Here is a 72,089-nt window from a genome sequence, read left to right as displayed (position 1 = left end):
CAGTACCATCACAATAGAATTAAAGAGGAACAGGAACATGAACACAGACGCATGAAAGACACAAAAATGAAAATGCTAGTTGCCCAGACAGTACCAGCTGAAGGACATAAAAAGGGTACGACACATTCCGATTCAGCAGGACCGGTAAAAGGGACATGCAATTATTGTAAGAAGCCAGGTCATTACGTACACGATTGTCCAGTTTTAAAACATAATATCGCCATAGGTAAAACACAAGAAAGACCACGGCCACTCAGACAGGATCAGAATGAACAAGGAGCTATGCAGCATGCCCAGGCCATGCCAGCCGCACAACAGCCAATACAGTTTGTGCCAGCTGCACCACCGTTGCCTGCTGCTGCCACACAGACCACAACACGACAAATGTATCAGACTGCACAGTATGAATATCCTGAGTATCAGCGTTACGCATGAACTAGCCTAGAGAGGGAAGTTGACTTACCCCTTATCGAGATTCCTGTAGATCAAGAAGGACCTTATGTACATAGTGAATTATTAGGTCAAGATAGAAAATTCTTACTCGATACAGGGGCAAGTCGAACAACTATAAAACGTAGTGAAGTTCCAGGGGCACCCCTCTCAGGCTCTCAGAATATCTCCCTTGGTTTTTCAGGAAAACCTATTGTTAATGAAGTATCACAGCCTCTTCCACTTACGATAGGACCTTTGACACGAACTACAGATTTATTGCTTACTAAATCATGCCCAGAAAATCTGTTAGGAATTAAAACTCTGAAAGCCCTAGGAGCCATAATATGTTGTTCTCCGGAAGGAGTAAGGTTGTTTTTACGTGATTTTAAAGGTCACTATGTGTCTAGAGACATGGATCCCCGACTACAGACTTTACCTACACATCTATGGGCACAAGGCCCTACTGATGTTGGTTGCATGAATATTACACCATATCGAGTCACACTCAAGACAGGAGTGGTGCTACCACGAATGCGACAATACAAGTTACCACCAGATGCTGTAGTGGCTTTACTACAAATCATTGACGAGCTAATTGCCCAAGGAGTAGTTGTAGAAACAGACTCCAATGTATGTAATTCACCGATAATTCCGATTCTTAAACGAACAGATCCTACAGCCCCGCCAGTATATCGATTGGTTATTGATCTACGTGAGTTAAACAAATGCATTGTGCCACAATTCCCTGTGGTCCCAGATATCTCGTCATTATTGACAGCTATTGATTCCGAAGCAACATTCTTTACTGTAATTGATCTCAAAAATGCCTTTTTCAGCGTCCCAATAGATCCGGAAAGTCAATATTTGTTCGGATTCAGTTTAAATGGGCGCAGCTTTAAATTCTCACGCGCACCTCAAGGATTTACAGAAAGCCCCAGCATCTATAGCCAAGCACTGAAACGAGAACTTGACAGTATCCACATGCCAGTTAACACCGCTCTGCTTCAATACGTCGATGATCTGCTGATCACCGCAAGAAGCGAACCTGAATGTGAAAAAGCATCGCTGACAGTTTTACAATTCCTAGCCGAAAAGGGGCACAAGGTGTCCCCTTCTAAGCTGCAATTCTGTGTCCAGCGAGTTGTTTACCTTGGACACTCGCTGTCCAAGGAGGGAAGGCAGCTTACACCCGACCGCATTCAGTTAATAGCTAACATGCCAATACCCAAGACACAAAAGGAAGTACGAGCTTTCATAGGCCTCACGTCATATTGCAGGCAGTGGATCCCTCAGTACGCATTTCTAGCAAAACCACTCATTCAGTTAACCACACAGGAGGCAGCCACACCGACTGTTCTCCCTTGGACTCAGGAACACACACAAGCTTTTGAAAGCTTAAAGAAAGCTTTATGTCAAGCACCCGTTTTAGCAACGCCATGTTACAGAAAACAGTTTACACTCTTTGTTACAGAACGCGAAGGTACTGCCTTGTCAGTACTCGCACAGGAACAAGCAGGAGCACACAAACCATGTGCTTATTTTTCTAGTACATTAGATCCCGTAGCTCAGGCTTTGCCTGCATGCCTGAAATCAGTAGCAGCGACAGCTTTGGCAATCAGACAAAGCGATGCTATAGTGTTAGGACATCCATTGACAGTTCAAGTACCACACGCAGTAGAGGTTCTTGTGAATAGAACGCAAACACAACACTTGACCATAGCCAGACTTACAGGATATGAGCTTACATTGTTTCAGCCACATATAGAAATCAGACGCTGTAACACATTGAATCCTGCCACACTTCTACCTGTAATAGGAACAGACCCACTAGCCCATGACTGTATTGAAGTTATTGCGATAACAACGAAACCCAGACAAGACTTAACCGATGTCCCATTATCAGACCCAGACCTGACATTGTATGTAGACGGTTCATGCATGAGAACAAGTACAGGAGAGTTAGTGGCCGCTTACGCAGTCACAACAGATACTGAAGTCATTGAAACTAATCGTATAAATACTTTGTCAGCTCAAGCCGCAGAGCTCATCGCTCTGACACAAGCCTGTATTCAAGCCACGAATAAAAAAGTCAACATATACACTGACTCACGTTATGCATTCGGAGTTGTACACGACTTCGGCGTGCTGTGGCGAGAGAGAGGTTATTTAACTTCCCACGGTGCCCACATTCAGCACGGACCCCTCATTCATGCCTTATTAGATGCAATACATCTACCCACTGCAATATCAATCATGAAATGTAAAGCTCATACGAAGGTTACTGATATCATTTCTCAAGGCAATGATCTAGCCGACAGAACAGCTAAACAGACTGCTCAAACTCAAATCCCCGACGTGACAAAGACAATAGTCCCGACACATTGCATGACAGTTAAAGATCCTACTCTTGACGTAATTGACATACAGACACATGCTACACCAGATGAAATAAAGAAATGGACTGAATTAGGGGGGATCCAAACGGACCAAGGATGGATGATGAAGGAAAAGTCTGTATGGTTCCTTCCTGACTCAATGGTCCAAGTTATAATAAACACTATACATAGTCCAGCGCATCTAGGAGAAAAAGCTATGCTAGACAGCATTCAACACATTTGGTTCAATAAACATTTACGAGCAGCAGCAAAACAAAAGGTCCGTACCTGTATGATCTGTTGTCAGTTTAACCCAGGAAAAAGCGTTCCCGTAGAACAGGGTGGATTTCATACTCCTAACCATCCTTTTGAAGTACTCCAGATGGACTATATCCAGATGGAACGATGTCGAGGATTCAAATATGTTCTTGTAGTTGTCTGCGCTCTGTCCCGTTGGACAGAGGCATACCCGGTTTCAGATTACACTGCCCCGACTACTGCCAAACAGTTGGTTCGAGAATTCTTCCCACGATACGGTTTACCACGTGCTGTTTACTCAGATAACGGCCAGCCGTTCTCATCCGAATTAATGAGACACGTTTCCCTTTTGTTAGGATATCAGTGGAAATTCCACTGTGTCCGACACCCCGAGGCAGCAGGCCTCATAGAAAGACATAACCAGATCCTGAAAATAAGAATGTCCAAAATATGCAGAGAAAAAGGTGTCGACTGGGTAGTAGCGCTACCCGTTGCACTCTTTTACATGAGAATGGTAGCACACTCTCGAACAGGGCTATCCCCGTATGAGGTGATCTTCGGCAGACCACCGAATATGTGGGGGACGCCTATACCTCGCAAAATAACTGATGTTGACTGTAATATGCTGACAGATTACTTGGCTTCCTTGATGTCTGCACTACAATCTTGTCGTTCACAGGTAGCTGCAGCTTTTCCCGACAACACCGAGGTGAAACCCCATGACGTTGTTCCGGGTGATTTGGTGTTTGTGAGGAATTTCGACCGAAAGACCCAGCTGGAGCCCAGGTGGAAAGCACCCAAGTTGGTCCTGTTGACCACGAGGACAGCCGTGAAGATCGAGGGCCGTAAGGGCTGGATTCATTCTAGCCACGTCAAGAAATTTCATGGACTACCCTCGGATATAGACATTGTGCCCTGCACTCCCTCACAGACTGATTCAGAACTTCCTTTTGTTGAACAAAATGACTCTAAGAACTACAAACTAAAGCTTAGGCCCAAACAGTCGAGCAATTTGATTGTTTAAGTCCTCTCCAAGGTGAAGCGGTTGAATTGTCTCTGACATGTATCCCTTGGACCTGAGTAGAGAAAATACCCGGAAAATGTTGAAACGACAGGCGTATTGTAAATCACTGCGTAGCTACTGTATGGGGACATTATTAATTCTGTTTTTATTGAGTCTTTTAATAATTATTACAAGTATGTTGTTGCACATATATTACCCTATTTCTAGACATGTTTATAATGTTACTACTGAACATTCTTTTAGTGACTTACCTCCGCATGAATTATCTTATAGACTTGCGCTGCGCAATAACACATTCATTAGTATGTTACATCATTCCCATCAGACTAGTAATGCCACCAATTGTTGGGTGTGTGGCCGACTCCCTCCCTATCAGAATTATGAAGGAGTCCTGCCTTTCTTTCCACATCCATTCACACATAATGGCTCCTGTGGAGCATGGTTTAGTTTAATCAATTCCATAGACTCAGACACAGCAGTTTACCAAGATCATTGGATATGGGGAAACCTGAACCTAGTCTTACTCAAGGTCTGCTACCCTGACAAGGAGGGTCGCCCCAAAAGAACAGGAACTGATCTAGAAAATGAAGTATATGGATTAGGTAATTTTACACCTAATCTCATGATTCTAAATGTCGTATCCGAAGTTGAACTAGTCTTGCCCACCATGTCAGTATTCCCAGCGAAAGGTGAATTGTGTGTAAGAAAGGTTGGTTCCATACCTATGGGCCATAGTAAATGCAATACTATAGTAGAATTCCGTGATCAAGGCAAGTCTACATTTAGAGCTTCTCGCCACTCCTACTTCATATGTGGTCAGACTGCATATATGCGTCTACCTCCAGATTGGGATGGTACCTGCTACCTTGCATTCCTTTTGCCACCTGTTTTTCTAGCTCCTCCTGATTATTACAGAAATATTCATTTAGTACACAACAGAAAGCGGAGAGATCTCCCCATTGTCGATTACACTGAAACGGCATGGGACAAGTATGTAGATTTTAATAAAGGCATCTTTCCCTATATAGGTACTGTTACTAATAGTAAGCTGATACGTAGATTAACCAGAACCCTTGAAGCAGTAGTGAATGAGACTATTTCCGCCTTAGGCAATTTAACAGAAGAGCAGTCTGCTATGCGGATTGTTGTGCTTCAAAATCGTCTTGTCCTTGACGTCATCCTGGCTGATAGGGGCGGAGCTTGTAGGGTCATCGGATCAAGTTGCTGCGTATTCATACCAGAAAATTCGCCATCTGTATATAAAGCCATCACTCGCCTTCATAAGATTGTAAACCAGATACACCAGAACCCAGGCACTTGGACTTGGTCCAGTTGGTTTTGGAGTGTGATATCAGCCTGGGGATGGAGAGTTTTATCCTTCCTAGGTATTGGCTTTCTCATACTATTCAGTTGCTGTCTATGTCTACAATGTGGACCAGCGATTTGTGGCCTGTGTGCCACATCGTGTATTCCACCACCAAGATTTCATTCAAGATCCCGGAAGAAGAAAGAAGAACAAATGATGCTATGTGAACAGATCGATGGATTGATGAAGATCGATATCTCTTGAAGGGCAAGTAGGGGGACAAGGAGGGAATGTGGAAATGTGGATTTTCCTGGTCAGTTATGTCCCCTATCTTGGACCCCAACGGTTCTATGTGCATGTCATAAGTACATGTATGTTCCCTCCAGTTCCAGTTATGAAGACGCAAATACATGTGCGTCCACCGTTAACATGTCTTCTGTCAGATCCGCCAAGAATGGGCTGGATATTCGATTCCTAAGTATGAAAGGCCACCGACTTTTTATGGCTAAGTTACTCCATTTTTGCAGTTCAGGCAGAGTAGGCCCGATTCTGTCCTCAAAGCCTTTCCCTGCTCTCTGCCTCTGACAGCATCAGTTTGAGCCCGCATCTGTATCCATGAACTTTGTCCTACTCCCTGTGCGGCTAACGGTGCCTGCCTCGGCCAGTTTTGCCTGCCTGCCAAGAAACCGTATTTCACCTTCGAATTATCTGCTTCCCCCTCAGCCGATGCATTCCTGCCTAGTAGCTTAAGTAAACATTCCTCCAGTTACCAAGCAAAGGGCCCGGTTTCTCTGCCCTCATGCAAGTAATTCATAGCCCTGTCACCATGGAATATTCCCATCCTCTCGCATTCAGTGTAGACACTTAGACGCTTGTACACACACGCACAGTCAGTATAGAATAGATTCTGTCCGAGAGTCCTTCTTTATGGATAACATAGTTCTTTAAACATAGGATGTTAGATATGATTTGGGATTAGGTTGATCTGACCCCCAGACTTTTCGTCTCCACATGTAGAGCTAATGTCAAGTTCCCTTCACCCCCTAGTTACACGTCAATTACACGTCATGCTGCTGCGCGCGCATCTATGTCAAGTATTATCTTATAGATCCACCTATGCATGATATCATAACCAATCATGTGTCTTTTTACCCCTTGTAAACACCCATTTTCGGTTACGCAGGTACCACGTCAAGTTCCTTATCAATTATTACGCCTACTGTATTTGCTTCATTATAACGTATGTACTATAAAAGTTACTTCTTGTCAATAAAGTATGTACTTCACTTCCTGAACCCCGTGGTGATGGAACTTGAAGCATCCGATTATAATCGATTATTGGAATAAAGCCCATTCAGAAACTCTAATATCACGGATTCTGCCTCTCATTTTACTGAGCTATTTTATTATGATTATGTATCAAATTCAGTCCAGGTAAAGGAATTTTTATTTACCACAAGGTGAGAAACCCTCTGTCTGCCCAGAGCCGCCCAAAATTATGGGCGACCCCGAAGGCGTACTGGCTGTCAGTATAAATATTAACAGCCAGTCCGTCACTCAACTCACAAGAAATACAAAGGTTTCTTTCATACCCATTTTTCACACTTTATATTTTACCATATGAATTGCTGTATGCCTGGTACATAATGAAAAATCATTGTGAGGTACAGCTCAGTTGTTGGCTTTTGGACTCTTGGGTTCTTGGGGAACCTACACACCCTATATACCCCCACAACTAGAAGGTTCTCATTGACATAACAGTATATTGCTTTTGTAAATCAGCCATCATGACAAGAAGTTACAATTGAAAACGTTGTCACAAAGTGCTGTTTTTTCCTTCTCATATTCAATTTGTTTTATTTATTTCAACAGTTAGTTTCTTTGGGAAACCCCTTTGTTAAATTCTGCATTTTGCCTGCTTTCATAACCCATGGGTTTCACACTTGTTTCCACCACAAATTGCAAGTAGGTTGCCACCAAAAATATTTGGGAAAATGGGCTACTTCTTTGTAAAACGTTTTTGATACATGTTTGTTTGTTTGTTTCTGAAAGCTGGGAAGATGGCGATCTAAGCACAGCAAACTTTTTGTTGATGCCATTTTTGGAAAAAAATAGACACTTTCTTGCATGCCACTTTTTTCCCAATTGTTTCGCAAAACACCAAATTTTGCTGTATTTTTGCTATTTTATTATTTCCCTCTTGGGTAATCTACAATCCATGTTTACTGTTTGAACTTCCAGGTTGTTGGCAAAAATGAGTGAAAATTTGGCATGGATACTTTGTGTGAAAAAAGTTATGGAGGTGTAAACATGCAGTACCCCAATTAGCTAGCCAGGGCTCTGAACTGGGTCAGAAAAGCCCCAGCAGTTAAGGAGTTATAGATCTTGTGACAAGCAACCATTAATCCAGGAATGTATGCAGGGCAGCAAGAATTATGCGATTTTGTCTGCTACAGCATTTTCCACATAATTATGGTATTGCTGCATTTGCCACACAAGCCATCATCTACAGCAAAATCTGTAAATGTTAACAACAAAATTGGTTTCTAGCTTGTATGGATCAAAAGTTACTAAAAATGCAGTGACACGTGTTCCTGCCCAGTGGAAGACCATTCGCAAAGGTTGACCGGTCACCTTTCTGTTTCTTAGGGCCTGATTATGATAGCACTCAGACCGCCACCGACAGCCCTTAGGTTGGACCGCCACATTACAATGCTAGTGGTCGGACCCACATCTGTGGAACGACAGAGCGCCACCTCCACCAGAATCAGAGATCCTGACGGAATGGCAGTCAGAGCAGCATCCACAAATGGTGGCAGTGTCGAGGCAGGCACCACTGTCGGGATTTGGATATCCTTTCCGACAGCATTTTCATGGCGGAACACCACCATGAAATGTTTGTCAGAAAGGGATATTGGGGGCCCCAAACAGGGTCTCCTTCTTTTGCCGTAGGCTACTGAGAAGTGGCCGTGGAGGTACATGTAGTGCCCCCATTCACCTCCCTGCACCATGTGCCATGCACTTAATGGTACATGGCACACATTGCCTGGACTTGCTGGAGGTGCTTAACGTCTGTGGCATGTGCTGCAGCCCTTTGCTGCGGTTGCGGCGTGTCTCTGCCGCGGTTCTGCCAGCTTTGCAACCGCCAGTCCGGCGGTCACATCAAAATAACGCTGTCATAATTAGGCCCTTATTGCTGTACTTTGGTGTTTAGCTGGTACTAATGAGTGAAACCTTTTCCACAGACACTGTTAACGTGTATAAAAAGGACAAAAGCAGCCTAATTTAGTCATCCCTGCCACATAATTTGGTCGGTCAATGCTGCATACATCCAGTGGCCTTGCATATTTGTAACATTACAGGTTTTATTTAACCACTTATGTTCATCAGAGATTTTACTGCCTTGTTTTTCCCTGACTGTGCTACAGTTAACGTGGTGTTTTATTTTATATATATATATTTTTTTAAAGATTTTTTTTGCCATTTTGTAATTAATATGGCATTCAGTACATATCATGAGCATATAGCTACCAGGACGAGCAGCCATAGCGAGCAAGGAGAGCACGACTTGTTCTTCTCATATGTCTATCTTCTAATTCCAGACTCTCATCTCGCTTTCTCACTCCCCATACTTCATATCTTATATTTTATGCGTTGTTTTGATGTATTTGTCTAGCTATGTGTTTTAGGTTGCTGCCATCCTGGTGTTATTAACGGGGTTTCATTCTTACCGCGTTCCTGCACAGCACTGCCAATACACTGCACGTTTTTGTGACCTTTGGGCTTCGGCGGGGACAGCGGGTGCCTTCTGAAATGGCAGCTTGGAGCAAGTTGCAGGTTTAAAACTGATTGTAATTTCAGTGGAAAGAGTCCAGAAGGACGCTCGCTCAGAGAAGGAAGTATCGTAATGAAGCTCCCAGCACCGGGGCTTTTCAAATACTTCCCGTGACATGAATTAAGTTCAAAGTTCTTTTAAACATGACTTACAATGACATGCTCTGAATAGGAAGGGTAGTGTGCAGGTAGTAGCTCACGTGACTGAAAGCAGATTTCTGGCACAGTTACGTCAATATCAATTAAGTAAAACCTCAAGAACTTCAGAAAATATCATGTCTCAGGTTTGTCTCGTTGGTCTCCTATAGTAATGGTAACAGCAGCAGCAATATTACTACTGTTACTGCTACTACCATTGCTACCAATACTAATCAGGGGCCGGCAGTGCGACTGGTGCAGCTGCACTGGGCGCTGACCTGGGAGGGGGCGCTGACCTCAGTGTGGGGGGGGGGGCGCGGTGCTTAGCAATAACTTACATTGTCACAGAGTTCCTTGTGCATCCAGCTTTCAGGCAGCAATAAAAATGTCAAGATAACTCTTGTGATTAATGTTCCTGCTAGAGAGAGAGATCGAAGTTTTGTCTAGTGGCATAATGTAGCGTGGAGGGGTTAATATGCCTGCTGCAAAGAATACTTCTCGGAGTGTACTCTGGATGAGTGTTTGGCGCTGTCTACAATGACGACTATGATTATCAATACAAGACCTTACTGTTTACTAGTCAGGACCAATTGGTCAGATGAGAGGAGGCAAGACTACCTAGTATTGAGAGACCTAATCTGGGAGTTCCAGGAGAAAGAAGCTGGTGATGAAGACATCAGGGAACAAAAAATCTACCATACATGTCCAACGGGGGCAACAAATCCTGAGTTAGAGCAAGGAGATATGCAGTCGTACACCAGATCGAATATGAGAAGCCCATCTGCACCAAAGATACATAAGGCCCTGAAAGTATAGAGGAAAAAAGGCTACATTAGCAAACACAGCTGATGTTCTGCTACAAGTGAGGGTCAGAAAAACACTACTCATGAAGTGTTCTAAAATTGTGGGTTTGCGAAGTGTGGTCAGGAGACTCATGCATAGTATTCAAGGGCTACCGGAGAATGGCTAAGAGGTCTGTGAGGAGAGTACCTTGGACCTTTAAACATATGTGACTCTAAGGGTAACAAAACTCAGACAGATCCAGGGGAATGTAAAAAATCAGTGCAAGTACAGAAAATAAAAAGAAAACTTGCAAGTTCAAGAACATTTCTGGAGGTCCGGTGGAACACAAATTGAATGTGACAAGGTCTCTGCAGAGCCAAATTTTCCTTCAAACACTGGACTGTGGTTTACTATTCACATCATCTACAAGCCTTATACAGGACTAGCTCTCATGGACAAATCTGAGATATGTGAAGCTCTTCTATTGGTTATACACAGAGATCACAGGTGCAAACTAGGAACTGATAATAATTGCGCAAATGAACCTGCAAGTGAAATGTGTCATTGGGACAAATGCTGCCTTGCTCAGTACACTCACCAACCTGTGCTGAAACTCGGCTGGCTCGGACTATACCAGAAATCTGGAGATACACATACACACTTTGGATAGAAACATTCCACACGGAAGGAGGATTTGTGGATGAAATTATAATGCCAAAAGCAAACCACATTCCTGCTGTGATTTGTCATATGGTGTAATAATCATGATGGAGACCACTCCAAGTGGACTGTTCTGATGCATCTTCCAGAGATGAAGATGTCTGCTTTCTGGTGAAAAAGAAGCTTTCAATCTCTGTGGGCAACATGCAAGCACCTACATGCCTCTAGCCAATCACAGTTAACGTCATCACCCTGCACAGCATATGCTGGCTAGCCCACACATACCATAAGCCAATGGTAGATCAGGAAACAGCAGCTGACATCCAAACTCAGGAAACTGAACTTTATTGACTGTCGAATGACTCTGCAACAGTACAGTTTATGCCATAATCTGGCAGAGAGCATATGTTTTTTCAATCGGTTGGTCAGATGTCAGACAGGCCTATGGAGTGCACTACAATATTGAACTAAAGAACAACACCATTTTCTGAGAACAGTGCAGGTGCACACTTCCAGCACCTGACACCTGGAGGCATTATTCAAGAGTCTCTTAGCGATAGTGATTCATATATTGTGATGGCTCTTGAGAAAAATTACAATATCAGAATACATTTTTACCACCACATTTTGCCAGTAAACAGTACCATATGTTGATGACATAACTGACCATCAAGCTGGAAACCTCTTCTTTTCTGCGTTGGACTTGAGGATTAACTATAATTAGATGGTGATAAAGAAGGAGAATAAGGAAAATAAATTGTTTGATAGGCCACTGGACTTTTAGGAGTTCAAATGGATGCCTAGCACCAGTAATGCTTAAAACAAATAAGTGGGTGTCATGAACATAACTGAAGCATTCATTTACCTCAACAACATCCTCCTCTTCAACATAACTCTAGAGGTTCTAGGTCACCTGAAAGAGCATGGTCTCAAACTGCCTTTGGTAAATTAGCAAATCTGACTCTTCAATTTGAACTAAGCCGGTTACATCATCTCGGACAGTGAAATCCTGGCAGACCCAGCAAATGTTAAGCCTGTCTGAACATGGTCTGATAACACGACCACTAAAGAAGCTACAAAGTGCCCTGGGAATCTGCAGCTATCACTGAAATTTTGTCTGCAGTTTGAACAATCTGCAACCCACTCGCCCATCAAATTAATTTATACCCACAAGGCAAGGAAGACAGCCAGAACACTGCTCCACTAGTGCAACTCTACCACAAGACGCAAATAACTGTGGACAAAGGCGGACAGCCCATTGTGAAATGGCTTTCCGCACGCTTACACGCAAGTTATCAACATGATCAGGCATTTTGTTCCCTGATCCCAGTCAACCCTGCCTCCACCCTATCGATGCCAGATTCCAGGAGTTGGAGAGATGTTTCAAGCAGAAGGCGAAGGTGCAAGATGGCCTCCTAACTCACGCCGACTATTCAGTGTGCATTGCATTTCGGAGCCTACTTCTAGCTACAAACAGAATCGGCCCCACTTTTCAAGCTGAAAGTACCTACATTCACTGCGGTCCCTAAGCTGAACCGTGACTAGCTCTTGTTGCATCGGTAGAAAATAGATCTATGGACTAGTTTATCTAATCACTGACTTCTCTAAGTGCGAAGGGTCTTTTTTATCAATAAAAGCAAGGTCCTGAGGGTGGTCTAACGGACAAAGACAACATTAGACCGAAATGTCGACTACTACACCTATTTACTACTCGACTGTACTACCGGCAATTTTGGGATTGTGTAAACTTTTCAGATTGCCCACAAATATTCTGTGAAAAGGTGTTGACAATTGTAACCATGAAGACTATCTAATTTTTTGTATATGCTTTTACTTCTAGCTACATTGTGTTGGTTTCTTGATTTTGTACCCTTTATAAATTAATTAATTAGATTTTTTATTAATATAAAATCAGATTTTGGAATACCTTCACCCGTGTTGTTCCTCATCTCTGTATCTCTATGTATATGTTTGATTCATTGATAAATCAGTTGAATTGTCTTTGGAATACTCCAATTGTAAGCGACTTCAATAGAGCTTACTTCAATTTATTTTTTTAATAGATACAACTATACATTTAAATCAATCCCTTGTAGGCACACCTACCTGCTTATCTAACTGCCCAAGCCTCCAGGGGTTTATTGGGTTTCCCATTTCTTTGTCACAGGTCTCCTAACCCAGCCGAAGTCTGTACTCAGAGGAAAAGAACTGTAAGTACACAACATGGAATTCTTTGCTTTGAGGTATGCTCTCTTAGACAAGGCTCAGGGCTAGAAGTATAGCATAAAGTTCCTTCAACAAATAATAATGTGTTACCCTACATTAAGATGTCAGCCAAGTTGGATGCACCCGAATATAAATAGCTATCTCCCTTATCCGCCTTCTAGCTTCACAACCCAGCTTGCAAAGATACTCATTAATGATTATTCTCTGTGCAGACAATCTTGACGACATCCAAAGGCATATATCTGCAACTTGGAACTGACTTTATTTCCTCAGCTGCATTGTGAGGACATCGGAACAGCAAGGTTGAGGATCTCTGGCATCTTTGTGTACTGAGCCCTGAGAGTTTGACATTGCCATTGGATCCACCAGGCAGTGCTTAATTTGAGCCGGCGCTTTCCGGTGCTGAGCACCGGCACCTAATTGGTTTCCGGTGCTCGGCACCAGCACGTAATTGTCATCACCACACTTAGGGCAGTCTGCCACAAGGTGGCGCTGCTCATGTAATTTAGAGAGAAGCAGTATAGCAGCTGTTTAGAGAAACAATATACATAAAAAAATGACTAATACCTGCCTCCCCCAGCCATTCCTTTACCTTTGGGGACCTGGAATAATCTTTACTGTCGCATTTACATGCGAGAGAGAGGGTTAGTAGTTGTTTTGGTAGTGATGACAGGGGCGATGGGTGGTGCAAGCTGCATTGGCCTCCTGGTCAGAGCCCTGGCACTTAATATTTTACTAATTAAGCACTGCCACCAGGTGCACTCACCCAGAGACTTGCATCATCTTCTGACAAGCAGGAAGGTCTCTTGCGCCAAGAGACACAAAACGGGTGATTTTGCACCAACGAACAATACCGAGAGATGGTGTTGAAGTAATTGCATGATGATAGTGGGAATTTGGGCTATGACAAAAGAGGTGGAGATGGTCCATAGCTGTCTAAGCACAAATGTAAAAAAACACTGTTGTCACTGAAAGAAAGATTTAGCTTAGGAATGCATTGGGAAAGCAATATCTTCAGTGTACTGAGCCCATGAATCTGATCTGCACCGAGTTCCCATTCCAAACTACAAGTTTTTCATTATCAAATCCTTAGAAAGAGTCACACTTTGGCATGGAAATGACAATTTGCACGCCATACTTTTTCACCATTGCAATGCAATGTGCCGCAAAAAGGTGAGTGATCCAATAACATGCCATGTGCAACCATTTGCACACAGCCTTGGTTTAGGTTGCCCCTTTCGAATTTTAAAAACTGCCCCAACCTGGTCCACCACATGATTGGTTAAAGGAGTATTCTAACTTAAGTTGAAGAGTAACTACAGCAATGAAACTCCGCTGGTTGCCTCACCTGCACAAGTGTACATAAGAAGTCTGCCATTAAGGTACCTGATAGCCATCTATTTGTGTAGATTGAATCAGATAATAGATGGTGCACCGAAGGAATAAAGGTAGCATATGATCTGTGTAGTTCACGGGATTTCAAAACGTGTTTTTCTTGCGGCGTGGATTATATTTTAAAATATCTTAAAATATTTACTTGACAAGCATTTTCATTAAGTTAAATGTGGGAAACATATAAAGAAAATTATTTTACTAATACCCATATAAAGACATTTAGGAGAGGGATATTATTGATTAATTCTGTTTTAAGTATGTGAGACTAGACCAAATGGTCAAACGTGAGGGGATATTTACAAGAAAATGCTGGAGCATGGTGCTACGCCATATTTGGCAATGCTGCACTACGACATTTTCAAAACGCTGGGATGCGCTGTATTTTAGGCGCACCGCTGCGTTTCCCCTAGCGCTGGCGCTAAAAAAGCTGCCTAGAGCCAGGGCAGGCACCCTTGCGCCATATTGCACGGGTGCCTGCGCTGCAGGGGCGATTGTTTATGTGCAAGAAGGGACACCTTCCTGCACATAAACAATCAATAATGGTGATTTACTCTTTGTGTGTGTGTTGTCGAATGCAGCACACATAGACAGAGCAAAACACAAAGAGAAATTAATGATTTCCCCCCGTATTGAGATTTTAAGACCAGGTATTACCTGGCCTTATCTTTTGCCGCTGCCCCAGCCTTGTAAACCCGGGGCAGCTTCATAAAGCAATGGGTGTTGCAGTGGAACACCCATGACCGCCCCTATGCCGCAGTAGTCTGAGGTGGAAAGGGGCATATTTACGAGGGTGGTTTTAAGTCACGTTAAGTGGCTTAGTGCCACCTTGTGAATGTAGGAATGGCAACAACGCCACCGGCGCATCAGAAAAAGTGACGCTCCGGTGGCGTCAGGGACTTGTAAATATGCCCTTAATCTTCTGTTTAAAGTAGGATCTTTACAAGTACATCTAGGCCAGGCTTCTCCAATGTGTAGTTTGTGAGCTAAATTAGCTCTCTAACGGGTAGCAAGTAGCCCTCCTGTGTGCAGCACAGCCTAATAAATTGGAACTTTTTGTTTGGTTGAATTAATTAAGATGTGCATGCCGAAATTATCTATTTAAAACGAAAATGTGTGTATTTTCAGAGTTCACAAGCTGATGTTTATAGAAAAATGGCAGAATTTCCAAAATATGTTTAAAGCTGATTTTTGAGTGATAAATCATGTGGGAAGACTTATTACTAATATTATTACTTTTGAGCCAGGGGCATCACAAACAGCCAAAGTCTTTTTTACTTTACTACTTGCTACTCTGCCTGATAAAGTAAGGTGATGACTGCTGGTAAACCTGCATTTGGTGGTAACTAATGTTATCTTGTCTGCTGTGGTCATTATTACACCACCACTAATAATAGCAGCTCCTGATGATTTTAATTGGACATAAGTAGCTCTTATTACACCACCACTAATAATAGCAGCTCCTGATGATTTTAATTGGAAATAGGTAGCTCTTATTACACCAAGGTTGGAGACCCCTGATCTAGGTCTTCCACAAGGCAAAGGTTGCTGAGCCCTGATTGGTTGAAGCAGTGCCTCACATTCACAGCCCATCTTGCAGCATGACAGTCGACATTTAGCTCTCTCGTCTCTATGTCTCAGCCTGTCACTGAAGTTACATTTGTGTAATCAGAGCCGGTTCTGGCACGTTATATGTGTGTATTCAGAGTTGCTAGTAAACAGCAGGCAAACAGCCTTACAAGAGTTCAACAATAGCTCCGCACACAGGGCAGTAAATCCAAGCACTTGAAAGTTGAGGCAAAGTAGGCTGAGAGGTTTGGTTTGACTGAGGGTTTCAAAGAGTCCACTTTATCTCCTCAGACGAACACAATAGCACTTCCAAACACGAGGTGCGTCGAGGAATCTGGTTAGGCGTGGCAAAGATGGCTCGCGTGCTTGCATTTAAGACAAGTGGAGTAAGGGGCCCCAAATGTGTACTCACAAACACACATAGCAAGAGTGCTGGTGCTACTGAAAATTAACTAGTGCAGCTGGGTATGGTATGGCCGCACCTCGCTCCAAGGATGGAATTTACTCAGAAACTCTCGTAACATTGCTGCTGCCTTGCCTCGTGTGTCCCAAGGACCACTTCCCAGCCCCACTCACTGAGAGAAATTATTTCACACTTGCCCCAGGCATCCCACGCTGTTGCACAATCACTCTGTCCGCTGTGGCCGTGGTGGGTCTCACTGACGCCTTGCTGCCCTTGCCTACCACAAGGTTTCGAAGTGAAGGGTGGACGAAACCAAAATTGGCGCCTGCCTCTAGCAGAGGATATTTTGGTTTCTCTCAATCCGTTTGAAGTGTGTTGAAACAAGCATTGGCAAAGCCAATAGTTCTAGCCTTTACCATCTATTGACTTTGACCCTAATTTTTACCGATGTTGTGCAGCATGGCTAAAGAGATAACCCCAAAAAATAAAAAATAAAAGTGCCATGTCATTTTAAAGGCACATGCTCTGCGGATGGATACAAAATGACCGTGTGCTTTTTTCTTTTCATTTTATGATTGGTAAAGAAAAGGTCGTGCAAAACTGTTTTTTTCTTTTTAGTGTGGGTGGAGGAAACAACAAGGAGACTGAGGGTGGCAGGAACACGGAGGATGTGGGTGGGGAAGCATCATAGAGGGCTTGGTCAGAAGGCACACGGAGGATGGCGGGAGAACTGCATAACAGGTGAGAGAGGGCAACACATAGCTTTAAATGGGATGAAAAAACTGGGGGGTCTCTCAAAGGGGCATGACCAATGTCATTAAGGGCGTGGCTTAAAAACACGTAAGCTAAAAATCTGTGCTTAGCATAGTTGGCAGCCGACTTGTATTGTGCTGTTTCTGTCATTGCATCCAGATATATGATACAAGAAGTAACATAATACCTATAACAAGTCAGGACTATTGACTTTCTCAGTGGTTGTTCGTTGCATAAGATAATTAAGCAGCAACTATGGCTTGTATGTTATATTGAAAAAGCTTCCACTTAAAGCCCTGGTGACATGACACCACGACAATGTTTCTGCTCCTAAGTTTCAACAAGCATTGGCATAGCCAATAGGTCTTGCTTTTGGGACCTTATAAGTGTTTAGCCATGCAACAGTTGCATAACTAAATACTTATAAGGTCCCAAAAGCGAGACGTATTGGCTATGCCAATGCTTGTTTCTGTTTATTACTGCTCTGTAGTAATGGTGGCGCATGGGTGCAACCATTACTACATAGAAGTAATAAACTTTTTTTTTAAAAATGGCTCACGGAGAACATCAAAGCGGCCGTATGGCCGCGAAAGTGAAAGTGATCGCGTTCGCGATCAAACATCAAAGCGGCCATGCGGCCGCGAAAGAGAGGCGCGCGCCCGCACACATGCCCTGTAGCTCTAGGCTACAGTGGTAGCACTTTTTTGAGCCCTCACAAAAAGTCTCGCCAGACCAGCACATACGCTGGGTCAGGCAAGACCTAAAAAGAGAAGGGAAATTCAGAGAGAAACTGACTCTCTTTAAAGGATTTCCCTCCCCCTACAACGCTCACCTGGCATGACGTCATGCCGTAACTTCTTCACTAGTGAGAAGTGAGCAGTGTGAGCACGCTCACATGATGTGCCTGCTGTCACTGCAGCCCGGAACAAAATGGACTGTCTGTGCCAGGGCACAAAACAGAGCCTGATAGAGACCCATTTTGAGGCTCTCTTTAAAAAACTGCTGGTGTTCAGCACCGATGAGACCTGCCCCACTTAAAGCCCTGAGCGTGGGGAACAGAAACACTCAGGCGAGAAAGAGCGCAATGTGGAACAGGAAGAAGCAGAGGGAGAAAGCAATGCCATGGCAGAAGCACAGAAGGGTAAGTACAACACAGAGGGGAGTGGGGAGAAGCACACGGATGAAATCAAAATTGAAATCTGTGAAGGGGTGAAGCGTGCACAAATGAGAAAGCTGGAAAACACATGCACTCCCACAGAGTGCTCAACCAAAAAGGAGTGAAAAGTAAACATTGAAAGGACACAAGTAATGAGGCCATGCTCCCAGGAAGACACAAACACGAGGAGGAAGGAAAGACCACGTAACCAGGCTTCGAAGTAGGATTGACTGTGTTGCTTCATTAAAAGCATGCCACATAAAGCGATTACCACTGCGCTTTCTTATTCCCACTGCTCAACAATTAAAACGTACAAGTCAATCAGATAAGACCTAGGGCCTAGCAACCACTTGCCCTAGGGTTCACAGCAACATCCCACTATAGAATTAATTCTCAAAATTCACAAATTGATTTCCATGTAATAGGCTGACTGGTTGATAGATAGCTATAGATGACATGTAAATGTTTCTTATTCTATGATATGACTTAGCTTTACTAGATACCTAGATGCATCATTTCAGGCGAGAACAAGTTACTCAAGCGTAAATAAATAAAAACGTAGGCCACAACTTTCCAAAAAAACAACAATCAAGTAATGAGTTAAAAATGGTGTTAAAATGAAGACCTTCTACAGGAATTGAGATCCTTGTTGAGTGAATGGGTGGTGGTGGTTGTTAGGATAAGGAAATTAGGGTGGTGGCAAGCATGGCAGTATTGGTCAGAGTGGTGGTGAGGATGGTGGTGATGAGAGAAGAGCTGAGGGGGTAAGGGTGGTGGTTAGGGAAGGTGATTGTGGTGGTTAATGTGGTGGTGAGGGTGGTGAGAGTGATGGTGGTGGTTAGAGTGGTGGAAGTGTTACAGTGGTGGTTATAGGGTGGTGGTGTTATGGTGATGTGGTGGTGATGGTGGTGATGAGGGTGGTGCGCACACAGGAAGGATTGGGGACCGTGAGCATAGTTAGAAGTAGGAGGTCCAGTACCCAGGGTCCCAAGAGATCAGTATTGAACTAAAGGGGGTAACTGTTCCTAAAATGGAAAATCAAGACCAGGTAGGTAAAAGTAGCTCACACATAAAATAAGTTAGTGTGAGTGGTAGGGGAATTGCTCCTTTTGTCTATGATGCCTTCACACACCCTTGCAGGTGTCATGCTTCATCATAGGGCGACGCTCCTCGTGGGGGTGGCGCTGCAGTCCCTCACGGGCTCCGCTAGAGGGCTCTTTAACGGAGATCTTTTGAAAGGAGTCGCCGCAGTTGTGCATGGATATATGTGGGCTTTTAAACGAAGTGAGTGCGTTAAAATTACTGAATGGAACCCAGAACCGAGGTTTTTATTCACGGGTCCAATCTGTAAGTTAAAATATAGTAAGGATCCTGGAGTTCCTCTGTGGAAAAGAATATAGAGGGCAGATGTATAACTAACTGCTGCTCACAGGATATGTGTAATAGTGTGGAAGATTTGTGATGGGGTCAACATGTTTCGCGCTCTATAATGGTCCATAAGGGATCCAATGCGTTTCGTCAGGACCAGTGAAAATAAAATAAAAATTATGTGATTCCAGACAGGGCCTGTGAATCAATGGTACCTTATTATTTAAAGGGAGATGCGTCCATGCGCTGTGAGGTACTTTCATTTAAGGAACCTGTATCCGACCTGGAAAAGAAAAATATATGAAAAAGAGAAGACAAACAAATAAAGTGGCTATGTCAGCTGGTTTCATTCTGATCATGGCGATGTGCTGTTAAATGATGCGTAAGCAACATACACCTAACCTCATACACCTCACCTTAAGGACTGTGAGGGGGTTAACGTGCTGGTCTAATCATCTTTACACACATGAACAGGAGTGCTCAGATAAAACGTACTATGGCTTTAGGGGTGCACACACCCAGTGTCAGCAACCGGCAGATTAAACTGAGGCTACAGCTAAATGCAGTGCTGCGTGGACCTGGGAAAGGTAATCTATGGTACAGACAGGGCTCAGGTAGAGTCGTGTGTCCAGGAGAAGTTGTCATGTTGTACTAGGGTAACGAACAACTGTGCGTGTCAGAGTAAAGACGTGAATAATACAGGGGTATAACGTGTATTATGAGAAAAGATGAGGAAGTTGGAGTGACTAGTGGGAGGCGCAGGCAGTCAGAAGTAATAGAAATGATGCCTACCCCTCTCATTCGAAGAGCGGACTTCTACAGCACCATAAGGTAAATCAGGCTATGACACTGGATTACAAAAGGGGGGAAAAAAGTACACACAGCCATCACTTCGAGAGTTAAATAAGAGGTCTAGAACACGCGTCAACATTGAAAGCGCTTATCTCGCTACGACTTACTTTAGCTCGCCTGGTTGCGGGATGTGCAACCTACCCCACCGTAACATGTGCCGGAAAAGGGCAGCGACGCGGGGCTGGGGTCCTCATATACCAAATATATGCGAATCAGTGTCGTCGGAAATGCAGGAGCTTCCTGGATAGACGTCGCCGCCAGGCGGAGCGTCGCGATTGACGACGTGAATGTGGGTGTAACGCGCGTGAATGGGAGTGAGACGAGAGGTTTAACTATATAACAAGGCGGCCATCTTAGCCTGTTATGATGACCTTTAGAAAGATATAGACAATCGATTACGAGGCACGAAGTATACCTAAAACTGTCATAGCGATTGAATAACTGGCAAAAGTGCAGAGGGAAAATGTACCGCAGATCGCGGAGTATGGCTTAAAAATAGGGGTTAGTCAGGCGCTATGAAATAAAAGATAATTTCAAACGCCTTCTGTGGTATTTGAAGTAGACAAAATGACAAATATGAGGGGAGAATAAAGCGAAGTCTGGCAAAGGAAGAAATACAATTCGTAGTAATCCCAAATAAATCGTATGAGGGATAACAGCGAGCATCTCGGCGGCCATCTTAGCATGGTATGAAGACCTAAAGAGAGATATAGACAAAGGCACGAAGTATAAATCAAAAAGCTATAGCGAAGGGATAACTGTCAAGAGTCCAGTGGGAAAATGTACCGCAGATCGCGGAGTGTGGCTTAAAAACCGGGGCTAATTGGGTGCTGTGAAATAAATGAGAACAGCTGAGAGATAGTTAGAATAGATAGGGGTAGGAAAAACAAGCAAACAGTAATCGGATAGACTCCGTGTAGAGTCAGAAGATTAGTTCTACCCATGGGATCTCATCATTGAGCCCTGCTGTGTCACATTTGAGTTTGTGGACCCAGCGTTGTTCTTGCCTGAACAGAGTCTTTTTAGTCCAGTGCGGGTTTGAGTCAATGATGGTCCACCTAATACTGTTGGCTGGATGTTTGCGCTCAAAAAAATGATTCAATAGTTTGGTATTAGTTTTGCCACGTCTGATCGTACTTTTATGTTCACCAATCCTTGTTTTCACTGGTCTTGTTGTCATGCCAATGTACCTCTGGTTACAGGGGCAAAGGATGGTGTAAACACAATTACTGGTGTTGCAGTTGGTGTGTCTCATCTGGCGCCAGGGTGTCGTAAGGCCCAGATCAATTTGTTTAGAAGAAGTGGTTTCAGAGCATGCGGTGCAAGAACCGCAAGGATAGTGGCCCATTAGTGACGGCAGGGTCCATAATGTAGGTAGACGTGTGAGTTGAGGTTTAGGTCTAGTGTGAACCAGGTAATCCCTCAAGTTTTGTGTACGTCTAAATGCAAAGAGTGGCGGTGGTCCTGGTTGGAAAGTCCCTGTCTTGAGAATGTCCCAATGCTTTCTAATGACTTTCTGTACTTTGTTCGAAGTAGGAGTAAATGCTGTGACACATGTAATAGTGTTAGATTTGGTCTCTGTAGTGGTTAGGGTGGTGGTGGTGATGGTTAGGGTGTAGTTGTTAGGGTGTTGGTGGTTAGGGTGGTGCTGGTGATGTTTAAGATAGGATGGTGGTGTGGTTATGGTGGTGGTCAAGGAAGGGTGGTGGTGTGATTAGGGTAAGGTGGTGGTGGTTAGGGTGGTTTGTGGTGGTGGTGGCTAGGGTGCTGCTGGTTAGGGTGGTGTGGTGGTTAGGGTGGTGGGTATGATGGTGGTGGGTGGGGTGGTGGTGGTTAGGATGGTTGTAGGAGGTGGTAGGATAATGGTGATAGTGAGGCAGTTGCAGTAGGATAGTGGTTGGGGTAGGGTGGTGGTATGGTGGCAGCAGGATGGTAGTTAGTGTAATGGTGGTAGGAAAACAGTGGTAATAGGGTGGTGGGTATGTGTTGGTAGGGTGTTGCTGGTGGTGAGAGTGGTGGTGGTTAGGGTGATGGATATGGTGGTAGTGGTTAGGGCAAATATGGTGGTGGTGGTTCACATGGTTGTGGTTATGATAGTGGTGGTGGTTTGATGGTTAGGTGGTGGTGATGGTTTGGGTAGTAGTTAGGGTACAGTGGTGGTGGAAAGGGAAGGGTGGTGGTTCAGATAGGGTGGTGGAGGGCAGGGTGGTGGTGGGGGTTAGGGTGGTGGGTATTTTTAGGGTGGTGCTGGTGATGGTTGGAGTGGTGGTTCAGGGTGGTGGTTAGTGTAGTGATAATGAGGTGGTGGTTGTTGTGGTAGTAGGGTGGTGGGTAGTGGATATTGGATGGTGAGTGTTGGGTGGTGGGTGTAGGCAGTGGGTGTAGGTGCTGTTTGTGTTTTGTGTGCCCAAGTGTGTCTGAGTGGGTAGGTGCGAGAGAGTTTCTTTAGATTTTATGATCCCCTTTTTTTCCAAATAAATATAATCCCAGCAAAATATTTCCAGAAGCTTACATGAACTATCATTTTAAACAGGCAAAAGGAAATATTGAAAAAAAGGCAGCCTAAGAGACAGGATAACTTCCACACAATTTAATCATATCGTAATATTTGAATGATGAGACATGAAGCTCTGTGAGGCCCTATCAATGACAGATGGGCCATATAGAAGAATAAATGATATAAAACTAGTTATATTGAGAGAGATATCTATAACTGCTCCCCCTACTAAACACATTGTGCCACCAGAAATAGGGTCCTGATCAAAACGTCAACCTAGTGCTATCCTGAGACTGTAAGTAGAGATGCCCATACTCAGATGTCAGATGCCAAATTGAGTGGAGTCTGCGGAACTTGCTTTTGCACTTGCATGGGGAGAGTGCAAACATACGGGGTGCGGTGCCTCAGCCGGAGCCCGCCACACGAGCGACAACGGCTGCAACCGCGACTTAAGTGAGGCAGACGGGAGGCCATCAGGGATGCCGGAAGAGCATGGGGGTCACCCCGAAGGTAAGGGAGCGGCAGGGCCAGTCCACCAACTCCCTCCCCACAAGCCTGCAGCAACTAGGTCACAACACCCAGGATGTTCTCTCTCGCTCCCCCTCTCAGAATTCCAACTTCGATGCAACCCCTTCTCCAACCACTGCTCACTGTCAGTCCCCGGCCTGCCAGGCCTGCAGTTAGCAGTGAACAGCATGCAGAGTGTCCAGGGGGGCCACAGCAAGTATGGTTGTGAGGTGTGGCAGCAGTGCCAGCACTGTGCCACAGGGTTGAGCTGGAGGGGGACAGAGACAGTCGGACCAGGTTCTGATGCAGTTTGTCTCTCTCCATGTGCTCCCCCGCCTCACTCCCCGACGCACTAGTCATCATTGTTAAAGAAGAAAACACAAAATAAAGAATAATCACCAGGACATAGCCCCATTCACACTAAGCCCGCACCAAGCTAGCACCAAGCAGTAGAGGGTTCTCCCTCTCCCTATCAACTCAACGCAGAGTGTTATCTGCACCCACAGTGTTCTAGCGCTTTAAGTACTTTCAAAAGTTCCATCAACACAACTCGCTACAACAGTCAGCCTACAGCATGCAGCTTCTTATATTTTGTGTTAAGAGAATTCTTTCAGGGAACTGTTGCAATGCTTGCTTGTGATTCTCAGGCTGCCTTCTACTAAAGTCAGCCAAATCTGCCACCATATATTCGTGTATGTCCCACACTTCAAAAATGCCTTGAAATGTCATGTCCTCAAACTATAAGAGTCAGGTACGGTGGCTCCTCAGGAATGGTACCCTCAAAAGGCCCACGTTCCAACAGCTCCGTCTCTGCAGTTTAGCTTTCCAGAGTTTCAGAGTGACCAGGCGAGGAGAGGGGTGTTTGGAAGAGTACTGCAGGGAAGGAGACTTGGAACAAGACACACATTGTTGTCAGGGTTGATATGGAATGTTTTAACTTCCAAGTATTGTCCCCACCTAGAGAATCTGAAATCCATCTGACCTGAAAAAGGAAAACAGTGGGCTTGGCCAAGATCTGCTCAATGTATTTCACTTCTTAGTTCAAGAGCGTGCTACTTGCCAAAAAAGGGCTTCAACACCCCATCAGGGGTAACAAGCACTATATAAATGCAAACCTTTCCATCTTCTATCCCTCCGCTATCCTTCTCAATTCAAATAACTGCCTAATATCCACCACTCAAATTACTTTCATATTTCACTATACTAATTCACCACTAATCCTTTAGGGGTTTAGGAGTAGCGTGCTTCTCGCCGAAAAAAGCGCTTCAACACCCCATCAGGGGCAACAAGCGCTATATAAATGCAAACCTTTTTCCCTCTTCTATCCCTCCGCTATCCTTCTGAATCAAAATAACCGACTAACCTATCCACCACTCAAATTACTTTCATATTTCACTATACTAATTCAACACTAATCCTTTTTGGGTTCCGGAGTAGCGTGCTACTTGCTGAAAAAGCACTTTGACGCCGCGTCAGCGGTAGTACAATTACAATCTGTGCAACTGCCCAATAGTCGCCTTGGGAGTTATTCACTTGGGCAAGCAAGGAAAGAACCAGTGTTATTAAAGTTCTACTATGGGATTTTCCTTCTCTATAGCTTTCTGACAAGGACTCTGGTTTAAACCTTCATTGAAATAAAATTCAAGGTTCTCATATATTATTTCTGCATAATATGTAACTTTTGCTTAATCTCTTATAATCCCTGACTGTGAGAATCGTGAAAACAACCTTTCTAACTGAAGATTCTGTTTCTTTATTCAACAAAACACAAGGTGTCTTTGGTTGAAAGCTTGCCACTACTGTATATTATAAACAGTGACAGTTCAATGAATAGGAATGATATAGCAACCTCTGGGTTATGTAAACAATAATGGAACAATTTTCTCTTACTGTATACCATGGATCTGAGGATCGATTTTCTCTGATAGCAGGTACTCACTGCTTCTACAAACCAGTGTAAGGGCTGGAATAAACAGGCTTGGTCATTCCAAATGGCTACTGAGATTATCCAACTCTCTTGAGATCTCATCAGTCTTGTAGTGAGTGCTAGAGCGCATCATCATATACTGTGGAAAGAAGGAGAATTAGCAAAGACAACTCATTCATTTAGTGGCACATAACGCAGTATTATAGTTACAAAAGGCAAACAAAAACATTCTTGCTCTTGGCAGTTGGAAATGCAGGTGCAATTTTAGCCATCTAATCGGGTAATGGAGGAGAACTTAAATTTCTTGCAGAAAGTATATTTATCTGCTCAGATATGTTGAAAGCCTTATAGTCTAAAATGTGCATTAGGGACAAGATGGGCCCTTTCCACTATTCCATTTCTGATAATAAGGATCTGATTATGAGTTTAGTGGTCCACGGACCGCCATACTCATGGTGGCGCGGCAGTGGCAGTCCAGCCACCGCTGCACTGGGGGTCTGACTGCCCTATTAAAAGTTGGACAGTCGGAACGCCATTGAACGCTGCAGCCACCAGGGAACCGCCATTCCTTGGTGATGGCGCGGCGGGCAGGGCCTGAGGAATATGCTGGTGGTGCCGCTGCTGCACCGCCAAGCATATTACGAGTTTCAGGACCGCCAGCGGTGTCATGGAGGTCTTTCCTCCATGAAAAGGCTGGCGGTCCTAAAACAAAGGTGGCCCTACAGGGCCCCCTGTTGCCCATTTGCATGTGCCCCTTGTGTGCTTGCACCTCATTTCCTGCACGGTATGGACTTTACAATCCATGCCGTGCAGGAACTGTTTTTGGCATTCCCAATGCAGTGCCTATTTACAGAGGCACTGCAATGGGACTGCCAAAAACAGCCCACCAGACAAGCGGAAACTCATAATCTGGTGGGTGGCCCGACCAAGGGTTTGGCTGTGCGGAAGCAGGCCGCCAGCATGGTGGTCCACCTCCGCACTGTCAAACTCGTAATCAGGTCCTTGGTGATTACTGACCCAAGCTGACCATACATTTAAAAAAACATAGAACTAGATGTACTATTATTCAGTTCACAAAAAGCGGTCACAAATTGTGCACTAACTGTTTGCGAATGGATTTTGCAAACTGACCTATGTATTTTAAGTCAGTTTACAAAGTAATGAATCGGAAGGGGTCACAGACGTCCTATTTAATTAATATTCATTAAGTAGTTCTCAATTTGTGACTTCCTGTGATTGGCTTCACTCACAGGATTGGTGGCCTGAATTGCAGGAGACCACCGTCCCTGTGATTTGAAAACAGATTTTTTTTCTTTGAAGCACAACATCTTTCTTAAAGGAAAAGGTACAACTTTAAAAAAGTTTCCTGATTTGATAAAGTTCAGGGGCAAAGGGAGTGGCGCCTGGACCACTGCCCACCGAGACTGAGGCTGGCATCTCAATTCCCAAAGGGGAAGGGGTCCCAAGGGGATCTAAGGATCCATAACTAGGATTAGTATATAGGATCAGTAAATATAAAAGTAAATAAAACAGCACCTGCGCCATTTGCTAATCACACAAAAGCGTAGTCACATGCACATGCACACGTCATTAAATATGCACACACCTACTGAATGAAATGGTTATTATGCGCTGTGTGTATGTTGTGCAAAGACTCATTATTTCTTTGACATTCTTTTTTATTTGCCAATGCTGAACAGCATTAGAAAAAGCATTTTGCTTTTTGCTAATGCTGTACACCATCACCAAAAACCATTGGCAAAACCAATATGTCCCAAAGACACAACCTATTAGCTTTGCAAATGCTTATTAGTTTAGGTGTGCAGCAACTTCCCGTAGTACATCACAAATTCCTTGTATTAATATGCCCTTCATAGTAAGGGGCCGATTACGATGCGGCTCAGAAGTGTCCCATCGACGGTCGGAGTCTTCCTAGCCACATCGTAATGTGCCGGTTTGATTCCTTTCCGACTGCCTCATTTTGATTGAGGAGGTCGGTAAGGAATCCGACCGGTCATTACGGCTGGCTTCCGATGGGCTCAGCCCATCCGCCAGTCGGGATGCAGCAAGTAATTACGATGACGATTTCCAACATGGTTTCCATGCCGGTCTGCCCAACATGGAAACCATGCCAGAAAGCTTATTTTGGGGTCCCCAGCAGGGCCCCCTTTGGTGCACGGCCTCCAGTTGGAGGCCAAGGGGTGTGATCCCTGCACCCTGTCGCAGGCCCTGTGAGGTGCCTGCCACGAGGTGCCGGGACGAACTGCACTCCCATTTTACTATGGGAGCATGCATTACAGCTGGTTTATGGCCGGAATGCATGCTTCTATAGTAAAATATAGGAATGCAACCGAACAGTGTTCGGTCGCATTCTAATGGGGCGGTCAAGACCGCCTACAAGGTGTCGGTCGGTCCCATGACCAATGCAGTGTGGGCGGAAGTGATGCCGCCTGACATCGTAATGAACCTCTAATTGTTTGAGCATGCAATAATTCCAGCATGGTACTGGCCTTCACACAAAGGTTCATTTGAAGTTATGCCTTTTGCCAATTTCTCTTCTTGTTCTTCTTTACGTTAAACATTTACTAGAGTCTACAGTGTGTCTGGGGTTGTTACCGTTTCAGAATTTCTCTTTGCCCTTACGTGTAGTGGCAACAATAGAACCGAGCTGTTGGTGAACCTATCTGATAGTTCTTTTCACGTTTGGTTGTTTTTCAATCAAAACATTTTGGATAAGTCTTTCATAAGCCAGACACAATTTACAAAGTACTGAGATTATGTATTCTTACATCAATTATGCGCATTAGCTGACTTTTTAGCTCATCACCTCTTAGAACGTTCTCTTGCACAATTTGTGGTTCAAGACTTGCAGTGTTCTTTCAATACACTGCATTACTGTTTTTTGCAGTTCCTTGTTGTGTCTTCCGTTAAGGAAGATTTTTCTTGGCTACCAACCCTCCTTGTTAGTAGACACAACACTTCTCTGCATCACACACTGGCCTTCCACTTCTTTCACCTTTTAGAGTGTTGCTAAATCGCAAAGTCATTTTTTTAAATAGAACTCTTTTTATTGCAGTTAATAAACATAGCACAGCAATGGCACGCAATGTCATTTTTAATCACATCCTCACCTTCAGAACCACCCATAATTCTGATATAAATTACTGAATGTGGAATAATAATACTAATACCTCTATTACTACTTCTAATAAGGCCACTATATGAAACAAAAGTTGCCACTTATAAGCAGTGTAAACAAAATGTTCTGCTAGTGCGCGATTTTATGGTACCAAAGTTAAGATACCTTGCTGCCATTAAAACTCGAGTCCTACAGGTCAATCCTGCGAATTTATCATGTCTTAAGTAAATTGTCAAAGTAGAGTTTACATTTAGAAAACAGGAAAATTAACATTTTGCTCAAAGCCTCATAAATCATATTTAAATTGTTACATTGTTGCTATAAATATTTCTTTTTCATTTTATCTTTTTTGTCAGTGTTTAAAAAATGCTATCAGCTGCACCACAGGACGTGAGCCAGTTCAATTCAGACGCTCAAAAGAGCCATTTGTTGAGGAAAATTCCCGATAATGGCTCAGAATAACTATTGGTGGAATTTTTCCCTCATGAAAAAACGTTTGTGAATGTGAAGATGACACCAGATATGGGTCTGCTGTTAATCCTGGTGTGGAGGTATTGTACTGCTGTGTCGTGCTGGTCGGCTGCTGGGCTTGGCTTTGCCCCCTTCATTGGTCTCCAAAACACCTACCAGGGAATCCCTCGTTACCTGCATCGACGGCCGGGCATTGCTCCGAACTACATCCCCCAAGAGCCTCGGGGGCAGGACGCCTCACACCAACGCGCCAGGAGGCGCTTAAAGGCGGTCCCTGTGCTGAGCCCCTCGGTCTGCTGTTAATCCTGGTGTGGCGGTATTGTACTGCCGTGTCGTGCTGGTCGGCTGCTGGGCTTGGCCCCTTCATTGGTCTCCAAAACACCTACCAGGGAATCCCTCGTTACCTGCATCGACGGCCGGGCATTGCTCCGAACTACATCCCCCAAGAGCCTCGGGGGCAGGACGCCTCACACCAACGCGCCAGGAGGCGCTTAAAGGCGGTCCCTGTCCCTCGCCCCGCGAGGGACGCGCTGGGCGAAGCCCGGGCAAAGGGCGGGCCGTCTGTGGCCGTCCGGGGCAGGGTGAGGCAGGGCTGGGCCACCCCCTTTGGTCCCCGTTACATGTATGCCGGACGCTGAGGTAAGAGCAGCTAATTATTGGAAACATTGCTGGGGTGTCTACGGGTTTGGAAAACAAACATTTGAATCATATTAATTGCCACAGAGATAGTGCTGGTGTTCTCAGTTGAAATGGGGAAAACTAGCACTGGACCATCTCGTCCCAACACCAGGCAGAACAAATCTACTAATAACCCTCTTCCAAGTCTAACAGCCATAGACAGGATGTTACAAAAGGCTATTGGGGTCGTCGCCACAGCGATAGAGAACACGGAAAGACGCCTCTCGCTTCCTATTGGCTTAGACCTGCATACATTACCTGTTAACTCTTCCACAGTTATGGCTAATTCTTTTTACTCTATGCTGATGACATCGTATGCTGGATTACCAGGTGCAGACAAAATTCCTGAGACATTCAACTCTAACCATATTTTGCACTCGGATTTGTCCCCCCTGGTAAGCAGACTTTCGACTACACCAGTACTCCAGGAGCAGGACTTAAGCTTAGAAGTCCAACTAGTCAATGAAACTACGGATCTAGATAGTAATAATACCAAACTGTCGTCCAACACTACATGTATGGCCAAGAAACATGTTGTAAATTCACCTGTTAGAACAAGAGGGCAAAAGGCCAAAAGTAAACAAAAGCATATTAACAATGAGCAGATTGTACACAAACATAGGGGTAAAGGTAGCAGAATACATCACAAAACGGCACCAAATCTGCTGGGCCGTAAGGGGGATTTGTGTGAAGAACAGTCAAATGCTATAGATGTCCAGCCTAATGGAACTAAGAACGAGCTTAGCAAAGATGGATTCTGGGAGAGAATGGAGATACTTTTATCAACACTCTTAGAGCAAATTAGTGAGAAAATTTGTGTTATTGAAGCTAGGGTAGGTTCTATTGAACAACATTTAACGGAAATTCCCTATTTAACTAAGCCCACTCACGCCTTACCAGTTGCCCCCTTACCCGAATCCACCCTAATTAAGGTTGTGTCTGAATCTGTTTTACATACGACCGAGGGTGTTAAGGATAAGATAAGGGGAACAGTTACACAACGTATAGTTCCAAGTACCTTACCTGAAAGTATTGGTAATATCAGTAGTCGCCCTATTGATGGGGGAAGATGCGAAGGAAAGGATACAGCTTTGTTGGAAAAAGGTGTTACCTTAACGGAAGGCACTGGAAAACAAGGGGGCCAAACAATAGACCAGTTAAGGGGCTCACTTCACCCAGAAGATTTTAAAAGTAATAATGTACCTTCCATGATGAATTTTCCACCAGAATGTGGAGCATATGTCACAGTTCTCTGCAATGTTCCCAGATTACGGGAAGGGCAATTTGAAACTAATGAAACCCTTAAAAATAAAACTCTTCACTGGTTAACTAAAAATTGTGGTTTTTCAATTTTAGATGCAGATCAGATTATACTCACACAAAGAGTGGGGTGGATAGGCCCCACACCTAAAACATTTGACGGGGACTGCATCATAGTTAAATTTAGGTCACCAGTCTGGGCACACAAAGTTTTATTTAGAGCCCCTGCACCTTCTTGTTGGGAATTTAACACAACTTTATTGCCACTTGCCTATTTTTATAGACACTCAATGGTAAATAATCCTGTCACCAAGCCTATGGCCTACCATTTGAGTAATAATTGGTTACCAGTGGTGCCGGTAACCCATTCAGTGCTATCCCCCCTACCATTATATAACAGGTTTCAATGTCTGACACAAATGGAGGATAATGATTGACATATAAATAGAGCGGGGACCATCGATGGGGGGGAAATGGAGAGTTTTAACTTAAATACAAGGCAGAGTGTAATAAGTAATACCCATTCCTCGTATATGGATTCCATCATGATGAATGAGTTATCGGGCACTAATGGTACTAATGAGATTGATATTTTAACAGCTAGCATACTTGTAGAGCCTATTTTGAGTTTGGAAGTGCCCACAAACCTGAATAATGCCAAAGGAGCAATAACACAAGAGGGGTATACACTGACAACATAGAATATCGCAGGTATTGGAAATAAATTAGGTACAACTTTTTGGGAAAACTTTATTACTTGCGGTAGCGATATGTGCCTACAAGAAACATGGAGCACAGATTTTGTCACAGTTGACGGCTATACCTCATATTGTGTAAATGCGACACCCTCTTTAATGGGTAGAGCCAAGGGTGGATTACTATTGCTAATCTCTACAAAATTGATTGGATGCAAAATTATAACCTACTCATTTATTGGTAATCACAGTCAAGTTTTGCGACTATCCTTCCCAAACGGAAAGGATTTGGTGATAATAAACCATTATAATAACAATTTTCATAAAGATAGGGGAGCACCTCTAGACCCTTTGGAAAAAGAGATAGACAGGCTACTAAAAATTTCAAACAAACTGGCGGTTGTTTTGTGGGTGGGCGATTTTATTATTCAAGCATGCCCCGCTACATTTACTAACTCATGTGGGTATATGAAGACCTATACGACCGCTGCGGGGACAAAGGATGACATGTTACATTTCCCACATTGTGAATATGGTATGACCCTTAATACTCTAATGGCAAAATTTGATCTTGAGCTGTTAGATTGTACTAAGAGAAAGGGCCATATTAAATGTCCAACATTCACTGGTAGGGAAGCAAATAGTAACATAGATCACATCTTATTCACGAAGAATAGCCCATATACGAACCTTTGGATATCCAAACAGGTGGTTAGTGACCACAATAGCATTTCCATAGTTCTGTTGGCTTGGGGCAACAGACTGACTAATACTGCCCATCCAATTACAGATATTCTCCCAATCAGGCCGAATGGTATGAGAATTAAGTGGGATGGCATGGACCCACATAAGATACAATCGGATGTGGTTAGTAAATGCAGAGACAGTATTAATTACTGTCTCAGTGAAGAGATTACCCCTGAAAAATGATGTATGGAATTTTCTAATATAAATAATGTGGTTAGGAATATTTTAACCAGGAAAACTAAAGGTCCAAAACAAGATGGAAAGAAGTGGTTTGATTCTGAATGTACCGAGATACTGTCCAACTTAAAATCAGTATTAAGGTCTAAACCCCGTAATCAAATTCTTGTTCGTAAGTTGCGAAACGATTCTAAACAAGCTGTCTTGGCCCATAAAAAGGTGTTGAGACTAGATGCCTGGGACAAATTAGGTATGGCAAGTGAAACCAATAATATAAAACTTTTTGGGGAAATTGTAAACAGCCCCTTTTTAAAGGATGATCATATTCCTGAACTGACGTCTTATGTTAACTGCACAGAATGGATTGAACACTTTTCTAATATTTTTAATCCAGATAAGGTTTTTTTAAATCCTCTTTTATTAAATGATTCTACATGGCCCACATTGCCGCTAATAATTAGTGTCGAGGAGGTGTGTGAAGGGATGGCAAACAGCAAAGGGGGCAAGGCACCAGGCCCGGATGGTGTTCCGATTGATTTATATAAGGACGAAATGGACCTTTGGGCACCAATTCTTACAAGAATTTTTAATGCTGCCGCTATAGGGAATTTCCCAACATCATGGGTGAATCATTAATTGTCCCCCTTTACAAAAAGGGTTCGCATTCCGAAGCATGCAACTATCGCCCAATATCATTACTTGACTCTTCAATAAAAGTGCTAAGTAGGGTACTCCTAAAAAGGTTGGAAACATGGGCTGAAGAATCGAAAATATTGACCCCAGTTCAATATGGTTTTAGGAAGGGCATTGGGACCATCGAACAATGTTTAAATTTGGATTTACTAATCAACAAATACACAGTGGCGAAAGGGGGTAATCTGTTTTTATGCTTCGCAGACTTGAGTAGAGCGTTTGACCTAGTGGACCATTCGCTCCTTTGGTCAGTATTGCTTGAACTGGGGGCACCAAAGGAGATCGTGTTTTTCTTAGCTAGGGTATACGAGAAACTTTCTTACAGTGTACGATATGGGTCTACTGGTGAGCGAACCCCTTTCTTTACTGTGCGAAGAGGCATCAGACAAGGGTGCGTACTGGCACCTTTTTTATTTTCCCTTTTTATCAATCAAATAGCCTTGCTTCTAAACAAGATCCCGGGTGATGCCCCCAAAATAGATAACACTGTTGTATCCGTATTGTTATATGCGGACGATGCTGTCCTAATTTCACGTACTCCTTTGGGTCTGCAACGTCTTATCGATGCTTTTACTGATTTTATAAATGGCAGGAAATTGTTGATTAACAAATCAAAGACATTTACCATGATATGTGGCAAAAAATTAAAGTCACTGCGGTCCTTCTTTTTAGAAAGTTCAAAGATTCAAGCTGTTAAGACCTTTTGTTATTTAGGTATTAGCTTTGATGGAATCGGTAAATGGACCAATGAGCAAGAAAACATTGGACATAAAGTGATTAGAAATTCCAATGGTATTTTTCGTTTTGCTGCAAAAATTGGGGACCATAGAATAAAAGACATGGTAACCATATAGAACGCTAGATGTGTCTCTTCGGCTTTATATGGAGCTGGATTATGGGGTTATTCCTCTACGGTCCAACTTCAAATAAACGAAAATAATTTCCTTAAACGATTGTTATGTGTCCCGGCTGCAGCTTCATCTGATTTAATACATCAAGAAACTGGTCTTAAATATATATCATATCTGGCTGCCTTACGCCCTTTATTATTATGGCGTTCAATTTGGCACCAAAAGGAAACTGAGTTCACACAGTCAGTAATTAAAGACTGTCTCAAGTTAGACCATTGTTCCCGCATTCCGTGGTTGAACTATATTATCTTTTGGTATAACACATTATTCGGAATTAATATCTCTAAAGACTCAGATTATATAATATCACTCTCTAAGAAGGAAATAAAAGACACATTTCTGCTTCACAAGACGGAAGAAATAAATAAATTGCTCCGGTCCCAAAAGACTTCAGTATTTCATAGGCAGCTTAATCTTATGAGTGGGTTCCAGTCTTACTTGGTGGACGTGACTAGAAAATCGCATCGATTTGTACTAGTACGTTTAAGGTTGGGCATTGTACACCACCTTGTATCCTTCCCCGTAACCGGGGCAGGCTCTAACCAAAAGTGCCCTTGTGACAATGTCTCTCAATAAAGTTGTTGCCATTTTTTGCTATTTTGTAAATTTTATGTATTTTTAAGGAAATTTTATCTGAAACCCATCTTTTTAAAATACAATATTCGTTTATCAGTAGATGCTATGAATTTATTATGTTCTCTACAGAGTCCAGATGTCTGTTTCCATGTTGCACTATTTATTTTGGAATGTAGAGCTGCCAGGAAATCCATAATTATATGATTAATGTAAAACTGTGTTCCGTTATGGCCTAATTTGCACCTATGCACAAGTCACTTTACGATAGCGAGGTAGAACTCTTTTACTTTGTTATGGTCTATTTGTATCTGTGCACAAGTCACTTTATTATGGCCAGGGTGAGCTCTCTATTATGGTGGTAATTAATGCGTTTGGAGCAATTCCATATATTGTTGTAATATTACAATGTTAAGATTTATTTTGCACATTTGCACAGGTCACTTTATTACTGCGAGATGGCGCCTTCTACTGCGTAGGAAACTAATGTCTTCATGATTAAAGTGAAATTGTGTCTATTATAGCCTAATCTGTACTTATGCATAAGTCACCATTTATAGCGAGGCAGAGTTTTTTACTTTGTCATGGTCTTTTTGTACCTATGCACTTGTCACTTTATTATGATAAGGGAGAGCTCTTCAATACGACGGAAATTAATGTCTCCTGAGCAATCTTAGATATTGATTCCATACAACAATTTTTACACTTATGCACAAGTCACTTTATTATAGTGAGGTGGAATTTTCAACTCTGTGGAATTAACATTTATTGAGTACTTCCACTTATGTAGTAGCGACACATGTCTGATTTTATCCTTAATTGATGTTGTTTATTTATTGCTGTATTTATGAGTAGTGTTTCACCATTCCTTGCGAGATACTAGGGCCGGTTCAGGAATAACTTTTTGCTTTTTAAACTGCTAAATTTGTGTGCTATAATATTTTATTGTATTTTATCTTTGTCTAGCTTATATGGTTCTATTCATACAAACCGAATAAAAGCTTTTTTTTTGACTGACACCAGATATGGTTCACTTTCCACAACCACAAATTTCATTTCAGGGTGTGTTATGGGCATTCCCGAGAATTAAACATAGTTGAGCATCAACAAACACATAGTTTCCCACTCAGGAAAGTCATGTTTATTTACTCCTGTCAGGGGTAGGAGTACGTGCATTTGGATTGTGCTGAGGGGGTGGGGTGGACGGACGAGCAGCATCATATTTAGGAGACAAAGAGCTTTTGTGATGGGGAACCTTGAGAAAATAATTATTATATGTAAATGCATGTTTGCGTCACATTTTCTTGAGGTATATCAATCGAGGAGGTTGACATTCTCCACCACACTCGAGCTCCAGGGGTCAATGTTGGTATAATCATGGTCACACATGCACACATTGCGGTGAAGTTTACTCCCGTATTTCACTCCACTTTATAGGCAAATCTACAAAGGACAATGGAGGGGTACTGGCATTATCGGTGATACCGCCAAATGTTTGGACCACTAAAACATCCCTACATAAGTACGTTAGCTTCCCTTCCCCAGCTTGGGTTCACTCAATGGTGAATAAATTCCACTCATGACACTGTTTCTAAAGACCAGTATTTTTATTTTCTGTGTTTTGCCATTCAAACAATTCTCAAGAGAATATTCTTGTATTAATTTGAAATTGTCTTTGAAGGCAATTTCTGTTCCATTAACACTATTAAGGTAATGTAGACCTAAGTGGTAAATCGGGGCAGTAGCATTATCATTTGCTTTAGGGGCTCCAAGTTTTTTTCATCTGCTTTACTGATTAGTACTACAAATTAACAATAATGAGCCAAAATGTTACTTGCGCGCATTGTGCGTAACTTCTTGCCGCGAACGTCATGACTTGCATGGTGACAGGCAGATGGTGCTTGGCCGTAAGTTCTGCTTAACCTCTATTAAGTGCTAGTTAAAAATGTGTGCAAGGGTTCATATTGCTATATTTTAGGCTAGTGCACGGGTATCAATGGCACTAAATTATATGTTTTGTTGGGATTGATAAAGTGTATTTGATAATGTAAGGGGCAATTTGAATGACTGCACTTGGAATCAAGACAGCCCAATAGATGCTGAATATGAGAGGAATGAATACAAGCACAGCTCTGTTTGAACCCTTAGTGTGTCAGGGTTTTTCTTGGGCACTGTCCCATCAACCGGGCCACCAACCACAAGGTAATGGCAGAGGCTGGGGTAGTGCCAATGCAATGGCACTGCCCCGCCTCTGCCACTGGCCTGCCACACTCCCATCATGTCATGATCAACTGGTGTGCTTTTTACATCCAGTTTGGACATGGCCTTGAAGTGCAGCAGGATGGTGGAGGGTGGTGGAGGGACCAGCAAGCTCAGAACTGGTGATGCTGCAGAGGAGATGCTGTAAGAGGAGGTGGGGTTCAATGTTAGGTGGAAGCCTGTGGGCTATGTTGGGTCTTTGGCAGGATGAGGAATTCTGTGTGATATGGACAATTATGGGTTTCATAATCCTCTAAGCATGGGGACTGTCTTGAAGGAACGAGTTTGGAAATGGGTTACAGGTACTGCATGCGTGCGGAGTCCAAAGCTGATACCACCTGCTTGCGCAAAGCTGGCAAGAACATCCCTCGCATTACATTATACTGCGCATGCATGTGGGACCAGGGGCCCATTTTCTGGCCCCATTTCTAGACAGGAACAGTGGGGAATGCTGCATATTCAGAGGATTAGGATTGCCTGTCTTGCACAGCACCCCCCAAGCTTTCCCTGATGCAATAGATCCCAAATGTCACCCCATTAAAAGTTTGTGCACCAGCAACACTCGCTGTCATCCTCTCCCCACTCTATACAGAAGGAGGGCCACCCCACGCCATCCACTGTGTCTTCCTGGGTGACGTATCCACAGGCTTCAGGCTCCCTTGGAGTGTCACTTGGAGGCTGGGAAGGTTCTCCTAGGCAGCTTGGTTCCAGACCCTTGGGCTGTGGGAAATACCCAGGGTTTCTCTTACTGGTACTGTGCATACGTGTCATCCCGGCAAAGGGAATATGTATGAAGTCCTTAGTGCCATTTGCAAGGCACCATTCCCTGAAGGCCTCTAGCATGAACAGGGACAACAGCTGGGCACCACTTGCACCACCATGCTGATGTCCACAACCACCCTACCACTCTCCAGCTATGACCACGCTACCCCGATAATTAACAATAGTTACCTCTGAGGGCCATGGTGGGATGATGGGGTGGTGATTATGAGGTTTAAACAAGGGTGGAGTCAGCGCCTTCAACCTGAGTAACAGTGGACCTTACTTCACCATTTGCCTGTATACTTAGAATTTTTTTTTAAAGGACATCAGATTTGTCTATATTCACAAACATACGTTTTGGGATGTTCACCTACTTTAACAGGTCATCTCACCCGAAATAGCCCACATCTCCACCCCTATTCTGGAATTTGAGAGAAAGAGATTCAACCAGACTAGGGAACGTCTGCATTCTCTTGTGCACCTTATGAACTATAACCCAAATCCAGCCCTGGCAAAGTGCTCAGCCGCCCCCCCCCTACCCTCCCCCCCCCGGGGTTGGGGGTGCGGCCGAGCTCTTTGCCAGGGTTGGTTTTCTGCCCATTTTTTTACAGGGCCAATTTTACAGCTATGCTGCAAAAACGGCCCTGTAACAAAAACGGCTCCCAGGGGTCCAAAACCGGCCCCCACCCGTGCGGCCGACCGGGGGATTGCCCGGTGCCCACTACGGCCAGTCCGTCCCTGCTCGAAACGGGTCTCTATCGGGCTCTGTTTTGTACTCTGCACAGGCGGTCCATTTTTACCTGGACTGCAGTGACAGCAGGCACATCAAGTGTGCTAGCTCTCAATGCTCTCTTCTCACTGGTGGAGAAGTCTGTTACGGCATGACGGCATACCAGGTGAGCGTTATAGGGGAAGGGGAATCCTTTAAAGAGAGTCATTTTCTCTCTGGATTTCCCTTCTCTTTTCGAAACTCGGGAGCACCAACACTGTCCTGGTGGAAGCTTTTTCAGTATTATATACAAGCCATAGTTGCTACTTATTTATCTAATGCAACTAATGACAAAGCCAATAGTCCTGACTTGTTGTAGCTATGAGGTTACTTGTTGTATTATATCTAGATACAATGAGAAACAGCAAAATACAAGTCGGATGGCACACTATACTAAGCACAGATTTTTTAGTTTAAGTGTTTTAAGCCACGCCCTTTATTACATTAGCCACGCCCTTTGAGAGACCATCCAGTTTTTTCATCCCACTTAAAGCCCTGTTGTGAAGGAGAATTAATATTTTAAAATTGCAAAGTGCTTTTTTGCACACCAAAGTTAAATGTGAGTGTGGCAAAATGCTTTGTGCATGCGACCCCATCAGTTTTAATGGCAATTAAAGGCCAAAGGACTCCTCTATTCAGCCCTGCTCTTACATAAAAAGTTGACATGATCTTCGGCATGTAGACCTTTGCATTCTTGCTAAAATGAACCTCCTGTTTCTTTTGCAGCACTTTGTGTAATAATGTTCTGCGTAAAATTATAAATTTCAAATTCCTCCGTTCCATTGTGTTAGTGTACAGGCGAGGCGCACATAAACGTTTCTAGAGTTGTAAATGGACTCGTTTGTTTTCTTGGGATATTATTCTTTTTTTTTTTCAACCATATTTTATTGAATTGTCGAGCTAGTAGCATTGGTTACATGCATTGATCTCGTCATTGGGATATTATCATAAGAAACATTTCTTCATTTGACAAAAAAAAACATACAAAATTACCAGAATTACATTTCCATTTTAAAATTGTACATAATGACATATAAAAATATAGGCAATCGAAAGGAAGAATCTCACAATTAGATGAAAACAACTGAAACAAAACAAACCTGAAACAAAATAGCTTCTCTAGAAAAAATCAGTTGACAACTTATAACTTTACTATAATGCAGTCTTGTTTTGACATAACTTCACAAACATCCCGTTTCAAATAAAAAACAACAGAAACTTAGAAATTTGTATTTTAGCCCAAACAAATATTACATCTGTGCCTGGACATATCACATATTCCCCTGATTAATCATGGAAGTGCTTTCGAGCAGAGCTTCTTTGGGTGTGGCAGTGGTCTATCTTTGATGTATCAGCCACAATTTGCGAGTTTTACCGAAGAGCAATATACAATTCTCTATTTTACAAATGTAAATGCTAATGAACTGCTATTACATACTCTTATGCGTATATACATACAGTTCCTAAATTATTACTTAGAAATTGGAAATCAATTTTTTTATCAAATTTACTCTATCAAAAGTATTGAGTCCCATTGCACATCATCTGTGTGGGCTCAAACCGATTTTTAGTTCGATGAATTGCACTTTCTGGGCAATAAAACATGCACATCCTGTAGATGTTCTTTAGGTGATAGTAATACTGGCTGAACTAGGATATTACCACTTCCAAATTCCTGTTTTGTAATGTTGCATTCTGTTAGTGAGACAGTCGGTTTTCCATGGCCATACTGATTTTTCTCAACAGGGAGAAATATTGAGCTGAACATGAAAATCTGCAAATATATGAAGCAAATATTTTCACTGGTCTCTTTTTTGATTACATTATGATTCAAAATGCACTCAGGGATATGTTCTTGTACAAACTGTTAATGAATGCGGACAGTAAATTTAGTAATCACATATCTTTCATCAAAATATATATTTTTTTAACCATGTTCAAGTGTAGGCCTTTCAAATGACCTCAACCAATAATGTCAGAAATATGAGTGAAAATGTAATACTTGGAAAAGGAAGGGAATCAAGGCAAGGGTCTGGCTTTGGACTTACAGACAAAGAGAGGTGTGCCAAAGTTATGATTTATGGCTTCAGAAACTCGGCAGCAAAATGCTGGCACCACAATAAGCTGAAACTCCGCCTTGTGTCAATAGGCCGTACAAACATAAGGATATGAGTGCAGTCTTTTGCACGGCCTGGTACTGTACGCCATTGCGGCTCACATGGCGTGCAGAAAGGAAAACAGCATGACTGCCCTGTTGCGATGGCCAACAGATAAAGGCTCAAAAGCATATTGTTTCCCTCCTGCTCCCACTGCTGTCTAATACACGATAAGAGTCTTTGCTCTATATAGGCTTCTGTTTGAGTATGTGCTAGTTTCAATCCAATTAGTTTAGGAAAGATGTTGACCTACTAGTTAAATTGTCAACTGGCCACAGAGAGTGTATACTGGGACAAATGTACAAGATGTTTTCATACTGCTGAACAATTATAAATGTTCTACTATGTACGTATGAATCATGCCTCCCACGGTTGGGTGTTCCATGTTCCTTAACCCTATCGCTTCGGAGAAGTCGAATCCTGATCCATTGTCAGGACTAATGAAAGGAGTTCAGAGAAGTTAAATCGTGATCCAGCGTCAGGACTAAAAAAGTAATTTGACATATTATTGGGGAGTCATGAAACAATATTCGTCTAATTTAGTACTTTTTTTGTCATATCGACTACAAAAATATCGACCTGCACAAATATCGACTTCACAATATCGACCAATATGCCATGGTTAATACATAGAATAATGTGTAAATATACTATTCTAACCTCACATATACTTACTATAACTATACAGTGCAAGTCGATAATGCGGAGTCATTATTGCAGGTCAATATTAAAACAATGACATTATTATGTGACACCTTATAGGACACCTACAATGCATATTTACGCAGATTTTTTTTTAAATCTACAGAAATATTGCATCACTTATATTTGGAATTATATTTGGATGATGCACATTTATTAAATATCCATTTTAAGGAACAATATGGGATCCATGGAAGGTCTAGGTGAACTAACTTGGAATTACCCACATTTCTAGTGTATTCAGATTTTGCCAAAAAATATCTTATTTTTTGAAAGATTAAGGTACTGTTTTTTTGGAAGAAGGTAAAGGTCTACCACAAGGTATATATTCCAATATTTAATCTGTGCGGCAGGGGAGTTTCTTTCAGGGTACTGCTGCATGTTTTAAATCCTGTCAGGGAGTATGGCAAGCCATCGCCGTCACAGAGCTTCAAAGTCTTTGGTAAAAATTTGAAAAACTGAATACAGCCTTGGTCTTCACTGAAGACACAGAAGGTGGTGGACTACTTCTGAGCCTGTGGAAGAGGCCAATGCTCCTCCAATGCCTATCAATGCAGATCAGTGTGAGGGAAATTCGGTTACGTCTTCTCCGTGGTTGGCTTAAGTCTATACTATAACATGTGGATGTACCCTCTGCTTCTTCATGGTTGGTTGATCTTTTGTGCGAAGCTTACAAGATCATTTGACGCGCACTGCTCAGGCGGCGCATTTCACTTGGAGGTTGGTATTGGGGGCACAACATTTTTTACTCTCTTCATTTTCCCAAGTTATTTGATTTATTAATACTATTTAACAGAAGACATTCGCTTACAAAAGAAAACTCGGACACTGCAATTGTGTTTAAAAACGCGTTTTACACTTTTAACTAACCCATCTCATTTGAAACGGAAACAGCTGAACATATCATGCAACTCTTCAATTTTCATATATTTAATAAATAAACGGTATTGCTCGTAACCCAGCAGAAATAAAGGGATTAGGAGAGCAAGGCTGTGCCACCAGGGACCACAATATTGGACTAGATAATTGTGTATTGTGGTTAGGACAGACGCCATCTTTAAATGTTACACATTTAATACCACGAGATGGCGTTTCACATACATCATTCAATATAAATTTATATCATTATGACGCCTAAGTAACTACATCAGGTCTCGGTTATGTTAAGATGCCAATATGAATGTGATACTCTTGGCCGGGCTGTGTTATCTATCATGACTCGTTTGCACTGTAGGTCAACTCATTTGCATTTCATGTTAACTAGCTCTAAAACTCTCCAAGTGAAAGTGGTCTTCGTGCACCACGTTCGAATTCCATTTTAAAGCTACTTGAATCGTATGTAAAAGTTTTTTTTTTACCAGTTAAGATTTTATTTATGATAGGGCAAAATTGGTCTGGCTTCCAATTGTATCTCAACTTCATGTGTATTATCCTGTGTCTCTTTGTCCGCCTTACATATCAGTCTGTGCAAGTCACCGGTCACCGTGAGCGTGCACGTCAACACGTATAAGGGAGAGGACGGGAGTGGGTGTAACGTTCTGTACCGTAATGCAGCTGGTAGCTGGGCGTATCTTGTGTATGGCTCTGTGTATGAATGTCTGCACCGCAATCTCATATTTGAATTGCTTCCGCCCTCTTACTGTGAAATAACATGTTTGTCACAAAGTTATCAGTGGTAAAACACCTGCCACACAGAAAAGTAACATTTGCTCGTGTGTTGTTTTTGGGTTTCAGCTACATAGAGGATATGCTCAGACCGGTGAGGTGAGCACGTGTTCCTTTATTAAACACAATCTCTGCTGTAGTATTATCGCTGTGGTGATACTAAGGGGCATATTTACAAGGGCTTTAGCTCCACTTTTTTGGCTTTTAAAGCCAAAAAAGCAGAGATAAAAATATCGCCCTATTAACAAGAGAGTGCTAACATGCATTAGCGCATTTTAGCACCCTTTTACCCAATGCCTCCCTTTACATCTCTAATGAGATGCAAAGTGGGCGTCATTGGGCGGGGCAACCTTGTAAATATCGCTGGTGTGCGCATCGCAAAAGTTACAATGCTGCCACCGCATTTTAGCAGACGTTAGTTTTGGGCAAAAAACGCTGTTTTCGCCGGAAACTAACGTCTGCTAAAATGCAGACTTAGGCATACCTATTATGGGGGTGGATTGTGCTGATCCGACCCTATGGGTCGTATCAGCAAGGTTATCACCGTTTTGCAGGGAACATCGCTGGAAAACCAGCGATGTTCCCTGCAAAACGGCGATCTCCCCGCTATCGCTGGTAATTATATCGCCCTGGGGAAACGTGTTGTAAATAACGCGCTAACAGGGTGATATAATCAAGCGATAGACCGCGATAAATAGAAAAGCGCTAAGCGCGCTTTGTGTCTATTTATCGCTGTCCTTGTAGATATGCCCCTAATTCCTTTTCGGTCTCCACAACCTCTATGAGTATGACCCCCTTCTGTTCCCTGCTTCTTTCTCACACCTGGCCATATCTTGTAGGCTCCTTTTTCTGGCTGTCTTTTTGTTGCTGTTGTTTTTTTGGGGAGTTTTATATAGCGTGAACTAGACCTGGAGGTATCAGTGCGCTTTACATGAGCACCAGTTATGTTACAGACAAACACATTCATTTTTTTTTGTTAGGCAAGGGGAGATTAAATTATTTGCCCAGAATCACAGGATGTTGAGCGTCCCCACCGAGACTCGAACCCGGTTGCCCAGCTATGAGGTCGACAGCTCTAGCCCGTTAGGCCACATCCTCTCCCCTGGTTCTCTGACCATTCCTATGGCTACTTGCTAGTTTGGCCTTGTGTACAACCATTACATCTCCCCTGGCTATGATAGAAATATGAGAAGGGAGAGAAACAGAGACAGTGAGAAGAAGAAAAAAGATTCACCTGCCATTCCGACCTCAGTTTGCAGTTTGTGTTGACATTCACATTTCCTTCATGAGTCTCACAAGCTTGCTGAACATTCTCTTGGATCTCCTCAGCAGTTGGTTTTTCGCCCTCCAGGGGTGCTTGTTTTGGTGTCATCATCAGATTCTCTGCCATCCAAGTACTGTGTGATGGATGGTACCTCTTGGAGGGGGGAGTGTTTTGTGTTATTTGTTAGTTCCTCACATACCTGTTATGATTGTTCCCTTTTAGGATACTCTTTGAAGCAGATTGCTGGTGGAACAGATATCTGTCATCTTGGTCGACTTTTAATTCACTACTACCTATTCACCATCTTTGATGCCATGATGGTGTGCTTGTCTTTGCGAATAAGCATATTGCTTCATGTTCTCCTTGGCTTGTTAGCCTTTTCTGCATACTGCTTCATCGTTGGTTGTCTTCTAAATTGGACGAGGATTCCAGCTCGGTATCCTTCTGCAAATCTCTCCACTCAGCATAAGTGTTGCTGAATATTGACCAATGGTGCTGTGTGCAGTGCTCCAGCAGGCTTTAAGTATGGTACTAATCGTCTGTTAAACAGGAACATGATTCAGTTCAGCTTGTTGAAGCGCCCTCTATATGGATGACATGAAGCATTCAACAATTCCCTTTGATTGTGTACAATGCTGTGTGATTTTTCTGTGCTTTAAGTTTAGATATGTTGAGGCGTGCGGCGGCAGCGATGTAAAATGGCCACTCATGAGTTCGCTTTGTAACGCCGGAAAACTTTCTCCTTCAAAGGGACGACTAGATGGCATAGAGGAGGCTCGTTAACTCAGCGGAAGGTGTTGGAAGTTCTCGGGAACGGTGGGGTAGGTTTGTAGACCTTGTTGAGGTGCGCAGCGACCTAAGATGGCTGCTCATTAGCTCGCTCCGTAACACCGGAAAACGTTCTACTTCAAAGGGACGACTATCTGGCATAGTGGAGGCTCGTTAACTCAACGGAAGGTGTCAGAAGTTCCCAGGGAGCGGTGGGGTAGGTTTGGAGACCTTGTAGTGGTCTGATTATCTTTTTATCAGCTTTTTCCCCTGCTGCTCCTGGCGTGGTCTATTATGGCGGCCTTTTTGTGAGCTCTTTCTTCACCTCAGGCGTTTGCTCACCCACTACTTTTTCCTTTAAAACTGGCCTCGCCAACTACTGAAACACAGGATTTCTTTCCAAAATGAAGAGAATCTTGTCTTTTTTTTGCATTTCCTGTTTCCTGTTGTTCTTCAGATATTTTCCAACGTTCTCAGCATTTGTGAACAAGCTATCTGGGCAGCATAGTTAGTATGAATACCTACAGTGAGATCCTGACAGAAATATACAGGCATAATTGATTTTTGCATCTTGTCTGGTTTGCTCTATCAGCAGTTTTTTCTATCGAAGCCACACAACCTCGAATTTGTCTTCAAAGATATTGAAGCAATATATAAACCATTCTGCCCATCTCCTGCGGTATCACAGTCAGCTAAGTATTCCAGGAACCTGTCTACAATCATTCGTAAAGAACTTGGAAGCAATACTAATTAAAGGGCGAAAAAGGACCCCTCTTCTCCCACTAAGTCACCTTTGCCTTTGACTCTGGAAGACATCATGGATGAACTCAAAACCATAAAACCTTTCATGGTAGACACCAGTTCAGCGCTTCAGAGGATTGAAGAGAAATGGTCTAACTTGGATTCCAGACTTACAGAGGGTTAGCTATGCTCAAGATGTAGTTGCCAAGGTTGATAATCTGTCTAAAGAAGTGCTTCAACTCACGAAAATAACAGAAGACTTGGAAAACCGAAATAGGCGAAATAATCTGCACAGATACAGCATTCCGGAAGTCTCCGAAGGCTCCAACATGATCAACTTCTTGAAAATACACATACCGGAAATAGTCGGTTTGCTAAATCTCACAGATCTCAGTATCCAAAGGGCACACAGGATTGGCCCTCCTGGAGCTTCAACATCACGTAAACCACGAGGGATCATTGCTTATTTTTTTCAATACACAGATTTAATGATAATTCTTGCAGCAGCAAAACAACACAAACAAATGCTGTGGTCTGGACAGAAAGTGTTTTTCAGCCAAGATGTCTCTAGAGCTACGGTAACCCACCAGAAATAATTTTTGGCTCTCAGACCTATACTGCGATTCATGAACTCCAGATATGGCCTTATACATCCTTGCTTTTTTAAAGTCACGTACAAGGACAGGACTGTCACTTTTTCAGACCCTGCTGAACTCAAAACATTCATACATACGCACAAGGGAAAAGTCATGGAACTCAGTAATCCTTAATATGTTGCCAATTTAACATTTCTTTTCTTTTGAAGATGCCCTGGCCTCCTCTTGTATTGATGTCAGCTGTCTTCATCAAATAGTGTCTTCTAGTTCATTGTTACGTTTTGTTCAGATATGCTGCCCCCCCCCCCACTGTTTGGTAAGTTACATTTGCCTTGTGAATGTTATGTTCTTTCATTTTATATTGTTCCCTTCTTATTGGTCAATATCACTTTTATTTAATCTTGGTGTCGCAGTCTTTTGAGCGGTGTCTGTTTTTCACTTCTCATTGTCCCTCCCTACATTAATGTCTTTTATTTTTTTGTACTCATGTCTAAAGTCTTATGGCTTTCTGTCATCTCTATTTTCTATTTATATCGGGGGGGGACTAGGTTCTTCCCTATTTCCTTTCTTATAATCTTTCTCCTTGTTCCGGTTTTTTCCTTTACCTTCCTTTTCTTTCTTTTTCCAATTTTGCAGCACATTTTCCTTTTATAATTCTTTCTTGTGGTGCTTCCTTATCTTTCAACAGACTATGTATGGTTGGATAAACCTCACTTTTAGTTTAACTCTTTATATCTTTTAGCTCTCTAAACTCTTTCTAAATCTTTCCTCATGAATAATTTACATATTGTGTCATGGAATGTCAAAGGTCTTCAACCCGGTCAAAAAGCAAAGTGTTCTATCTCATTTATCAAAATTGAACTGTCAAATTACTTTATTACAATAAACTCACCACAAAGAGCAAGATATACATTCTATCAAAAGACAATGGGTGGGGAAGGTTTTTAGCTCCCCTGCTGTAGATAACAAAAATTGTGATCTCATATTGTTCCATAAATCGTTAAATATTTATATTAAATATTCAAGTGTTAAATAAATTTAGTGGTGATGCTGGAAGATGGCTTTTGTTAGATGTGAAGATTAATAACACACAATTTTCGATTTGTAATGTATATGGTCCAAATGGAGTAGATCTATTATTTTGGAATGATTTTTCCTCTATGTTATCTTCTCGTGCATCAGAAAATCTTATAGTTGGAGGAGATTGCAATCAATTTATGGACCCCCTTCTTAGACCGTAGATCTCAGACCAAATTTATTCCCACTAAAATGCACAAAGCCTTTCAGAAAGCCATATCCGCTAGAAGGTTGGTCGATGTTTGGAGGGCATCACACCCCGATGTTTTGGAATTCACTTTCTTTTCTCCCATTCACAACTCCCATTCCAGAATAGATTATTTATTTTTTTACCCAGCATATACTTCAATCCTTAACTCATGCGGAAAAAGGTTAAATTCTCATTTCAGACCACGCACCCGTTATTGTAGACCTTGATTATCCCAGCCCCATATATCCCACTCGTAGATGGAGATTCAATAACACCCTTCTACTGGACCAACAATTCACAGTTTTTCTTCAAGAATTTTTGATAAATAATCTTCCCTCAGATACACAAATGAGCACTGTCTGGGACACTTTTAAAGCAACCGCAAGAGGCTTTATAATAGATTTTGTAGCTAAAAAAAAAGAAAAGAACTCTCAGGGATTCCGTACAACTCTTAGAACAGATTAGGATTTTGGAGCACAAATATTTTTCTTCTAATGGTAGTGACACGTTATCTAAACTCATTAAGGCCAACAATGCATGTGACACCTTACTTATTTTAATGCAAAAATTTATGGTGGCCGGAACAAAGCTGGCAAATCCCTGGCAAATTACCCTAAAATTAAAAAACTGAAATCTAAGATTGTCACCATAAAAGATTCTAGTGGGGTCAGACATACTAGTGGCTCTAAAATTGTGGAATGCTTTTCGGATTAGTATACCAATTTATATACCCCTGAATCATCTCCTTCCACTGAACAATTAAATACTTTTTTTCAATCAATCCCTAAAAACCCTGACAACAATGTAGATTTATCTTCTCTGGATTCTCCTCCATCTGAGCAAGAACTATTAAATGCCATCAATCAACTCCCAAAAGATAAAACCCCTGGGCCTGATGGGTTTACTCTGTGCTTTTATTCACATTTTTGACAGTTTTTAATCCCCAAATTACTACTTCTTGTTAGCCATTTTTAAACTCAGGATGGACACAAGGCTCTTTCATGCAGGCTATGCTCTGCTTACTCCCTAAAAAAGATAAAGATCTCTCTAAATCTAGTAATTATAGGCCTATCTCATTGATTAACACGGATTTTAAGATTTTTGCCAAATTACTGGGTCTCCATATTAATTCTGTTATTCCTGATTTAGTTGATTTGCATCAGTCTGGTTTTGTGAAGGGAAGATCTATTTCAGATAACTCTAGAACTTTCCTTAACGTCATTCTCTTAGCCTCTAAACTTAATTCTCCCCTAGCTGCCATAATGCTTGACGCCGAGAAGGGTTTCGATCGAGTGTATCGGGAATTTAAGTTTGGTGCACTGAAATGGCACAGTTTTAGTCCTCATTTTAGCCAATACATTAAGCTATTATACTCTGAACCTTCTACCTCTATTTGGGTCAATGGCAAACAATCCCACTACTCCTCCGTTCATAGAGGTACTAGGCAGGGTTGCCCCTTCTCTACCCTTTTATTCATTTTATCATTAGAACCCTTCCTGGAAACAATTAGTCGGTCCCCTACATTTCCTGATTTTCATTTCAAGAATCTGAATATTAACCCCTTGCGTGTGCATGATGGAACCACGCCGTCATGAGCCACGGGCGGCGTGTGCTGATAACGGCGTGGTTCCGTCATGCTGCGGCCGCTCCGCCCACGTGGCACTAATTCCCCGCCTGTGCGGGCGAAATGAAGAGTGGGCGGAGTCGTGACGGAACCACGCCGTCATGAGCACAGCTCGCCCGTGACTCATGACGGCGTGGTTCCGTCACGAGCATGGCGGCGCCGCACTCACCCCACACCCCCCCAGCGCCGCAGCGGAATTTGCGCGGCAGTGAAGGGGTTAAATACACAGGATATGCAGATGATATTTTATTATATATATCCAACCCAACTACATCCTTGTCAGAGTTTTTTTCTTTACTAAACACATACTCTACTGTTTCGGGTTACAAACTCAACATAGATAAATCAGAAGTCTTACCACTCAATAAATACTGCCTTCCTGATACGTTCAAAGTCTCTGGTTTCAAATGGAACTCAAAAGCTATATATGTGTAGGTATCCTCTACTCTAACAATATTAAAGAAATTATTAAGATTAAATGTAATGAGATTATGCTTAAATCACTGCACTGATTGATGGTTGGTCCCCTTTATTTCTATCCTTGTGTGGTAGGTTGGCTACAATTAAAATGATGTTGTTACCCATTGTTAACTTTTATTTGTCATTGCTTCCAATATCTCTTCCTCATACCTTCTTCAAAACCATTAATCGTTCTCTGTCCCAATTTCTATGGAACAAACGCAAGCCTCGTATCGCTTTAGCCCGCCTTCAACAATCTTAAGATTCTGGTGGGGTTAATTTTCCTAATCTTAGAACATACCATTCAGCCGTTACATTGAAACATATTTGGGTCTCCCTTTCTAAATCTCATGCGGACTCATCAACAGTTTGGGGGCAACTGGAACATGCAAAATGTCTTCCCTTTGCTTTCAAGGACATGGTCCGTATTACCCAACCCCCAAAAGGATTTATTTCCCCAATACTTACTCACTCTATAACTATTACCAAACCTTTAATTACCTCTTCCAATTCCAGCCACGGCCCGTATAGGGCATGTTAGCGGGGCGGTGACGTGGGGCGGGGGAGGGGCAGGGTGGGGGGTTGTAAACTGCGGCATAGGGCCGATTTCAGGTAAGTTATGAAAAAAAAAAGAATTTTGTTGCGCTCGCTGCATCGCATTTGGCGATGCAGCGCACGCAACGAAATTCGTATTTTTTTTCCCGTAACTTACCTGAAATCGGCTGTATGCTGCATTTTACAACCCCCCACCCTGCCCCTCCCCTACCCCACGTCACCGCCCCGCTAACACGCCCTATACGGGCCGTGGCTGTCCAATTCCAGCTTGGAGAATATTTTAAAAACCCCAATTTGGTATAACAAAAACATTAAATTAAATAATAGAGTTCTTGCGTGGAGAGAGTGGATTAACAAGGGTATTATAGTCATCAGACACTTAGGTGCCGATTACGATCCGGTAAAAACTGGGTACGAACCGTCGGTCGGAGCGTTCTCCCCGTCCGACTCGTACCCGGTCGTAAAACTTTACAAACATGGAATTACGATTCGCACGGAAACACCATTTCCGTACGAATCGTAAAAAACACCGACCGACGAAAACATACATACGAATGTGATCCGGGAATGCTGCGACGTGACGTCGGGACGCTTTCAGGCAGCGTTTCACGACCCAGGAATTACGATTCGAACCGACAGCAGTCCGGACGGCAATATTTTCACGGCACCCAAAAAGTGCCGGAAAAGCGAAGTACGGCGCGAATCGACCAGAGTAGGTGGCCCGGTAAGCACCGTACCCCCCCCCAGCCCCCGTACGTACGCACCGTACCCCCCCCTAGCCCCCGTACGTATGCGCCGACCCCCCCAGCCCCCGTACGTACGCGCCGACCCCCCCCAGCCCCCGTACGTATGCGCCGACCCCCCGTGTATGTACAGCCGTGTACGTTCGAGTCGAACCCCCCCGTGTACGTTCGAGTCGAACCCCCCCGTGTACGTTCGAGTCGAACCCCCCCGTGTACGTTCGAGTCGAACCCCCCGTGTACGTTCGAGTCGAACCCCCCTGTATGTACACCCGTGTACGTTCGAGTCGAACCCCCACCCGTGTATGTACGGTGCGTACCCCCCGTGTACGTTCGAGTCGAACCCCCCCCCATGTACGTTCGAGTCGAACCCCCCATGTACGTTCGAGTCGAACCCCCCCGTGTACGTTCGAGTCGAACCCCCCATGTACGTTCGAGTCGAACCCCCCTGTATGTACACCCGTGTACGTTCGAGTCGTACCCCCACCCGTGTATGTACGACTCGAACGTACACGGGGGGGTTCGACTCGAACGTACACGGGGGGGGTTCGACTCGAACGTACACGGGGGGGTTCGACTCGAACGTACACGGCTGTACATACACGGGGGGTCGGCGCGTACGTACGGGGGCTAGGGGGGGTCGGCGCGTACGTACGGGGGCTGGGGGGGTACGGTGCATACGTACGGGGGCTGGGGGGGTACGGTGCGTACGTACGGGGGCTGGGGGGGGTACGGTGCGTACGTACGGGGGCTGGGGGGGGGTCGGCGCGTACGTACGGGGGCTGGGGGGGTACGGTGCGTACGTACGGGGGCTGGGGGGGGGTACGGTGCGTACGTACGGGGGCTGGGGGGGTCGGCGCGTATGCGGGCACGTCTCCATGGTTGCTATGGGAGTTCGGTGCGGACGGTGTTTTTTCCATCCGGTTGTAACCTCGGACGCACGGGATGGATCGTGATTCCTCGGTCGGACTTCACCTTTCACATTTGTATGGTAAATCGTACGAGGACGTGTCGGACACATTTTCCGACCCGAGGACGTGTGGGGAATGATTCCCAATGCGGTTCGTATGGACTTTTTACCATGCGAATCGTGATTGCCAGTTCGTACGGCACTTGTACGATTCGTACGGTAAAAAGACCGGATACGAGTCGCACGGGGAAATTTTTTACCGGATCGTAATCGGCACCCAAACCTCTAAGGATTCCCTGCTAGATTTCTTTGAGATTCAGGAAAAATATAACATATCCACCCAATATGCCTCTCACTTCCAACACCTTAAACCTTTTCTTCTCCTCTATATATCTCATCAACCTGATATAGTTCCAAATACGCAACCTCCTTCTCCCCCAATAGATTTTTCCTCACAAATGAGAGCCTCCAGCATCTACAACTTATTACTCGGTTCCTCTCAGTTAAATACAAAGTCTAAAACAGAGCTCTTGTCGGAACAGACCTACATCAGGAATTTTCTGTTCACACTTGGAAATCAATATGGGCTAAGATTCATACCTCGTCTCGTTCAGCAAGTACAACACAAACGCTATATTACTTTTACACCAGATTATATATCACCCCCACAAACTTATATGAATTTAAACTTTCCCCTACTATTAACTGTTGGTCTTGGGCTCATGACAATAGTGATTTTCTACACATGTTTTTTCAATGCCCCCGTGTCAAAAAGATCTGGCTACAAGTATGGGATAAATTGAATGAAATTTTGTCTACAAGTTTCCCTTTTGATATCATACACATTTTTTGGGGCGGTGCTTCCCCCCTTTGGGCTTCTCAATGCATGGTTGGGAAATTTTTGGACTTAATGATTGTTTTAGCATTTCAAATAATCACAACTAATTGGAAAGATACAATTAAAATTTCCTCTATGGCATGGTGGAATTTGTTGTGTCATCACCATCGTCTGGATCGAGCCCATGCTACCTCTCTTCCTTCAAAATTTAAAAAAGATTTATTATGGTCACCCCTTACTTCATTTCTATCTAGATGTACAGCCCGACCCGTGTCTATGGCACATAACTATGAACCTCCTTAAAGACTAAAATTGTTTACTTAATATCTATTTATAGTACCACATAATTGTTTATTAATCGCCTGCTTAATTTAACATTGTATTATATCTTCCCCTCTCCTTCTTTCTTCCCCCTTTTCTCTGCCTTGTCCTTTTCTTTCCCTTTGTTTCTTCCCGATTTCTTTTTTCACCCTTATAAAATATTTAAAATGCATTTGTTTTTTTTGCATTACAGTTATATATTTCAATTCAAGTTTATTAAGTTCAAAATGTATTGCTATAAGATATGTTTATTTTGTAAAGCTCTTATACACTCATTATCTTCCCTCCATTTATTAGAGTGTATATCAATACATATTATATGTTCTTTTATTTGCTTGGATTGCATTTCACATCTCTGTTTTTTTTGTTTTTTTATCTGATGTAATTGCCTTTTGTTCTTCAATTTTCTTCAATAAAGCATTTGTAAACTTAAAAAAAGTTTAGATATGTAGCAAACATAGCAAAATCTTGGCTCTGGATTGGTGGACCATGATCCGTCTTTACTACCTCCAGAATTCCACATCTTGCAAACATGGAACTGGGATGATCACCTTTGCACTGGTTGAGGGCAAATATTTGGTAAGCAGAAATCGATTATTCGACCGGTATGGCTCTATATGCTTGCTGGACTTCAGTGGACCAAAGAAATCAAAGTCTGCATTCCTCCATGCACTCTCTGGGAGTGGTAACATATGCAATAGGTGCAGTAAATTGTTCTTTCAATGACTTGGCACTGATGGCATGGTCCCAAGTTTCCTTCCACTAGTTTGTTTAGGTTAGTGAACAAGACATGACACCTTGGCGCTTGCTTGATCAGTTCTAGATCCATGCGATCTTCATGCACGGATCAACATCCTGTTTCCTTAGTGCTACATGATAATGAATTGTTTGTCTCTTAGTCACTGATAGTTCTTCTTTGACGTGGCAGAAAACACTCACTTTATGTTTGTGTAAATTCACTAGCTTGTCATCCAGGTGGCACAACACATTTCACTTGGTTATTTTTTTTTTGCGTCCTTGAAGGTTAGATCTATTTGAGTGGCTGCTCTTGCACTCTGGAGAGAACTAAATATCTAAAGCAGTATTTCTGTAACCATAACTCGTGCCCTCACCATGCACAGTGTTGTTATCAATGTAGTAATTTCAGATGTTGCAGTGATGTTATCAACGATGTCATAGAAGACAAGTGATGTAATATGTGAAGTCATAAGCAGTGCATGGCGAGGCCTTGGGTTATAATTACTTTATTTAAGTATAACTGGTGAATTTCAGTGTTTTTTTAGTTCAAAATGTTATGTTGCAAGTGACATTGTCACCTAACTATAATGTCACTTTAACGTTTGTTTCTTTCAGTGAAATATAAATGTTAATTTAATTATTTTTTTCAGTGAATTTGTCTGGGTTTATTAATGTAAGTCACTGCCAATATATAAAAGGCAAGCTTAATGGTTTTGTCGAGGCATCATTGCAACGTGTCACTATACATATTTCTTTTTTTGGGAGAGCTTTATACAGCGCAAACTAGACCCAAAGGTATCAGAGCGCCTTACATGAGCACCAGTTGCGTTACAGAGGGACGCATTCATTTTCTGTTAGGCACGGGGAGATTAAGTGTTTTGCCCAGAATCACAGGATGTTGAGCGTCCCTGCCGAGACTCTAACCCGGTTCCCCAGCTTTGAGGTTGCCCTCTCTAGCCTTTAGGCCACATCCTCCAGCAATTAAAGCAAGCATGTGTAATTAAATCTACATCAAATGGATTTGAGAGTCTTTCTTTTGTACCGCTTAAGCAAAGGCTTTGCTACTGCTAAAGGATTTTCCGGAGGACCCGCACAACCTATTTGCATTACCTATTTAAAACCTTTTATCATGCCCTATTCCCCTCTGAGGCACCTTAAGTTCTCTGGGACCTGTTAGCCCAGGTCCCAAGGGTAAAGAAAGCATTTAAGGCACTCTGAGAGGAAACGTCTATTATTATTATTATTATTGTTATTATTATATTAAGCTACATAATTCAGTCATAAAACCAACAACAAGGAATCTCTGCATCCCCAAGCTGAAGAGCTGCATCCAGCTCTGCGAATGCTGAAAATTAGGATCACCTCTTCCTGGGGTCATGCTCTACAGACCCCAGGAAACATAGGGTTACGTTTTTTAAAGTATTTCTTGGGGACTGCTGCACTTCCTGCAGCCCCTTACAACACTTACAAAATATGCTGCTGATGCCCATCCCCAGACTGGGGCATCACCATGCTGGAAAATGTATGTAAATAAGCCAATGACGGGCATTATAACGGCGCCCCTTTCTGGGAGCAGTCAATAATAAATTAGCGGGCCCGGATGCTCATTATTCTTTCCCCAATTTGTTTTTTTCCCTTTATAATGCGGCCATCCTCTCCGAAGCCTTCTTGGGCCACGGGGCCAAATTCTAAGGGGAGGCATGCGGCCCCACTCTTTGAGCCTTATTAAACCCTAGGGACCCCATCCATAATCCAAACATATTTAAAAAGGGGAGGAGGACTATGTTGCTCCTCTACCCAAGTCTATTTTGGCCCCAGGGACCCCATCCCCCAGTGCCAAATACAATTAAACAGTGGCATGCAGCCCCCATCCTGAGCCTTCTTGATCCCGAGGAGCCCCATCCCCTGGGGCAAAATTCTATGGGGAGGGGGAGTACGTCCCCCTCCCTGAGCCTTTATGGACCCTGGGGACCCCATTTTCTGGGCCCAAATACAATAAAAAAGGGGATGGCCACACGACCCTCACTCTGAGCCTTATTAGGCCCCAGAACCCCATGCCGAGACTCTGCACTCATAAAGACTGTACTTGTAAATCCATTTGTGAATAACAAACAATCGTAAACTAACACGAAAATGTATGTTTACGTTTACCTTTTTGAATCAGGCCCTGGGTGTTTGCTCCCGTTTAGCAGGAGATTTAAAAATGCTGCCGCCAGATGGGAGCAAACACGTTTCCATTTCCTAGCTAGTGCAGGCAGGGAAACTGCTGTGTCCCGGGGTGTGATCCTCAGACTCAACAGTCCTGATATACAATTATTTTTTAAGCTTAATTTCGCTAAAACTACTGAACAGATTTACATTCAATCATAAAAAGCCAAATCTGTTGATCACGATCTAGCTTTCTGCCAAATTTAATGTAATTTAGTTCAGACATTTTTGTGGTAGTGCGTTGAAACTATGAGTCTATGAAAAATGCATGGGAATTTTGTGTTTTGGGACTCCCATTTTTTCTCGCGCCCGCTTGACAGATCACCCCAAAACTTTGCATGCACTAAGTAGGATAGATAGATAGATAGATAGATAGATAGATAGATAGATAGATAGATAGATAGATAGATAGATAGATAGATAGATAGATAGATAGATAGATAGATAGATAGATAGATAGATAGATAGATAGATAGATAGATAGATAGATAGATAGATAGATAGATAGATAGATAGATAGATAGATAGATAGAGTGACGTCGCTTCCCAGACTCCTCCTCTTTCTGACAGAGCTATAGAGATTAGCCTGGAGCGTTTCACATTCAGCTCAGGCTGCAGGAGGCTGAACCTCAATCAAGAATACTTTTCCCACCCTTTCCCATTTTGTGTTGGGGGGGTAGAATCAGGGAGCATAAATTATCACACCCTTCCCTGTGACGAAATGGGAAGAATTTAGAAGATTATGAGATACTGCGTACTCCTTGTTCTGAAATGCCAGGCCGTATCCACTTTCATTTTTAGGTCTCGCCTGAGCCAGCGCGCATGCGCTGCACTGCGAGGCATTAAGTAAGGGCTTTTGAGCTCAGTCAGAACACACGTGCGTGTGCTTTTTTTTTCTTAGCCCGCAATTGGCCTGTGCATGTGTCTTTTTTAAAAAAACAGCACGCAATTGGTGCAAGGTGGGTGATTGTCCTGCCTTGTTTGTTCGATGGCCGAGGGTCCTCGGGCGCGAGCTTCAATCCCATCTGTCTCCAATTATCACGTTGGCGGTAATTGGAAACAGTAATTGGAAACAGATGTTACCCACCAAGGGCACACTCATTGTTTATGCGCGCACAACTCGCATGCTTTTTTTAATTTCCTTTTCGCGTGTGCATACAACTCCCGGGCTTGTATTCTTTAAGGCTGCTGTTGTAACTGACCCGCCTTCTCCTCGCGTCCTACGGAGCACTAATGTGACCCACCAACGGCACACTCATTGTTTATTCACTATGTCTTTTAGTACTATGTAATTTATCAACTAAACGCAGTAGTTACTGATGAACGGTTCATTTAAATATCGAACCCGTTCCAGGGCACTCCCGAATTCTAACAGAGTACGTGGCAATTGTGTACCATCCATCTTCCTGCCTCGCTGGCTTTTTTTTATTTCCTTTTTGCGCACGCACACAACTCCCGGGCTTGTATTCTTTAAGGCTGCTGCTGTAACTGACCCGCCTTCTCCTCGCGTCCTATGGGGCACTAATGTTACCCACCAAGGGCACACTCACTGTTTATGCGCGCACTATCGCGGGCTTTGTGGGGAGGAAGGGCGGGGGGGCTTCGAACTATCATGTAATGGAACTGGAATGGCTGGTGGAACACGTGATAACATAAATAATACAACCGTAGTGATATGAAAATGACTGGCTTACAGCTATTAAGCGCTGGACAACTGACGTCATTATTCCGTCCCAACGAGGTGGTGCTTGTTTTATCGACGTTGGAAAGATAAAAGGCTGGGTTGCCGAGCCTTGAATTTGCAAGCACGCAGCAGTTACTGATGAACAGTTCATTTAAATATCAAACCCGTTCCAGGGCACTCCCGAATTCTAACCGAGTATGTGGCAATTGTGTAGCATCTATCTTCCTGCCTCGCTGGCTTTTTTTTATTTCCTTTTCGCGCGCACACACAACTCCCGGGCTTGTATTCTTTAAGGCTGCTGTTGTAACCCGCCTTCTCCTCGCGTCCTACGGGGCACTAATGTTATCCACCAAGGGCCCACTCATTGTTTATGCGTGCACTACTCGCGGGCTTTGTGGGGAGGAAGGGAGGGGAGTCTGGAGGGGGGGACTTCGAATTATTATGTAATGGAACAGAATGGCTGGTGGAACACATGATAACATAAAGAATACAACCGTAGTAATATAAAAATGACAGGCTTACAGCTTTTAAGCGCTGGACAACTGACATCATTATTCAGTCCCAACGAGGTGGTGCTTGTTTTATCGACGCTGGAAGGATAAAAGGCTGGGTTGCAGAGCCTTGAATTTGCAAGCATTTACACTCTGTTAATCATACGGAAACAGGGTAGACTTGGATGGGATGGCGAGTGTTCAAAGGTTGGTGACTTTCTATGACTACTGGGAGATTCCAGACGAATCAGAGACCTGGAAGGGCTGGGGAAGTAGCCAACTATTTAACAATTAACCTTTCTATGACACCCATACCTCTGAAAGTCAGGGAGGGCTGGGGCATAGTGGATCGCAAGCCAGCTAAGCTGGTGTAGAATTAGTGGTCATAATAAACAAAACAAACGCATTCTGCGTAACGGACATCCACCCCCAATGGCATCTCTTGGCGCTACAAAAAGATAATGGGTGCTTATTGTTATCCAGCATAATGATGGCCATTTTGTCAGCCTCAGAAGAATGGAAGACTGAGCGGCTCGACCAGGATTCGAACCCATGTACATAACATTAAACACAGATCTCTGCAGTGAATGCATTAGCCTCCTGTGCCAGCAGAACCGGTTTAAAATATGCTGACTAGTCATGTGATACATAGTCACCGTCCAACTTTAATGTTTCAGTAGGGTTGGAGGAGAGTCAGTCATGGACGATGCATGATGGATAGTGACGTGCAAGCATACCCTAGGCAAGAGGCCACCAGCACCGGAGAATACTGTAGAATTTCTAAAGTTGGAAAAGGACAACCTATATAAACATCTCTTTCCTTTAGAGTGCCCCCTAATCCCACACATCTGCAGCCATCAGCCCCCAGCACCCTGCTCTTGTCATGCCCTTGAAATTCTATTGTGAAAAATACCCCTCGGAGATATGTTTGTAATCCGAAACTCTCTCTCTTGCTGTATATCACTACCAAAGGAAAGTTTTGCCAAAAGAGTGGAAACAGAATTTTAGCATTAACTCTATGTCTCACTTTACAGAAGTGACTGATTGAACTTAAATGTATTAAGCATTGACGTTTGTTCTAAGGCTTCTTGGTGCTTAAATATCGGAGTGAAAAAGATCCCTGAGCACCACAATTAGGTGAACAAATAGATTTTCAGCGCCTTCCTAAAAGAATGCAGACTACCCTGTGGTTGAAGCGTTATTGGGACGATCCCATCCACAGCCCTGGTACCACTACAGATAACGTTGTAACGAGGACTCTGGCATAAACCACCCTGGGAAGAAGTAACTGGACTAGACTATCAGATCTTACATTTCTGGTACTTTTTCTTCAGCAGACTATGTGTGGTGAATTGGGTTTTTACCATAACCCGTCCCATAACAAAAGCACAGGGTTTGAATGTTATATGTCGCACCACTGACAACCATCGGAAGGATCATCGCAGTCCAGAGTCCCTTTTATGTATGTTAAAAATGCTCTATCTTCAGGGTTTGCAGCCGTTGAAGCTTCCCATTTGCTCTGACGGGCAGCCCCAGTTGACAGGTGTTGGCGTAAACTAATCGAACGATGTTTGCTGATTTACCCACAGCTGCTCTGTTGATTCTCCCCTAGTGTCCGTCCGCTGCTCATGTTCTAATTAAATTACTGTTTTCCAAGCTCAACTCCCCCGTTATTTATGTACCGCTCCCCCATAACAATAAAATTTATAACAAACAAGCATGAGAACAGGCAGTAAGAAATTCCCATGAGTGCAAGTACAAAAAAACTAGAATACATTTTTTGTGTTAAAATCTATCTTTAATCAGGTTATTCAGTTGTATATAATGTCTTGGTTTGTATAAAGGCAACAAAAATGCTTAACACTTTTTATTATAACTTTTCAACATAATGCACAGCAGCCACAATGCTCTACAACATAGCCAAAAGTTCTGGCTAAACATATAAGGTCCCAAAGGCGAGACCTATTGGCTATGCCAATGCTTGTTTTAATTAGTTCAGGACGGGACAAAATGCTGCGTTCCAGCAGCTATGAAAGGAGTTCAGGAATATCTGCAAAACTGATATGATCGTTTCAGCCCAGCTGTCAATGATAGTGGATTGGTACAGCTGCAAAACAGGCATGGAAGTGACCTCCGGATACGACCCACGATATAACTAAATCAGCGCACTTTGGGATATAATAAAAAAGTAAGTTCTAATCTCTGACTTCTAAGTGCCTACATAGTAAAGATTAAAAACCTGTTCAAGTAATTGTTTTCCTTTCACTTCCCCATCTCGCTAAGGAATTTGCTCACTGGAAGGATCTGTTTTTGACTTCATTGTACAGGTAAAATCCTTTTAAACTCCAGCTACATTTCATCCTGTTGGATAACATGAGTACCCTTAAACGTTTTGCTTCTTAGTATGAGATTATCACATTCTTCATTCCATCTCCCCTCAACTGAGTGGGCATGTTTACTTGTACTGAGAAATTGTATAGTTCTTTATCTTTAGTTTAGAATATGGTGTTCGCACAATCTGACAGAGCACTGTTTCTATGTCAATACTAGCTATGAAAGAGCTATCCCAAAATGAGTTCTCCCTCCTCACTAAAAAGAAATAGAACACATACAAGCCCAGACAAAAAAACAAAATTGTAAGCGGGCACAAGAAAAAAGATGCCCACAAATACAGTAAATGCACACAAATAGACAACCAGACATACACACCGCCCGCCCTGATACAGACACATGGGTACACGCGGACAGGGAAAAGACAGAGAACTGCACAGGCGCAAATATAGACACGCGCTTATAAACCAGGAAAAACAAAATATGCTTTCAAATTGTTTAATTATCAGATTTTAAATAGGACCTCAAAAATGCCATGTATTGTGAGTAGAGAAAACCAAAAAGTGTCCTAAACTGATCAGGAAACATTGTTAGATATGCACAGGAGACGTGTCAGCAACGGTTATTTTCTCAACTGGTGTGCATCCAGTGAAGCTGGTTTTCAGATGGCGTTTGATGAGAAGCAGCTCACAATGATTGCAGATCACCTTATTGAAAATGGGCACATCATCAAGTGGAATTTCTGATGATCTGACAAGACCACTTGCCAGGTCCAGGTTTCCCTCAGAAGGGTCATGCTCATTTAATGAAATCTTTCAGAAATGTCCTATTGCAATTGTGGTCTTTGGTCAATTTCTTAGATAGGGACTGCTGTAAAAGTCATTATTTTACCCTGTTTTTTAAACAAACATTCCAAGTGGTAGACCCCACAAACCCTTCATGGTAGAATCAGTCATTTGCATGGTACAATTCCACAGATTGACTTGAGCCTCACCACTTTTTGCAATCAACAGCCACCACTGGATGAGACTAATGAAGGAATGGTGTTGCATCGAAATTATATTTTTGAAAACATTTTTTTTTGTATTAGTGTGTCCTGGGTTGGAGTTAAGGATAAGTGATGTTGGTGGCAAAAGATTATGTGTGTATCTTGAGGTTTGAATTTCCTGTCTTTTTAGGTTTTGTGCCATAGCCATTGTCAACATTTCAGTCATCCTTAACTCACATTTATCTTTTGCTTTAGATAATTTAATTATTTTGAGATTTAGGCTAGAAATGTATCAATTGTTCATCTAGTTTGGTATATGCTGATAGTCTATGCTTGTGTAATGCTAAGTTAATGTAAACTTAGGGCCTTGTTAAGATGTTGGCACCGGGTCTGACCAACCTCCAGTCAGCGGTCCCAAACGCTGAATTATGATGCGACCGCAAATGGTGCGGTCACAAGCTCCCTTTTCTATATGGGAGCATATGCAGAAACCGGTGCAGCACAAGCTCCCATACAGAAAAGGGTGTTTAAGTTCATCCCTGCACCACGTGGCAGGCACCTCAAGTTGCCTGCCACACGGTGCAGGAATCAACAGGGGCCGGCCTCCATGATGTACCAAGAATCATAATCCGGATGGCATAAAACACCGTCCATAGGGATTCCGTGCCGGTTCCAACCGGCAGATAGGCTCCATGAGCCCATCGGAAGCCAACCGACAGCCTCCATTGTAATGAGGCTGTCGGTTTTGAAACCTCGATGAGGCTCGGAAAGCCTCATGGTAACCGGCCCCTAAGTGTTGAAATTAATATTAGCCATTAGTTGATTTTGTTTTTAAAACAAAAGTAGCATATAATTTTGTGTAATGATGATACCTTTGCTGAATAGAAAAAGGGAACTGACGTTTCTTCATGTTACGGTACTTACAAATAATTATATGAATCTGTTTTTATTTTAATGAATACATATAATTATTTTTGTCTTATTACTGTCAAACTTACACTGTATACTCACATCTGTCCATGTGCCTTGTTCGGTATTGCGAACAGGGTGCTAGGTCAGCTGTTGGCTGTTCTGGGCCACCTGGGTCCTGCCTCTCTACTCTTACCTTTGGTGGGCTACTTGCAAAGTGAATGATAGTGGCTCACACAACATTATTTTTACGCATTATGAAGGAGGGGGCAAAGAGTATATGGAGTGGAAAATGGACTTTGTGGGCATAATGATAAGATGTTTTTGACACCCATATTTATTTTAAGTGTGTGAGCATCTGATGATATGTGTGTGTGCTTGGTGAGGTGTGGTGGTATGTCTGGATGTCTAATGGTGTGTGTAGTTGTCTGATAGTGTGCATGGGTGGTTTGTGTGGTTGGTGTTCATTGATGCTTGATGGTGGTCTATGTAGCCATGTGATAGCATTTGTGTGCATCTGATTAATGAGTGTGGGAATCTGATGGGTGAGTAAGCATTTGACATATGTGGGTATTGATGGAGTGTGTATGGGTGGCTGCTGGTTTGTGTGTGTGCATATGTTGCTTTCTTATAATGGGTGTGTTGTGTCTGATAGTGGTCATGTGGGTGCTGATTTGTGAGGGTGTAGGGGAATTTGATGGTGTACCTGTGATGGTGTGTGGTTGTCTGTTGGTGTGTATGGATTCTGGGTGACATACTGACAGGAAGCAGTCTGAACTCATCATAACAGTTTTGAGGAAGAATGTGTGTGGGGTGTGTGTGTGTGTGTGTGTGTGTGTGTTTGTGAGTATGTATAACCTACGCTATAAGGACCAGATTGGTCCTCGTAGTGTTGGTAAACCCTGACTGATTGTGTGCGTTGGTGCCTAATGATGTCTGTGGGAGACTGATGGTGTGTTTGTGTGTGTGTCTGATGGTGTGTGTGTGTGTTTGTGTGTGTGTGGCACTTCACATAAACCTACACCACTTTTTGTTGGTAGGCCTCAGTCGTCCCCTTGTCCTGGAATGGTATCTTGATGTGTGTAGTGTTATGAGGATGTGCATGACTGTTTGAGAATGAATATCTGAGGATTTCTGTGTGTTGCTTTCTTAATGTGTGGATGTGAACATCTGACGGTGTGCGTGTTATTGTCTAATTGTAGGTGTGTGGGTGTGTGCATGTCTGATGTTGATTGTGATGTCATCTATTGGTGGCTATGTGGGCATCTGATGGTGAGTGTACGGGTATCTGATTGTTAGTATGCTCTTGCTTGATGGAGTGTGTGTGGCTTCTAACAGTGTATATGGGTATTTGACTCTGTCCTGGTGTATCATGTGACAAACCTATGTGTGTGGTGGTTTGTGTGGGTGCCTGATGGTGTGTGGGTGTGTTTATGGTATGCATGAGGGAGCCTGAAGGTTTGTGTCTATATGTGAGTGTCAAAATAGTATGCCTCTGTGTCTAATTAGAGTATGGGTGAGTCTGAGGGAGTTTGGTGTTTCTGATGATGTATATATGGACACCTGATGGTGGTGAGTGTGTGTGCCTAATAAAGAAAGAGTGTGGGTGTGGGTGACGGATGTTGTATGTGTCTGATAGTGTGCCTGAGGACGGGGGAGTAGCAAATATCCTTCTCACCATGTCAAAGGTAGGGTAAGTGTAGTTTAATGCCTCTTTCAAACAACTTGGATTAAAGGCCTTAATTTCTCTTCCACTTTGCCCAAAGGCATGGTGTTTCCTTTTGGGTTTATTTGAGCCCTTTTCCCAACAGCCTATCCAAGAGGTGAGGGGTGTATGTTCACCCTTCTGCTATTGCATTACCCAATTGGGAGGAATTCTTATCACCTTGCATGTCTTACACAAGGGCAGGCAGTGTCATTTTACCCCCTTTCTTGGCCAAGGGCAGGAGAGAAGACATCAAGTCATGATCACAAGGCAGATGTTGTAGTTTGTACCCCCACCTTTCTCTAGAGTGGGTTGACGTATATTCCTCTATGTTGCCCAAGGGTGAGAGGAAGTATGTTCCTCTTCTTTCCTCTCAGCCTAGGACAATGAATATTCCTCTATCATCATCAAGAGTGGGTGTTGTTCTTTTCATGTTTTTACAATGTTTAAAAAACCTGGGGTGAAGGTGACAAAAATAAACAACTGCCCACTGTTTTGTGCTCAAAATGTGCCTCCTTACTGCAATTTACCTTCCTCAATGGCCTAGGAAGGAGCAGAACAAACCTTTAAACCCCATGTGCCGTTCTAACCATGAGAGGAAATAATTTTGTAAATGCTGGATGTTTTTTTAATGAGAGGTGCAAGGGATTTACCCTTCATCATCTAAAGGTATAGAGCTCAGGGATCATAGCTATATACATTGTTGGCATCAAGGCAGATTCAGGCTTTTTACACCCAACTTTGCCCAGGGCTGTTGAAATATTATTTTACTAACCGCACCTTGCTCAAAGTTGGAAGTAGCATGTACGTGTCATCCCCATCTTGCCCAAGGTTGTCGGGGTATATTTATGAATCTCTCCCATTCCATCTTTAGCGGAAGTAAATGGGGGATATTGCCATGCTTCACCCTCACCAAGGCAAGGGGGTATTTTTGTGGCAGATTTTACCTGACCCACTCCTTCATTTCTACAAAATGTTGCAGGTTCTGAATGAGCAGGACAGCGGGCAGCTGTCCTGCCTTTCAGTTGCTGGTAACATCTGGGGCCTTGGAGGTGCAGAACAGCTGACCGCTGCTCCTGCATCCTGTTTGCAGTCTCAAACAGGGCAGAGTGATAGCTGTGATCAGCTCACCTCCTTCATGGCCCACAATATGCAATGGGCTGTAGAGCCGCAAGATAACTCACTGCTGTGCCAGCACTCTAGTCACAAATGAAGCAGAGTGCTGGGCGGTTGTGAACTGTTATGCTCCTTGGTCCTGCCCTCTTTTTAGGTATCACCTACAGACAGCTTTTAGCTAACTATTGATGAAATATCTCTTGTAGACCGTACTTATAACATACAGTGGGCTTCAAACCTGCCCATTGCTTACCATTCGTTGTCTTTCTTGTCACTCTCATTTGCTTGCTTCTAATTCAAAATATTTACTTCCTCTTCTGGTGTTTGCTCCTCCCTGGAGTATGACTTATGTATCATCCTTTTGACTGGATGACTTGTTTCCTTCCACTGGTCACCTTCAGGGACCTACGTTTTTCCTTGTCTTTCAGCACTCAATTGAGTGTGTGTGTGTTCTTATTCTCTTCCTCATGTGCAGCTTCCCCCTCAAAAATCCACTCCCTCCTCCCCCATCAATTGCTTCCCCCACTCCAGCTTTTATTATGGTTTATTGCAAGCTTGGCTGTTATTTCTTCACCCGCTCCTCACTACTTTCTCCAGCTGCTTTGAGTTACCCCCCCCCCGCCCACTCCCACCACCCTTTCCACCATTGCTCCCTCCATTTCTCCTGTTGCAGTCTTCACAACATTTTTTGGGGGGCGCAGCACTTGCCATTTGGTGCTGGGCCACACCATTTTCCCAACGTGCTTTGTGCACCTTTAAATGCATTTTTTATTTACCACTGCAAGTGGTGTCTGGCATCCTGGTACGGTAAATAAAAGAAAAAATAAGCAAAATGGGCATGGCATCATGCCATATGTGCCCACATTTGTGAGGACGCCTGCATGCACACACATCATCATGCTGGGCTGCCATAGCACCATGGTGCATACATCTCACCATGCTGTTTTTCTATTCCTTTTTTCGCTGATGCTGCTCATTTTGCCGATGCTGCTCAGAGTCTGCAAAAAGTATAGGCAGAGCCAATAGTTTGAACAGGAAAGACTTGTGGCTTTGCAAATGCTTGTTTTATTTTGTACTTAGGCAAGGCAGGAGGGCCTAACTCTGCATTGTAAATAAGGCTAAGCCCCTATCGCCACCACAACATCAATAAAAGTGACATTGTGGTGGCGATGGGGGCTTGTACATATGCCCCTGGGTGTCTACTTTTGGAATAGGCAGGAGAGTGGGCTTCAGTTTACCCCCTTCTGGTGCCTTATGAAAGGTTGGGTTGGAAAAACTAAACTTCCCAGGCCTTTGGAAAGGTGGTGGCAAGTTAATGGGAATTCTCTTTGGTGCTCTGCAAGCCTGATAGCCAGAGTTGTATTTGAAACCCCATTGGTCCTAGCCAGGCATGGGGGCTGAGAATCTCTTTCCCCGCTCCATATGACAGGTCAAGGGGAGACCTCCTTTAGTGGGTCTGCTAAGGCTTGTCCCTTTATGCATAATGCAGCATCACCTTTCCAACCTTGCAGTCCTCCTTCTCTCTGTTTTCAGACATAAGGAGAAAGGGTGAGGGTATACTGTGCATGGGTCTAAGAGTTGCAGACACATGTTTTTGCATTGGTGTTCTCAATCATTTCTCAATTTTTTAAATCCTGAGATCGTTACTATTTACGGAATGTACAGCACTGGTGCATGTGCATAAGACACTCACATTTTGCATTATATCTGTTATGTAGAGCAACAATTTTCCAACCCTGCTAAAATTTCACTTTTTTTCCAGCAGTTTCAGACTTCTTCGCGGCATAAGATTACTTTGGGAAGACCTATCTTAAATGGAACAAGCCTTATCAAAGCCTATAACTCCGGCGTTGGTTGACAATATTTTTGGTTTTGCCTATGCTAGTTTTATCTTGTCACTATTTTGCAAAACTTAATTGCTGGGGATGCCGCTTCACTCTAGTCAATCTAAAAAGAACAAAATTAGTTGAAAGAAAAAAACTATTTTTGTCTCAAAAATCACACATTGGCCTAATAGATTATGAAATTGAAGGGAACTATGCCGTGTCTGAAAGGGTGCCTTGTGAAAGACAGAATGCTGTCCCTCATAGTGAAGTTAGCCAATGGCTGAAGTGAGCGTGCCCATTACTGTATGCCCTAGTGGGCGGAAGAAAAATGTGACTGGCCCAATAGCAGACCAATGGATTAATAGGGCTGTCTGAAAGCCACTAAAAGTATACTATATATATAAGTTTAGTAAATCAGAGGGTCTTGGCTAAGGCTAGAACTAAAAATGATACGTTTTTAGACCTCCCTTATACAACTTTTGAATTATTTACCCAATCTGTATTAAATTTTGTTCTCTCAAATCATGAATTATTAATACTGTTTCCTCCAAATGTAGTGAAAATTGGTCAAGGGCTGTCAAAGTTATTAAGGAGGCAAAATATGGTTTCCTATGGAGGGATGTGCCATTCGTAACTACAGAAGTGTGACTGAACCTTTACAGTATATCACTTCCTCTTGTGGAATGGTCCTCACCAGTGCAACCACAATCAATCTCCTGTAGTGCCTCAGATGTCGCTCGAGGCCTGCACTTCCCTAATGTTTTTTTAATGGCATTCGTCTTTGCCATTCAAAAGTAGCCTTATCTAAGGTCAGCCTTGTCTTATTGATGAGGGTCAGCAATGTGCCCCACTTAACCCCTTAAACGGCCTATATCCGCAGGTGATACTTAAAGCTGTGCTCCACCGCCTTACTGGCTTCCTTCCATAACAATGTTTACCCTTATGGGGCTCTGGGTGCAATCCATTAAATATGTGAAAGTCTGTGCTCAGGCTGCCAGTATAGCCTCCTGTTTAGAGGGGCAGCCATCAATAGTGCAGCAGGTGCAGTGGCGCCTGCGCTAATGGGTGAGAGAGCCCACTGCACCCAATTACAGCTGTTTTTACTACTAAACCAGAGGAATGCAGGGCCCCATTTCCCTTGCTCGCATTATGGCCCATGGCACCCTTGCTATGCCACTGCTTCTATTGCTATTCACAGAGCCATCTACAAAGTATTTACTGCGACCTTTATTTATGAGGGCTTGCGCCGCCGTTGCATCACTTTTTTGTGATGCTGCAGTGGCATAAGCAATGTGCCACCCTGCGCACTATTTAGATGCGTCACTTTGTAAAGCCCTGCGCTACATTAAACCTGCATCAGGTATAATGTATGCAGGGTGGGCATTTCCACGTAAAAGAAGCCTCGTAGAAGTGGCGCAGTGAAATCTCATTCCTACTGCTTGACTCTGTCACAGTCATTATGCCTGCTTCGAGCAGGCGTCAGTAGTGACGCAGGGCCTTTTACAAAGGACTCGCCCGATGCGTAACGATACCTTGGGGAGTTGCGTCAGTTTACCGACACACTACAGCAATGCGTCATTACTGCACCACCAGATGCCTCAGGATTCCTAACGTATCTGTGCAGTCCTTGCGACATGGAGTAGCCTGGTGTGAATACGGCGCTTCAACTGTGTCAAAAGTATGGCCAATGAAAAGTGTTGCGTCGCTGTTTTTCCCCAGCGATGAAATACTGTTCATAAATGAGGCCCTGAGTTTGCAATTTTGTGCAGCACTACACACGCCCGACAGCACTTCGGAATACACTGTATGACTGATGGACAATGATGTTAGTAGTGAGTGACGTGAGGTTCAGCCGCTACAATAATAACAAAACAAAAACAAATGCAGTCAGAAGCCAATATCATTTTTGCATATATATATATATATATAGCGCGAACTCGACCCGAAGTATTGGAGCGCTTTACATGAGCACCAGTTACATTCCGCATTCATTTTTGGGGTTTTGTTTAGGTAGGCACGGGTAGATTAAGGGATTTGCCCAGAATCACAGGATGCTGAGCAGACGCCGAGGATGGAACCTCGTTCCCCAACTTCGAATTCGGCAGCTCTGGCCGTGAGGCCACATCCTCTCCCAATATAATTTTCGGACAACAGCAGGGCGGTTTATTACATATTTATCTTTATTACAGTTGTGCCTCTTCCCTTGCTCTGCGTGTCACTCACGCGGTGTTGGTGCCGGCCGTTCCCCTCCTTTGACTCCTTGTGCAAAGTTTGCCCTTGTTTATACTTTCCCTGCATACACCGTTATTTATGTATGTGCTGTGTAGCTATAGCTGGACACCGCTTGACCCCGCCCTGACCTTTTCTTACGGCCTTGCTTGTTTCCCTGGTGGCCCCTCAGATCTGACCTCTCGCAGGCTTCCTTTGAACTGCCCACTGGGCTTCCCAATTCCCTCAGCCCCATTCGGGGTCTCTGGCTTCTCCCGCGCTCTGACACCAACAGGCTACGAGGCACTAAAAGAACCCTTGGCATTCACAGGAGCATGGCGGTGGCTGACCTGACGTGGGCGTGCTTACGTAAGATGCTCCTGATAAGACGTCAATTGGACCAGTCAGACCCGTAAGCACGCGATAGAGGGGCTAATCTTTTGCCAGAGAATTAGGAAGGTTGCCATTTTATGTCAGGTCAGGTGGCAGTTTCCTTTGACCTAATTTGCACAGGACTAGCCCGTAAAAAACACAAGTACTGTAGGTTGCATACTGGTTGCTTGTGTTCCCGTTCAGAGTGGGTACCTGCCCCTGCCGTTTGGGCTGGGTTGTTCCTATTGGAGCAGAACCAGGACTGATTTGGCTCTCTTAGGCGTCTGTATCAGTGGCACAGTGGGTAAAAAACGCGATGGAAAGGAGTGTGGCCCCCAGCGATTGCCAGGGACCGAGACTTTGAGCAAACATTCCAGCCATCACCAGGGTGTAGATGCCGTTGATGCAGCAGGTGCAGGGACGCCAGGGCCCAGAGCCGTGAGGGGCCCATTAAACCCTGAGAATAGCTTTATGTACTACCCCGATGGTAGCCAAAGAGCCATTTTCCTTTCTTGCACTGGGGCCCATAGCATCCTTGCTACACTGCTGCCCGTCACAGCTTCTTGTTTTCAAGTTAGGTACCTTGCATAAGGGATGCAGCGGCATGCTAATGTACTGAAGAGGAGCACGCGGGAAAATGTACAAACATGCGAGGATATGCATAAGTAGCTGGTGCATAAAGACAAGTGGGGCTTTTCACAATATGGCAAGATATCAAGGCGCCTCAAAGCACACAAAATAACTGCACATGCGAATGTTTTTTGTGCGTCGTCAGTCCACACTAAACCTGCTGTCTCTGTTTTCACCAAAATCATAGCACATGGATGAATGAAGGGCGCTCGCTGCTATGGTAGATAACAGATACTCCACCCGAAGGATTTCTACTTAGCCCTGATGTCACACGTGTGTTTGGGGGGGACTTTAGAATTGGTTTGCCCATTTCAAAAACAAGGGAATCTTTTCTGGCTAGTAAAACACCAACGCAGACCAGTAGGCTGCAAAAGGCACCAATATCAAGTTTCAAAGTGGTTCTGGAAGTTTCTGGAATTCTCGTCAATGCCGTTTAGTTACGACTAAATACCCGTCTGCTGCAGTTGCTGCCACGCTAAACCCTTTCTTACTGGTTAACTGGAATGTCCATGAGGGCTGTGCTTGCTTTCGGCAGAGGTTGCCTAGATACCCCCTAGCTGGCACGAGCAGGTGAGCTTGACTTCCTCGTACCCGGCATGAAGGAAAAGAAAACCTCACGTGAAAGTTCATTGCCCTCTTGTAAGTTATTCTTTACCAGAGCATCTGTCGTGGTTTGGTCAACGGCTGCTCTGCACTGCTCTTTCTCTGTCAGGCTGTCCTTTTACTTTTGTGTGCAAGGCTTGTTTTATTTTTATTATATAGCGTTTTATTATCTAACAATTAAGAGCTCGATATCAGGGCATGTTATACTGATTGTTGCAGTCTATAAAATTCTTCTGTCGAATTATTCGTGCACTACAGACTTTTCAAGACAGGTTGTAGCGACACTAACGACCCGTTTTCAAATGCAAATGTGCCCTCGTCTGTGCTGCACCTACCAAAAAAGGTATTTTCTTTGCACCAAAATATGTTTTTACTTTCTTTTTAAAGTATAGGCCCAGTCCATACGTTTACAGATTCATGCTTTTGTTCCTTTTGATCTACACAATCACCGGATTTCATTCACATTTGAAGACTGAAAAGTCAAGTTGGTGTTCCATTTTCCTAAATCAACCCACCGGAAGCCTCATTTGGAAGCAATTGCAAGGCAGGGCCCAGCCGTGTCACTAATAAGGCCGCAATGGTTATTGAAAGTGCTAGAGCGCTTGTAGCCCTCTAAACTGTATGAGTGCGCTATACTCATGGTTTAAACGCACTCACATGTATTTTTTTCGTTTGCAGTGTTTCATGATTATTAAGATGCATTTATTCGTTATATTAGTTTCGAAATGTAGTGTGCACATTTAAGTCGGCTTTGTATGTATTAAAGAAACTTATAATTCCTGTATGTGTAATGTGCAGGATGAAATTATACTTGTGTAATATAATTCGTATTTGGTTTAAATTGACTGAATTGTAGGCCCAAATTGTAAGTTATTTTGAGTTTTGTTTCTCCTTGGTTGCTCAAGAATTATAATTAAATGACTCCTTTGGTGCTCGAAGACAGTGGGCCCGATTCACAGAAGTAATTCGAGACAAAATCCGAAATTTACTACTTTTGGTATTCACAGAAGGCACTTAGCAGTAGTAAAGATAGGATTTTGTTTTAAGTCTGTCTTAAGTCTTTCTTAAGTCTATATTAAG

Source organism: Triturus cristatus, chromosome 5_1, assembly GCF_964204655.1.
Source record: "Triturus cristatus chromosome 5_1, aTriCri1.1, whole genome shotgun sequence".
Lineage (NCBI taxonomy): Eukaryota > Metazoa > Chordata > Amphibia > Caudata > Salamandridae > Triturus > Triturus cristatus.
The sequence above is the reverse complement of the archived record's forward strand: the minus strand, read 5'-3'. Positions refer to the sequence as shown.